Here is a 72089-nt window from a genome sequence, read left to right as displayed (position 1 = left end):
AATTTAGAGAAGTACTTTAGTTACTTAAAATTAATTATACTCAATTAATATAAAATATATTATTTAATTATGTAAGTGAGAAAATATTTTTGTTAAATTTAAATAAACTCTAAGGGGCGTCTGTGCCAGCACCGGTTAGGCGTTGACACGGAGCTCATCACTGTAAAGTAAAGGTCCCTGGTTCGAATCCAGCGGCCCTTTCGTTTTGTTTTTTCAAATACACCGGCACCCCGAGGGTTCAAATAACCTCGTATTTGAAAGGGAAAAAACTTCTTAATGCTTGTGAATTTTAATTATTTTAGTTTTAATTTCGTTAAACCGCAATGATATTGTCTTTGTATGCTTTATCTTTGGGAAAAAAGTTAATTTGTGTTAGAAAGACGCATTTTATCGGTTGGGATAATAAGTTAAACCAAAATACGTGTTTTTGTTGTTTTTAGCATAAGAATTACTTTAATTATTATAATTTCAAAATTTATTGCTTTCAATATCTAGAACATTTGGTCACATTTCTGATTTATTTGCTTATTTTGTTTTGCCGCTAAATTAAGGTAATACAATTTAATTAATCGAAACGCTGCCATTGTAATCTACAGAAGACTTTCTTCTAATCGTCCCAAGTCAGATTAATTGCCTTTGAACTAAGTACGGTTAATAAGGTATGATGATTGCCTGAAACTTTGAAGGTTTGTGGAACTTCTGGGATTCCTACTTTGTGTTTTAGGTCAAGGAAAATCTTCGACGAAAATAAAACTTAGGTGCTTTAATTAATATTGTTTCACCTTTGTTGATCACCGTTGTTGAGTAACCCATAGAACCGTGTTTAAAGTGTTTCTATTGTAATTTATTTTAAAAAATCCAAATGAATTACTTTTAATTATTATTCTTTTAGTAAATTCATTAGTTTTCGTGGTTCACTTGACCAATTAATATCTTTAAATTAATTAAGGTTTTTAGTTGAGATAAAAAAATCAGTGTCGCGAGCGGGATTTGAACCCATGATCTTCGGCTTGATACGCCGCTGCTCCACCACTTGAGCTATCGTGACCTCGATCCACTCGGACAACTTCCCATCTTAACCGTACCTTTTGAATTTTCCCTCCTTTTTGCCTTTTTTCAAATGTCGTGTAATCGGATTGGATTCTCGACGACAAATGAAATGGCCACGGAGATCTTTAGTAAAGTATACTTCATTTCAAATCATTAAATTCACTAATTTCGTTGTCCGCTTGACCAATAAATATATTACAATTAATTAAGGTTTTTAGTTGAGATAAAAAAAGTCAGTGGAACCCACGATCTTCGGCTTGATATGCCGCTGCTCGTCCCGAAGATCGTGGGTTCGAATCCCGCTCGTGCCATTCACTTTTTCATCTCAACTAAAACCCTTAATAAATTGGAATATATTAACTGGTCAAGCGGACAACGAAATTAGTGAATTTAATGATTTGAAATGAAGTATACTTCACTAAAGCTCTCCGTGGCCATTGCCTTTGTAGTCGAGAATCCAATCCGATTACACGACATTTGAAAAATAGCAAAAAGGAGGAAAAACTTAAAAGGTGGGGTTGAGATGGGAAGTTGGTGTCCGAGTAGATCGAGGTCACGATAGCTCAAGTGGTAGAGCAGCGGCGTATCAAGCCGAAGATCGTGGGTTCGAATCCCGCTCGTACCATTGACTTTTTTATCTCAACTAAAAACCTTAATTAGTTGAAAACAATGGTGCAATCGGATTTTAAATTGGTCAAAAAATGGTTATGGCAAAATGTCAGTCATTTGGTTTGCTTTTAATTATTCACAAATCAACTGCTGTTGTTGCACAGTAACATCATCTATTAGTGTTGGTAAAATCTCCCTCAAAAAAGTTGAGGGACTGAGCACCATTTAAATTATTTTGGTAGAAATAAGGCCCAATTGATTTAGACCATACTATTAGCTAATACTGTGGACCTCCTGATGATGATGACAAAAGTACGAAATTCTCGGATTTTTATCTGCCCACGTTCAAAAATTCCAACGGTTTAGTATGCCACTAAAAGTGAATTTGGATTCATCAGTCCATAGGACGTATGGAAGAACGCTTTCTTCACCCTCGTAAATCTACATTTGTTCAAGGAACGTTAGACGTCCGTCTTAATCAGTCAGGACTAGATGAGAGCGATACGGCTTAAAATTTTAATCTGGAGTACATCTCTAATTTTATTTTTGTAAAAGCCTAAAACTCTTCAAACATTTCGGAAAGAGGAATTCGGATTTTCGCGAACATACAGTAACATATTCAGCTTCTCAAAGATATTACGCTGCCGGTTTCTTTTTGCCATACCTTTGTCATTTTTTGACCAATTCAAAATCCGATTGCACCATTGTTTTCAGCGTAAAAAAATACTTTAAAATTACGTGTCAAGATGTATAGGATCGTATTTGAAATTTTAAATTTGAACTGGGCCCCTGTACATTATATGGCCTGTAAAAATTGTCTCCAAAAAAGGTAAAAATTTGCAACTGGACTAAAGTGTATTACATTGGTTCAAGAAAAATTTAGCCCCCATCTAAAAAGGACACCCTGTATATTTATAACAACAGAGTTCACAACAGTGTGTATCGGTCTTGCAAAACTAAACCTAAACATTATTTTCAAGACGATCTGTACCTCTTGATCGTTTATGCTGTGCAGTTTATAAAAATAACAATATGTTTGTTTTAGTTCTTTCGGCTGTTGTTTTTTCAGCGACAGCCTAGCCTTACAAAGAAGAAGAACAACTATATGAACACATGTGCCATCCTTAAAAACTCTCGTTTATAAATATATATATATCTTATAAATACTTTATTACTCGTTTCTAGCCGGTCGTGCCGTATAAATTCCACGGTAGCGTTCACAATGTGAAAACAGGAGATCAGAAAACCCACACGAATCGAGGGATGGTGATGTGAAAGGATACTATTCTTTGTTGGAGCCTGATGGGATTTTGCGAGAAGCCCATTATACAGCTGGTAAGCGCAATGGGTTCACTGTTGTCGTCAAAAATAAACCCACTGTTGGCCCGAACCATATAAGTCGAATTAGGAAAAAATAACGAAACACCACGTATATGACTAGGCTTAATGGAGGACACATGGGTAGTATGCGTCTCTAACAGCCTCTAATACTCAACTCTGACTTTACACCTTCACGAAATTTATGCGACGGAAAGAGGGGTACGTCGGAGTTGAACCTGTCACCTCCTAAACCCTCTACGCCAGACCTCTTCATGCCCCGATCCCAATCCTAATCTTACGATTCAGCCTTAATCTGAAGTTAAGTTCACTAATTTCGTGGTCCGCTTGACCAATTAATATATTCCAATTAATTAAGTTTTTTAGTTGAAATAAAAAAGTCGATGGCACGAGCGGGATTCGAACCCACGATCTTCGGCATGATTCGCCGTTGCTCTACCACTTGAGGTCACGATAGCTCAAGTGGTAGAGCAGGCGTATCAAGACGAAGATCGTGGGTTCGAATCCCGCTCGTGCCATCGACTTTTTTATCTCAACTAAAAACCTTAATAAATTGAATTTTAAGAATAATAAATAACAAATTAATAAATAATAATACAATCAAATACCAATATAACCAAAACAGACTGAGAAGAATGCATAGATGCTAGACAAGAATGCAAAGACTCAAGATCATAAAGGGATACCAAACCATCTCCTTCCAAGTCTCATGTACTTGGTTTAATGGTACACCTCCTCTAGATATACGCTTGGAGAAAATATCAGATTTATATAATATCTTAAGAATAGAATGAAAAAGATATACCCAGAATTAGACATGCCACCTGTAGAAAAATGGGATCACACGTCCAAAACTATAAGCGCTAGTCTGCAACCAACTGACAGCAGCTACTATGGCATACCTACAGACGGAAATAAATTCAACAGCAGTGTAGGATGTGCAGCAGTTGTACTGGCACAAGGATCGGAAGAACCAATCTTCATTCAAAAAATAAAATTATCGGAAGACAGCTCAAAATCTGCGGCCATTCTTAAAGCTTTGAAATGGCCGATAATAAAGGAAGAAGAGAAAAGGAATGAAACCGTCCTAATTCGGATTGATAGCGAAGTTTCATTGGCTGCAATAAAAAATTACAAAAACCATTTCCCATTGCCAGTACAGACCAGGAAGAACATTTACGAATTAATAAAACATAAAAGATGGACAATATCCTGGGTAAAAGCACACGCAGAAAATGGCCAATCAAAATGCTAAAGATTACGGACGATACGTTAACACCTGAGAAGGAAAGAAAGGCTATTTGCGCAATACAGAACCAAATAAGAAAAAGGCCCATCGAAAAATGTAATCAAGAATGGGAAAACAGCAATAAGGGAGGAATGGACAAAAAGTTTCTTTCCGCTGTCAAAGGTAGAATAACAACTGACATCCAAAATAAATTTTAAAACAACACGGACACTTTCAAACCACAGCAAACATAAAGCGTACCTTAAAGATTATTAAACCAGTCGAGTTTTTTAATTTTGAGGTTATTTTGTTGGAAAGGTAAAGGTTTTATCAAATTGTGAACGGCTCTGGCACTCAGGCTCTTGAGCGGTCTACCAGACACTCTTGGAGGTAGGAATACAATTTTATATATAAATGTCAGTTGAATTTAATTGTACATTTTTTCTATTTCATTTGTTTCTTACTTTGTTTTTCTTTATCATTGATTGGTGTATGAGTAACGTTATTTAATTTCGTTTTTTAAATTTATTCTTTATTTATTATCATTTATTTTAATAATATTTTTACATCAATTAATTATTCTTTTTATGTAAGGTCTTGGTTGAGATGAAAAAGTTAGTGTCACGAGCGGGATTGGAACCCACGATCTTCGGATATCGTGTCACTAACTTTTCATTTCATCCAAGATCTTACGTAAAAAGAATAATTAATTGAAGTAAGTAATTTGGTCAATTGGAACACTAAACATAAACGGATTATTAATCCCTACGATGCACTTTTGACAAAAACATCCGACAGACGGATCTTTATCCACATCGTATTGTTTTGGTTTAATTATCACTATATTATATTAATGTGTATAAATAAATGTATTTCTAACTATTATTCTGTGTATTTAAAAAATGTGTATTTACTCTCTATAACATTATTATTACATTGGTAAAATAATGGCATTGTAGGGTATTTTTACTAATTAAATAAATACACGGGTAAAGTGAAACACAAAATACAGCTGCTGGTTGGCCAAAAAAAAAAATTGTAAACAAATGATATATGTAGCAATTATTATTTTGAAAAAGTATTGTTTTAATTGAAGACTATTTGAACAGAAGATTGAAGATTCATTTTAGTGATAATTAGTAAAGCGACTTGATTATCACCGTAATCGATCCAGCCGTGAGGTGGAATGTCGAGTCACTTAATGGCAAATGAACAAGTGGAGGGTTTGTCCTTAATTGTTGTTAAGGAATTCAACCACGACACCCTCCTCTTCAAATTGAGCGAGAATTACCACGGTGACATTCGCCAACTACACTGAGAGATAAAAAGGTGGCAACTCTTAATATTTTTAACTATTTCTTAGAAAATTCTGCATTATCTTACAACAATTTTCGTCCGTTTTAAAGGATTAGATTTCAGTAAAATCTCACAAGTAAGTCTACACTTGGATGTAAATAAATCATTGAATAGTTAATCTCTTCATTGTTGGTTTTTTTGTGTAAAGGTTCTTCCTAACGTTCCGGTGGTTGGATTTTTCTTAAGTTGTACGATTTTTAAGATTAAAATTTGCTTAGCGATGGTTTTAAGTGATACAGATTCGGTTGGAATTGTAGCATTGTTGGAAGAAGGAAGAAGTCAACTGCTTATTCCCAGAACAACTGTCTGAAGAGTGTGTAGAGANATATATATATATATATATATATTATGCAGGGTGGGCAACCAAGACCCGAGGGGTTAAATGCCTGGGTAGACTCGTACCCCATCCCTACAAGGTCCGGGACTTGGTCAGCTCACGTGTCCTGCATAAATCTCTTGGACCTGTTCACAAATCCCAAGAATTTGGACTATTTAATCTCGGGGAGTGATTTGGTGATGTTCTCTCCTTCAAAGATTTCAAATTTAGACCTAGCATACCTATCACACTCTGCGAGGCAGTGCCTTGCCGTTTCTTTTTTTATTTCGCAAAAACGGCAAAAGGGATCTGGTAGAATACCCATTACGAAGAGGTGTCTTCTCAGTGGGCAGTGGCCCGTCAGGATGCCAGCTTCCTCATTCCCTTCCTTGAGTTAGAGAACAGCCATTTCGATTCTGCTGGTTTGATCACCTTAACAAACTCTTTCGATTGCCTGTGTCCGGGGGATAATTTCCGCTCCCTAAGGATTGGTTTCATGTCCCACTTGGTGATACTCTCTTTCGCTATGCTCATAGAGTGTGATAATACTGGTTGTGGCCCGACAAACGCAGTATTAGAACCTTCTTTGGCCAGGCCATCCGCCTTTTCATTGCTATAGTGTCCTTTATGTGCTGGTTAACCCCCAAATAAGGGTTACCTTGTTCTCAAACCTGGAAGAGATTGATAGTTGAGTTTCCTCCACCAGTCGTGAGACTGACAAATCTTTTTGTAGTGACCTAAGACTAGCCTGACTGTCAGAAAAAATTCTAATTTCTTTTCCCTTGATTTTATTTTCCTTAAGTGTTCAATACACATTAATGGCCAAGATTTCCGCCTGAAAAACTGATGTGTTATTACCAAGAGGGGTGGAGATGCTGCTTCCTAATTTTGGTATTTAGATTTTTGAACCATTGGTAGGAACTTGATTAATAAAAATTATGTTTATGTTTTTAATATTATTTATTCGGAATTTTTTTCCTTTGGTTTTATTTACAGTTATATATAGATCTCCTTCCCTTTTAAATAAAATATGTCTATTGTTAAAGTATTTTGTGCCTGTCAATTTTATTCAAAATACCACACTGTTGTTGTTTTTTTCGATACTTTGGGAAAAATCCATAATACACCCAAGCCCATTTCTGTCTCTTGCTCAAAAAAAGGTAAAGGTTGAATATGTATGTAACTAAAATCAATCGTCTCCTAAATTTATTAGAATTAGTGTAGCCAAATTTTACAATGAAACACTACCATATCTTCTCCGGCAGGCAATTAAAAACGTAGTTTTAAAGTCAATTTATCCTCTAAGCGATTTCTGGTTTTCGAAATAATCTGTCCAGCTTCGGAAAATAATAGTTCAGGGGGAACAGATGTGCCACTAAGGCAACAAATTGAACAACTCCTGACAGGTTCTAATAGGTCACTTTCATATCAGAAGAATATGGGTCATTCCCTATTCATAAAAGTGGAAATTAGGTAAAACTGAAAAAGTTTATAAAACCAACGACAGCCCACCATCGATGGTCGAAAAATATCGACACAGTAACATCGACGTTGAAAACATCCGTCCCCTTCCATCTATGTTCTAAACATAGACCATTGACGCTCATCCCTACTACCAAGATACTAGATGTTACTCAAGAAGGCACCGATCAGGTCGCCGTCGTTTCGAATATACTCCGTAATCGACATTCTACCACTGTCGCGATGAATAAACAGCTTCAACAAAAAATGTTAATGTCAGTTTACTCGGTGTAAGGCGAAGACTTTCAGATGCTGGATTACCTGCAAGAAGGCTTTGCACTGGTCCAGTACTTCTGACAAGGTACAGAAAAGCTCGGTTAAGTTTTCCAAGAAATCACATTAATTGGGCTGAGAAAGATCGCTAAAATCTTATTTTCGGATGAGTCAAGTAGAGAGAGAGTTTGGAAAAGAACAGGAAAACGATGGTCGTTAATTATACTTGTGTCTTTAGTTTTTGGTTTATTAAGCTACTTATACCTACTTCCCAAAGAAAATTTTCTAAATTTTATTTACAGGCCATCTAAATATAATTTCTGATAACAATACTGCATACATTTTGTCACCAATTATAGATTTTGCATATTTTGAATTTTCTATGATTTAGACTAATATATAACGTCAACAGCAGCATACACATATTTTTGAAAATATACTGAGAGGGGAAAAAAAGGCCACTTTGTTTTTATAATTTTTTTTTGTTTTCTTGATATTTTTAAAGAAAATATAAGATATAGCTAAAAAAACTTAAATAAAAAATTAAACTGAGTAAAACAATTTTACCAAAAATGTTGCTATGGAAACAATGAAGAAAATATTCAATTCAGTATGGAGTATTTCCTCCTCTTACGTGGCATCAATTTTATGAGGTTTTGAGTGCTTTGGAATATTTTCATACTACTCCAACAGCGCTATTCGTAATTCCTGCAAACCTCTGGCATCAGTGGGAAAACAACAACCCTTTTTGAGGACTCGCCCCAAAGGTTCGAAGGGTTTAAGTCGGGACAACATGGTGGCCACTCCAAACAAGTAATCACCAACGAGCTTAGCTGTCATGCATAAAAATAAAACCGTCGCCAATTGGTGGCATATAAGGAATAACTTCTTCTAATAACACATCAAGTTTGTGCGACCTTCCACAGAAATTCTTGCCCACATAACACCATCACCTCCAAATCTGATCCTGATCTTCTTCGAACCCTCTCTTGGCCATCAGAGGGGCTTAAACAAGATTTTAAACCACTCTTGCTCAGACCCATTGATATGATTTCTTGCGAAACTTAACCGAGACTTGTCAGATGTTCTGGACCAGTGGCAGGCCTCCTCGCAAGTAACCCACCTTCTGAAACTCTTCTCCTTACAGTGCGTAAACTGTCATTAGCATTTCTAAATTGTTAAAGTAATTGGAGTAAATTCGAAACAATAAAACGATCCTCTCTCCATGCCTTCTCCTCTTGGTAGCGATGGAAGTCCTTTCGGACGGTTGCTCTGGGAATGTTAAGCACCCTGGCACATACGCTTGACTTCTTCTATCTTCTAACCAAGCTATGATTCTAACCGAATCTGTATCACTTAAAGCCATCACCCAAATTTAAACCTTAACAATGATATAACTTTAAAAAAATCAAATCACCGGACCGTTAAAAAAAGCTTTACTTCTAATCCTTAAAAGCGGACCAAATATTGTTGTAAGATAATCAATGGAGAATTTTCTCATAGATAATTAAAAATATTAAGGGTGGCCACTTTTTGGTCTCTGTATTTTAGTTCGAAACATTGCCGAGTTTTTTTTGTTTGTTTTTTTCATTTTTTCGGCATAATCTATAGCTTTTAATGGCGATAATAACCAAAGTTTTTTTAACTATTCCAAGGGAAAATGGTTTAACATCAAAAAGACTCATTTCTAGCCAATGAATGAAGAATAAGAACAAACACCTTGTGAGTCTGAAGGCCGAAGTACAGCCGATAATATGACGTATAAAGTATCCCACCAGCGTTGTTTAAGGCACATTGGCGAATTTTCCAAGAATTCAAGTGTTATGGTTTGGGCAGACATTTGTACGGAAGGTCGCACAAACTTGATCTTCATCGAGGGTTTCCTAGCAGTTGCGCGATAGATTGATACGTGTTATGAGAAGTTGTTCCTTACATACCACTAAGGAGCTTTTATTTTTGTGCACGACCATGCAAGGCCCCGTTAGGTTGGTGAATATTTGAAACGGGTACGAGTTGAATTTTTGTAGCGGCCAGCTTATAGTCCCGATTTAAACACATCGAACTACTTTGAGACCAGTTATCAAAGAGGGTAAAAAATCGCTCAATGATGCCAGAGAATTTGCAAAAGAGAATTAAGAATGGCGCAGTTGGAGGAGTTTGATAATATTCTACAGCACTGCATTCAAAATCTTATAAATCGATGCCATGTCAATGCAATAGGAGGAAATACTCCATAGTGAATTGAATATTTTCTTCAATGTTTCCTTAGCAAAATTATTTGTAAAATTGTTTTACTCAGTTTCATTTTTTCTATAGCGACACCTTATACTTTTCTTTAACAATATCCCGTAAACAATAAAAAATAAAAATCATAACGATTACAAGCATTTATTAGAAAAACAAGGGTGGCTAATTTTTGTACCTTTCAGTATATATAGTTTTTCTGAAAACTAACCAGTTTAGTTAACGACATCCCGCCACTGGTCGCTGTGGAAATTTATGAAGGCGTAAATAACTTTCAAGATGACGACCCGGCCGTCTGAGAACGGCGGAATGTTGGCGAAAAGCCGAGGACGAACCACGGCCGGGGGTTCCTTTGTTATGAAATTCACCGCACTCCTCTTCCTATTAACCACGTTTAGAAACTTAAATGCTTCAAACATTAACGAGCACAAGAGGGTTTTCTAACAAAGTTTTTGTTAAGTATATTGTGAATTTTTCTAAGACACAAAGCTCGGGTCTATAAAATGAATTCGGGGATTTTCAGGTGAGACAACTTTGAGAGTCTGAAAAATGTCATATAATATCGTCTCAGTCGATATGCTCTATTCCACTTTGCTTCGATGTTCTTTTAATCATTCATTATTCTATAATTAAACAATTATTTACATTTTCACTCGGTACTACGTTCTGATAATGCGATGCTCTTCCGTTGTTATTTATATGCTGGAATAGCCAAATAATTTAATACCCTTGGCCGAGAATCGATTAATTTTAATCTCCTCTTAATTAGTCGACTGAGAGACAATTGATTTTCTATGGTTGGTTAAACAAGCACTAAGCTTAACTCATGCCCAATAGTTTATGACCACTGACGTCTCTACAATTTTCAATTCCATGCGCTAGTTCAATATAAAAATACATACAAGTTTTTATTATTTTTGAAATAGTAGAATATTTAAGGTAAAAATCATCAGTGATTTATTGATTTATTTAGCGATTTCCTATGTATACTTTTTATAATAGTGCATCCACTTCCCCGCTGTACCTGACGAAGGCCCTATACCGGTAGCAGGCCGTGACTAAATTATTTAAATTTAAAAAGTCTGAAGAGAGTGCTCTAAAGTCCTTTATGGGCCCTCTGTTTGAAAAGAGTTCATAAAAGATGGATTATTTCAGTTTTGCTCTCTACTCTTTCTATATAAGATGCCTTGCCTGGGAAAAGAGCAAACGCACGGTACAATTATCTGATTTTTCTTTATCAAAACATAAATTATGCTCACAATGACACATGTAAACAGTGGCAAGAGAAGATTATTCTTAAAGACATACAACAATTTTAAAATATTTACAATTAAAAAAAGACCTAAAATGAAAAAAATTGCTATTTGTATTGAAACTTCATAATTATTCACTAGTTTTCGTGGTCCGTTTGACTGAATTGAAATCTTAAAATTAAAATCTTTCAATTAATTAAGGTTTTTAGTTGAGATAAAAAAAGTCAGTGTCACGAGCGGGATTCGAACTCGGAAGTTAGTGTTCTAGTGAATCGAGGTCACAATAGATCAAGTGGTAGAGCAGCGGCGTATCTAGCCGAAGATCGTGGATTCGAATCCCGCTCGTGACACTGACTTTTTTTATCTAAACTAAAAACCTTAATTAATCTTTATAATTATTATTAATCCATTATATTTCGTGGTCCGATTGACCAACTATCAATTAATTAATCTTTGTGTAAGGTATTGGTTGAAATGAAAAAGCTAGTGTCACGAGCGGGATTCGAGCCGAAGGTGGGTCCGAATCCTGCTCGTTACACTATCTTTTTTCATTGAAACCAATATCTTACATTAAGGTTAATTATTATTAATAACACAACACCTTAAAATGATTTAATAGTCATTAGATATTTTCATGTTTTCGAAAGAATTGAACATGTTTGTTGTTGTAGCATTGAAATTGGTTCTATTCATAAGCGGGTTATGCAATAATCCGGATTTCAAGTTGTAATCACTGATCACGAGAATATGCAAGTTATCAACAAGTGGCTTTTCCACTCAGATTGACAGCGACTGGTAAATTTATCGCCCAGGATTTAGTCGATAGGACCCACGATGGTTTAAACCAACTCCACAATGATAATTATCATTATTATTTTTATCTCAACCAATACCTTTCATAAATATTAATTAATTGAAAAAAGCTAATTGGTCAATCGGACCACGAACTGTAATGGAAATGATAATTATTATTATAAATATATACTATAAGTATCACTTTATAACGAAATAACAATCTCCCAAAAGACGGATAAAATTCCATTTTATATATATATATCACACTTTGAGATATCCTTTTCCACTTATACTTGTATGTACATTCTAATAAACTAGAAAAGCCTCGCTTTTGTAACTGCTAAACCAGCCACGCAGGACGGCGTTGCGGGAACGCCTTGAAATCGCTTTAACGCAGTACTTCCCCGTTGCTATAATTCTACGTCGAATTGCACGTTTGACACCAACTTATCTTCTCAGCCTTCTTTGCATAATAATTAGAAAAAATTATAAAACTGATAACTAATAAAATTAATTGTTTATTAAAACCTGTACCGACCTTCAAAATCCAATGTATATAAACATAAAACAGCAATATCTCACTGGCACTCTCAACACGACACGCAAGAATGGCACAATTACACAGAAGACAAACACTTTGAATGAGTAGAAATACTTTGACTGAATATAAAAATGATATTTTGCATTGTAGAAATTCACTTTTTTCCACCTCTTACATGTATTTGCTAAATTTAAACAATGTTTTAAATCCCAGGCCTTGAAGATGATCTCAAAAAAGATCGAAACGTTTGCACGATAAAGAAAATGTTTTTCTGAAACCTACATCACACCAGACAGCATCTCACGATTTCTGAATAATATCGACTAACGGTCACTAATCACCACACGATTATTAAAACCAAACTCCACTAACGAAAACCTGTTTATTGAAGTTACCAAGAAAAAGTTGATTAGCGTTCACTCATACTGCGATGCTATGTTTGTCTGGGTCAAAGCCTAAACGTGTGTAGCTGATAATGAAGACGCAGAACATGTGACAAAAAAGACATCAAGAATTTTTTTTTACTTTGCTTTGATGCTTGCAGGCCTCCCGGACATCGATTATTGTTTGAATAGTCTCGATCAATATCTCCGCTATCTTCCAAGAACCCAAAAATGAGTCTATATGTAACATCATTGCCTGATGCTAACAAGGTTTCATAACTCAAATTCTTAATCACTTCCCTCTGCTGGAAGATCCGTTTTAATAGGATCTCTTTTTCTGTCTCGTATTCAGGACAGAAAAAGACAATATGCTTCATGTTTTCTGGCTCATCACATGTGGAGCAATTTGGCGATGGCCTACGACCAATTCGATGCAAGTAAGATCTACAAATGACGTGATTTGTTCTTAAACGTGTTGAGGCAGAAAAATATTTTTTGCTTTTGTACTCAGTCGAAAACCATGGAGCGATCTTTATTTCCGGGAACAATACTACAGGCTTTTACCCATTTATTGCTCAGGGAACGTTTGGTCAGACTTTGGCAAATTGATGTCAATAAAATCCCCGCCCTTTGTTGCTCGTTTGGCTAACAAGTCCACGATTTCGTTGCTCTTTATACCACAATGTCCCCTACTTCAGCAAAAGACTACAGTTTTATTTTGCGATTTGAAGTTAAACGCCTTGTCTATTACATCCATTATTAAATAATCGCGTTTGGAGTTAGGGTGGAAGTTTTCTATTTGAGCGATGACACTTTTGCTCTCTGTTATAATGCATTCAGAAATTTAGGTATACCGAAATAAGTTCTTAGCCACAAGTTCCTAACAATGGCAGTGAAGAGTTGGTCAAGACGGCGGATCATAGCATCTTGGGAGCGGAGTTAGAGGGCTTCCATGACTCTGAGGAAGGGATTTCTTCCTTCTGTTATTCTATTCTGTGCATACTACACTTCTCTACGGACTCCAGAAATTCTCTCTTTATGTAAAGGAAAAAAAATATGTTCATCTACAACTGAATATTTATTATATACAACCAGCAGATTTGATTTCAATTTGTGAGTGTAACATAACTGGCATTATAGAGAAAACAATCCATCCAGCCACTCTAGATCAATCGATGGTTTGAACGATATTCTTATATTCTTCAGCCATCTGAGGGGAACTTTGGGAATGAAATAACTCTATTTATGTGTTAGTGTCTTGTAATATTTTGTGAAAACGTCTTTAATAAGTTTTGATGGATGAAAAAATGAATGTTATTAGCCGTCAAATCTTTGAATATTGGAATATTTGGCCGATCCGCAAACTTGGCCCGCGTACATCGAAATAGGTTTTAGTAGGTATCTGTATGTGGAATTTTTTATTTTAATGTTAATTCTGATGGTCGGTTCCATAGGTAATAAAGCATTTGAAATCTTGTTAAGTGTCTATTTTTTAACCCTGTGAGCAGATTCCAAGTTAATCTTCTATCAAATGTAAGTGTTAATTTTGTCGGATTGAAAAACATTCGTTATATAATTATATTACTAGGACAAGTCTCGCAGCGGAGTACAAAGATAAAGTTTGTGATTGAGGGGTGAAACTTTATTTTCCCAAAATTTCTCCATTTTTCAACTAATGACATGTGGTTTTGTATAATAAGGAAAGCTTGAGAAGAAAAGAGGAAACTTGCTAATATGGCGGTGTCAATCGCGGTAAGTGCATTCCCGTAAGTGGGCATGACAGAATTAAAAATAGTGTACAACCACGGAGCGAGTATTGACCCCTGTGGCACACCTACAAGCGCTTCTTACACCTCGGAAGAATCTAATCCCTGGTTTTACTGCGAAAAATCTCTGTTTTTGTTTTGATTTTATAATCAGATAATAGGTCTGGGGTAAAAATAATTTTAATTTGTATTATAAGCCCTCATGACATGCTTTGTCGAAGGTCTTTGTCGAACCCAAAAACACTCCAGTCTCGTACAGTTTCCGCTCTAGACATGTAATAATGTGAAGTTGATGATTATTGGAATGATGGGTTCGAAAGCCAAATTTATACTCTTGTAAGATGTTCTTTGAAGTAACAATCGCGATAATTCTATCGTGAATTAATTTTTTGAATAATTTAGAAGAAAGGGTTACAAAATAATCGGTTGGTAAGATGATGGCGGCGGGGGGTAAATTTTTATAAATCGTTGGGATCATTTTAATTTAAGTATATTTAGATTGTATAGAAAAATGTGTAGTTCTCAACACTGCGTTAAATAAAGAAGTCAGAAATACGACAGCTTTTTTGGGAAGCTCTCGAAGAATTTCAGCCTGCTATCAAATCATGACCAGGTGATTTTGTTTTAGGAAGCTGTCGTATTTCTTCTGATGCTTGTTTTAGAGTTATTGGTTTTGGTGGCAGATCTAGAGGATATTAGTATTTTTTCCGCAAATATAAGGATAAAGTCGGCATCGACCTTTAATCTCGGTGACAACGCAAAATGCCATCTATCATTTCTCATGTTAACTATGTTAATAATTATTTGGCAAACGATTATTACAAAAGCATTGCGTAGTACGATTTTATTGAATATTTAAATAAGAATTAACTCTATTTCCAGCACAGCATAAATTGATAGCGCGTTTAATAGTGAATTTTTAAGTAAAACTTAAACTAGTTTCCAACGGGTTTTCAAGTAAAACGAGCTGGAGAAAGGCCTTCTTGGCTACATCGCCCACAATATAACCCCGATATGTTAAATTACCAACTTATTCAGCGCCATATAAAAATATTTAAATAAATTATGCACTAGGCTTTTAGGTGAAAAATAACATAGAATAAAAACAAATCTTAGATTTTTCTGTTACAAGGTGAAAAGATAGTTGTCATGGAGTCATAAATCGCATAATATATTTTAAAATAAAATCTTAAAATCTTATTTATTTGAAATTTTATTTATATTATTGTTAGAATAGACAAAAAATGGCTCAATATATAGTTACAACTTATTAGCTACATAAACGATTAACAAAAACCTTCCTTCGCGTCCGCATTTACCGTCTAGAGTTTTAAGCAATCTTCAGAAGTTAAATTTGAAAAAATTAAAAGTTACTAGAATCCTAACAAAAACCTGACCGTGAAAAAGGGCAAAGTTGCAGACACCTTACAAAAAAAATTAGCCTATCAATGTAATGATGTCTACACTGTGTCCAAGTCCGTTCTGTTTACATAACCTGAAAGAACTCTAAAGAAAAGATAAAAGTTCCAGACTCCCTCTCAAAAATGTAAAAAAGTCAGCCTATCAAAGTAGTGATATTTACACTTTGGCCAACCTTACTTCCTAATTTTATGAGCAACACTGTTCTTTTATTGGACAGTTTCTGAATGATTAATGAGGAGTCTGGAACTTTTTTCTATTCTTGTGAGTTTTCTACCTTCCCTCACTGAAGTGAGTTCCTCACTGAAGATGGCGCAATGCCGAAACACGTTTGAATAACTATAAAGGAAACAATCGCGAGTAGAGACAGACCCAGTATGTGACCTTGTGCCGGTTCAACATCAGTTCACCGACTCGCCGACCAACACCCATCGTCAACTTTATTGATTTATGTGGTGATCAGTGACCGTTAGTCGATGATTATTCAGAAATCGAGAGATGCGGTCTGGTGTGATGTAGGTTTCAGAAAAACATTTTCTTTATCGTGCCAACGTTTCGATCTTTATTGAGATCATCTTCAGGGCCTGGGATTTACAATAGTTTACATTTAGCAAAATCATAAATAATCATTTATTGATTTAAAAAAAGATGACCACCTTATTTTATGAAACAATCCAATACAACAGACAAAGTCGAATTTATTTTTATAGATGTTCCGTTTATTCCTTTTTTATTTAATTTATAAGGTCGGGGAAATATACGATGCGTATGCGTGAGTTCGTTGTGCGTGCGGGTGTATGTGTGCGTGAATGGATGAGGCGACAAAAAAAAGGTTCTTCTGCAACAGGCGTCATAAATGTTCCGTTTGGATAATCTCGATCTTTTCGAAAACCGGCTTCCACCGCCTTTCGACACGCTTCCTCCTCGTAGAGCCGGTAACCGACCTTCAGCCCGTCCATTTCTGTATCTTTTTCTCACTTTGACATAATAGTGGTCAGGATGAAGAGAAAGGAAACTCGAAATTGCACAAGGCGTCGTCAAGAAGAAACTGTGGCCTCGTGACATTTTCCTTAGACCGGAAATCTTGTTATAAGGCCGTCGGATTCTTGACCTTTGACAGGTGGTCTGGTTATCCAGAACCTTTCCGATATTTTGTAACTTCGGCCTACAGACCTGTCCTGTAGTCGTTCCGGATCTAAATCAACTCGGACGCCGAGAAACGTCTTGCAAATTATTTTAACCCAATTTTCAAAGACATCATCAATGTCGGTTTATTAGCCTCATTTTACTCCAATTAATTTATTTTTCACTAATTAATCCAAATACAAGCCGTGTTTATTTCTGTCAGCCAAGAAAAATAGTAAAGCATATAAAATAAACAAGGAAATCAGATTTGTAATCATTCGAGATAAGAACAATACTCACCTGTTGCACAGGTCTTGAAGTCGTTATCTCACACAGAACCATTAATACATTAGGATTAAAAGTAAAATTATAAATATTGTGACTTTAAAGAGTTCTCTAAGAAAATATAAAAAATCTTGTGAAAAACATTCATTATTATATATAACTCTTTAAAGTCACAATATTGGTCAAAGATAATCAATTATCTCTGTATAGAATCTTTTGAAAATGGATACATTATAAAATTATAATATTTTATAAAGTAGAATTATATGTAATAATGAATGTTTTTCACAGGATTATTATATTTTCTTAGCGAACTCTTTAAAGTCACAATATTGGTCAAAGACAATCAATTATCTCTGTACAGAATCTTTTGAAGATGGATATATTATCAAATTATTTTTTAAAGTAGAATTATATATAATANTTATATTTTCTTAGAGAACTCTTTAAAGTCACAATATTGGTCAAAGACAATCAATTATCTCTGTATAGAATCTTTTGAAAATGGATACATTATAAAATTATAATATTTTATAAAGTAGAATTATAGGTAATAATGAATGTTTTTCACAGAATTTATTATATTTTCTTAGAGAACTATTTGCAGTCACAATATTGGTTAAAGACAATCAATTATCTCGGTAAAGAATGTTTTGAAAATGGATATATTATAAAATTATTTTTTAAAGTAGAATTATATATAATAATTAATGTTATTCACAAGATTTATAATAATAATAAGCGTTTTATTGTAGCCACATAGTAAAATACAATGTTTACAACGTCAAAGTTATGTTATGTTTGTTTTATTAAGTTCATGTTTTATGTCTACATTTTTTAATTTTATTTACACTTTTTTTTAAATTGTATGTGTACATTAAAAAAATTTTATACATTTAATTTTTTTTTTATTTACATATTTTTTTAAATTTATTTATTCATTTTTCAACACACCCTCGTATTCTTGTATCCGGTAGAGAAGGTTCACTAAGAAAATATAATAAATCTTGTGAAAAACATTCATTATTATATATAATTCTGCTTTATAAAATATTACAATTTTATAATGTATCCATTTTCAAAACATTATTGTGACTTTAAAGAGTTCCCTAAGAAAATATAATATATCTTAATGTATACATACAATTTAAAAAAAGTGTAAATAAAATTAAAAAAGTATACATAAAACATGAACTTAATAGAACAAACATAATATAACTTTGACGTTGTAAACATTGTATTTTACTATGTGGCTACGATAAAACGCTTATTATTATAATAATAATAAATCTTGTGGAAAAACATTCATTATTATATATAATTCTGCTTTATAAAATATTATAATTTTATAAGGTATCCATTTTCAAAACATTCTCACCACTATTGTGATTGACCAATATTGTGATTGCAATTAAATCTCTAGGAAAATATAATAAATCTTGTGAAAAACATTCTCTACCGAGATAATTGATAGAAATGATAAATGATGGAGTGAGTGTGGTGTTCAATACTTTTCAAAAAGGATAGTTCCTACTCACAGTAAGTTGTTTTGCAACGATCCGGATTTCGAGCCTTTTAGCACATCATCAGGTTGAAGGACTTCTACAACCTGATGATGAGCTAAAAGGCTCGAAATCCGGATCGTTGCAAAACAACTTACTGTGAGTAGGAACTATCCTTTTAAAAAGTATTGAGATAATTGATTGTCTTTGACCAATATTGTGACTGCAAATAGTTCTCTAAGAAAATATAATAAATCTTGTGAAAAACATTCATTATTATATATAATTCTGCTCTTTCAAAATACTATAATTTTATAAGGTATCCATTTTCAAAACATTCTTTACCGAGATAATTGATTGTCTTTGGCCAATATTGAGATTTTAAAGAATTCCCTAAGAAATATAATAAATCTTGTGATAAACATTCATTATTATATATAAATAAATTCATTTAAACCGTAAATAAATACAGTATGTAATACAAAGTTGTGAAATCTTATTTGTTATTTTCATTATAATTGCGAATGTTTATATTTTTAATTGCATATAGATTTTTGCATCTTCATGTAGGTGATATGTGTTACTTATTGGAACAAACGTATTATTTCACGTTAATGGAGGGAATTATCCCCAAGTAGCCCGAGGGATTTTGAATGTTTTGGGGTGGTGTGAACGAAGTCAAGAGTATGAATGTAATTTATTATCGAGAATTTAGGGCTTATCTCCGTCACCCCGAGAAATATCGAGTAGTCTGGAGTACAGTAAATGCTAACAAGACTAATGCGTTTTATTTATTATGTGTTTGTGTATGTTTGTTTGTGTTATTTTATTCAGAACTGACGAGGCCCGGAGGTTTAGAGAGGCTAGCGATAAGCTAAACAAAAGAGAGGGTCGTTATATCATATAAAATCTTAACTTCTAAAAAATGAAAATAAAAATAAAATTTTTTGAGGCAGTATAATTTTGGGTCCAATAATATTTCCTACAATCAAATACAATTTACGAGTTAAATAAAATTTCATTTGTTTTTTTAATGTGTAGAGATTAGTGACCGTTAATCGATAGTTATTCAGATATCGTGAGATGCGGTCGGGTGTGATGTAGGTTTTAGAAAAACATTTTCTTTATCGTGGCAACGTTTCGATCTTTTATTGAGATCATCTTCAGGGCTCAAAGTGTTTGTCTTCCGTGTGATTGTGCCATCCTTGCGTGTCGTGTTGTGAGTGCCTCAAGTGAGTTTTTAATTACAAAAATGAACAATTTTCCCAATTGTTACATCATTACGTCGACCAACGTTAAGCATAGAAGAACAAAATATTAAAACATGTCACTTGTAAAATAGATTTATTCATATCTGCTTTTCGTACGAGTTTTTCTTGATGCCTAACCCCCAAATAGTTATATAAAATACAATGTTTCTGCGATTGGAAATGGTCGATTGGCAAAAACTTTGCATGCCATGTCTTGAATGGCACTCCTTTAATTTTTTCGTCTATCTTAAAACCCAGAAAAACGTAGCCCTAATATAGCAATATTTAATTTAAAAATATTTATTGTGTGTAAAAGTCAGATATTAAGGTTTAATATCTGAAACAGTGACAAAATACCTTTTTAAAATGAACTCCAAAAGATATACACATAAAAATTATTCGGCTCCTCTACGATCGATTTATAATTAAAGGCTGCGATTGCTTGCTGTATTGGAAAACTAATTGATTAACAACTTGACTGGAAATGCACGATTGATTAATGAATAACAATCATTGTTAACATAACCTGTTAAAAAGGTTGGTGGATTTTTTATCTGTTTCAGGCAGCATTGAAGCGTATGATTCGTAAGGCAACATGAACATTTGAGTCCAGTAATCTGCTTGTCCTGCTATTTATTTCCCCTCGTATTTGCAACATCGTGGTTGTGTATTTATTTACTCAGTATTTATTTAAAACTGAATGGTTATTTGCTCCCATTTTATAATTTAATGTATACATTTATTCATAAATACATATTTATGTATTTTTTTTAAAGATTTTTATGTTTATTTATTCGCATTTACGCCTAAGAACGATAAGATTGACAGACATTGCTGATTAACCTGTAAATTGGTAACCACTTATATGACTATGGATTATTGTATATCTACTGTCAAATGGTGCTACAGACCTCAAAAATAACCTCTTTTGCTAAATACCTCCGATAAGGCCAATAAAAAAATCTTTTTTTCTTGAAAATTAGCTTTAGCCCTGATTTTTTAAAAGAAAGTTTAAATTTAACCGAAAGATTAATTAATCTTTTTTTTACCAAAAACTGACAAAAGACCACCCACTCTCAGGTCGTTAAAGTGGAGGAACCCACTGCACCATTACTGAATCAATTAACGGAATTGATTTTCTCCAGCTTTAATGTTCCGGTTTTCATAAACGGAATGTCTCGCTCATTGTGTTCACGCGGACAATTTCGCCGACAGATTTTTCAAACACAATACGATGGAAAATAAAATATGCACTGCTATCTAGCACAGGTGGTCAAGTAAATTAGACAATAATGCAACGGTTTTTTGCGCCCGAAATTCACGATAGCAAATGACCAATCAGCAATCCCAACAAAATTATAAGTGGGTATTTATTATTAACATCTTCGACCAAACGATATCTATTATAGATTGACCTTGCCGTCTTTATTTTCATACGATGAAAAACACATTTATTTTTATAAATTTGAGCCTTTATCATAGTATGACTTTACTAGTTTCTTTAATTATTGCTAATGTCTTCCTAAAATACGTGTACCGTATCACATTTAACGTTGATAGATCCTGGAGATGGGCTGAAATAAACATCTTAATGTCGTAGTTTCAGTTATCATGTGTTCGATTATTTTTGAACTAGCAATTATATACCAACTTTGATTAGTTATTAAATTTTTAATTAAAAAATTTATTTAAATTAACTGACTTTTTTATATCAACTTAAAACCTTAATTAATGCAGTGGCAGGCAGTCAGTGGTTGGTGCGGAATAGTTAGTAGTTAAGTGGAGTTTAGTGACGTTGATAAGTTACACATTTGATTTAGTCATTGGTCAGTACCCCGTGATGAAGTTGGGTTTTGAATACGACGATTGTTGATTGCAAAAATGGATTTAGTTTGGTTTTTATGGAATGAGAGAGCTTTGGAAGTGCTTCGGGATATACACCTCATTTGTGGATTTTAAGCAGCTCATAACCGTAAATGGGAAATAAAACTCCAGGGAATGTGATTAGTGGAAGCATTATGGTTAATAGGTTTTTATTCGTTTTATATTCCACGGGTTATGGACTAATAACGAGTTTAAAAAACAGAAAAAAGGAAAAGATAATCAGTTTGATAATCGTTAAATTTTATTACAATTAATTTAGGGTTTTAGTTCAGATAAAAAAGTCAATGGCACGAGCGGGATTTGAACCCACGATCTTACCACCCGAGTCATCGTGACCTCGATCCACTCGGACACCAACTTCCCATCTCAACCCCACCTTTTGAGTTTTCCCTCCTTTTTGACTTTTTTATATCAACTTAAAACCTTAATTAATTGAATGTTATTAATTGGTCAAGCGGACCAAAAAAATAGTGAATTTGATTAGTTATATTTATTTACTATTTTTGTCAATTAATTAGTTTTGAGTGAGTACATTTGTTTGGGATAAAAAATTCAGTGTTACAAGCGGGGTTCGAACCCACGAACAGCGACAAAATGAGATGGCTACGGAGAGCTTTAGTGAAGAATACTTAATTTACCTAATTAAATTGACTAATTTTCGGGGTCCGCTTGACCAATTAATATCATTCAATTAATTAAGGTTTTTAGTTGAGGTAAAAAAGTCAATGTTACAAGCGGGATTCGAACCCACGAACGGCGACAAAATGAGATGGCTACGTAGAGCTTTAGTGAAGAATACTTAATTTACCTAATTAAATTGACTAATTTTCGTGGTCCGCTTGACCAATTAATATCATTCAATCAATTAAGGTTTTTAGTTGAGGTAAAAAGTCAGTGTCACGAGCGGGATTGAACCCACGACCATCGGCTTGGTACGCCGCTACTCTACCACTTGAGCTATCGTGACTTCGATCCACTCGGGCACTAACTTCCCATCTCAACCCACCTTTTGAATTTTCCCTCGTTTTTGCCATTTTTCAATTTTGCCATTTTTCATTTCAACCAAAACCTTAATTAATTGAAAAGAATTTATTTGGTCAAGCAGCCTAATAAATATAATAAGCAAAATGAAGTATACTTCACTAAAGCTCTCCGTGGCCATTTCATTTGTCGCTGAGAATCAAGTAGATTACACGACATTTGAAAAACTTAGCAACTACTTAGTAAGATCTTAGTGCCATGTTAAGGTGTGAGTAAATGAGCCTTGTGCTCAGATGAAGGTGCTCAATCACAGTTACTTTAGGATATGTTAAATGCAGACAAAGTGGACGGTAGTCTGCAAACAGTACCTAACAGTGCACTATCATGGGAAGTTCGTGATGAACCCCCCTTGCGTAAGAAAACATTTTTTATGCCTGTGGTCTTCAAGCATACTGCCAATGTCCTTTAATGCCTAGTACCTCCCACAGAGACCACTCCACTCGCCCCCTTTCATATTTTACCGGGGATACATGAAAGTTTTGGGTGTATTAAGAGGATGTAGAAGAAAACCTGATTGTCAATTTACATAGTAAATAAATTTATTATCCCATATCAAAGTTTAGTTTTTTATAAGTTTCACTAATATACACCAATGACAGCTGCAGTGCTCAGGGGAACTCCTCCAGTTCCTGGTATCCATTGTTTAAAAAAATATATATACCAATTTAATCCATTGTAGCTAGTTTTTAAATGTCGTAAATGGCGTTTTTTTATTAATAAACTTGTAATTTGGTCGCGTCTGGTCATCCTTGTCCACTCATTCTTGCTAGTTTAATAATACACGTCAAGTTTAATGGCTGAATTATATCTGACATATGTGTGTAGATGCAATGTTTCACACATTTGTACAGGTTAAGTAAGAAGTTAAAATCAAACGGTCATGTTGACCGTACAGCCTCGTTATGGTTCCGTTGGTCTAGTGTCATGTTCAGCGACACAGCGCTGTCCGTGCAAAATCATGTGTTTTGATTTTTATTAGATCCCACCATCAGTTATTTACTTTCCTGCATCATAGTCGGAATCTCGGCCTGATTTTTGTACCTAGAATTACTCCCTACTAAGCAGAACTTACCGGTGCGATGATGTTTACTTCCACTTATATTAAAGCATCTCATCCTACAGAGGAACAATTTTTCAGTACTACCTTACATGGCAGAGAATGATAAACCACGCAAAGTTAAGTAAGTAGGGCCTTACTACCACTTAACGTGAAAGAGAGAGGGAGTGAGGGGATGAGAGGGAGATCTTATCCCATGTGGCCTGGGATTTACAAACATTGTTTAAATTCAACAAAAAATGTAGGATGTGGAAAAAAGTGAATTTATACAATGCAAAAAAATATTTTTTATATTCAATCATTGTAATCAATGTAAATCCCAGGCCCTGAAGATGATCTCAATAAAGATCGAAACGTTGGTACGATAAAGAAAATGTTTTTCTGAAACCTACGTCACACCAGATCGCATCTCACGATTACCGAATGATCAATACGGTAATATTGTTGTTAAAATATAGTTTAAGAATGATTTAGAGAAAATAATCAGCAGGTTGACATTTTTGTATTTCCTGAGTTAGGTAAACCCAATTTTCAATTTTGAAACATTTGTCAAGAAATTATCTAGTTTACATTTTTTATGTCGTGCCTGTTTTTAAATTTTCCCTAAGTCCGACAACAATTGTTTATTTTCGTGTTGCAGGGTTCCGCTACGTTTTTAGATTAATTGCTCGATTAAACGTATTTTCGTTTCGCTATTCCCAGGAACAACTGAATTAATTACAATGCAATTTAAACTTTCTTAATGGATTGCATTTAGAAGTCATTTGAAATTGTGCGCTTCGTCCAACTTTGCACAGTAAAAAGGCACGGAGTGAGACAAAATTGTACTATTTATTAACTATTTATTTAATTAAGCATTTATCCGGCCGCGTCTTTTTCTGTGGATCTAACTACCTTCGGCTTGATAGCCGCTACTCTACCACTTGAGATATGGTGACTTCGATCCCTTCGGACGCTAACTTCCCATCTCAACCGCACCTTTTGAATTTTCCCTCCTTTTTGCCATTTTTCACGATAGCTCAAGTAGGTAGAGTAGCGGCGTATCAACCGAAGGTCGTGGGTTCGAATCCCGCTCATGACACTGACTTTTTTATCTCAACTTAAAACCTTAATTAATTGAATGGTATTAATTGGTCAAGCGGACCATGAAAAATAGTGAATTTAATCATATTATATATTATATTATATTATTTATTTTATATATTTTTTTAAATAGGCTTGAGATTACGTGTTTAATAGCCAAAGGCTGGAGTTGGTTTTCGTTAAACCAAATTGCATTAACCCTTTAATAAATTATACAATTGTGTAGGAGAGTTAATAAACCCGCTCTAGTTGCTAGCGAGCCAGAATGTACAATGAGGTGTCCCGACCCTTTGGGAAAGGACACGTGCCTTTCAAACAGTCCTCCCGTTATTTCCATCTTCTTGGATTGATAATCAGACTTCTGCCTTCATCCCGAGTTTATCCATTTTTGTTTTCTCAAGGGATTTGAGACGACTCTCTACGTGTACGAGAAGGAATGAAATAGGGGCAAAGATCACGGGAACAAGGAGCCAGGAAGGAATCATCGTAGGATGCTATATAAGTGCTGAGTCCGACCATGGGCAATGAAATTTGTCTCATCTTCATGAATCATGACGCAACTGAAATTTATGTATTGCAATGTTATTCACATATATGCAATACATATCGGGACTATTTTTTAAGAAGGAAAAACTTGGATAATTCTAATGCAATTAATGGCACCGACGACGATCCACTGTCCGAATAGCCTTGTCGAGGGAAGCCTATTAAGAAGATAAACTTTTCAGGAAGAACAGCTTGTTTTAAAAAAATTGTCAATCAGAAAAATAAGATTTAATTGTATTACTTTTTATTGCAATCGTAACTTTGTTTTACATTTCACAATTCAATAATTAATTGTTTGGTTATTTAAAAACGTTGTGAAAAAACTATTTGCTGTATATCTAATGTGTATCTAATTAATAATTAATTTTGTAAAGATTATTGTTACATATTTGGAGATCGTGAGATGCGGTCTAGTGTGACGTAGGTTTTAGAAAAACATTTTCTTTATCGTGCCAACGTTTCGACCTTTATTGAGATCATCTTCAGGGCCTCGGATTTACAAACATTGTTTAAACTTACCAAATACATGTAGGATGTGGAAAAAAATGAATTTATACAATGCAAAAAAATATATTTGTTTGTTTTCTGCGTAATTGTGTCATTTTTTGAGTCGAGTTGAGAGTGGCAGTGAGATTGTATTAACTGTATTGAACAATTAGAATCAGGATATGTCAAATCGAAGCAACCATTTTGTTTCTTCTTTGGACGCTCGAGAACCCCCTTCAATGAAAAGTTCTAGAAATCCTTAATGTTAAAGCTGGAGGGGTAGTAACAACCACGACGTAGAAAGCGCCACGTTTTTATAGCTCTTTGGGGAATTTTGTAAATAGCTCCAAAAAAAAGTGTAGTTAGAGGGCAGTCAGTGGTTGGTGCGGAATAGTTAGTAGTTAAGTGGAGTTTAGTGACATTGATAAGTTACACATTTGATTTAGTCATTGGTCAGTACCCAGTGATGAAGTTGGGTTTTGAATACGACGGTTGTTGATTGCAAAAATGGATTTAGTTAGGTTTTTATGGAATGAGAGAGCTTTGGAAGTGCTTCGGCATATAGACCTCATTTGTGGATTTTAAGCAGCTCATAACCGTAAATGGGAAATAAAACTCCAGGGAATGTGATTAGTGGAAGCATTATGGTTAATAGGTTTTTATTCGTTTTATATTCCACGGGTTATGGACTAATAACGAGTTTAAAAAACAGAAAAAAGGAAAAGATAATCAGTTTGATAATCGTTAAATTTTATTACAATTAATTTAGGGTTTTAGTTCAGATAAAAAAGTCAATGGCACGAGCGGGATTTGAACCCACGATCTTCGGCTAGATACGCCACTGCTCTACCACCCGAGTCATCGTGACCTCGATCCACTCGGACACCAACTTCCCATCTCAACCCCACCTTTTGAGTTTTCCCTCCTTTTTGACTTTTTTATCTCAACTAAAAACCTTAATTAATTGTAATATATTAATTGGTCAAGCGGACCACGAAATTAGTGAAGTTAGATTTTATGTTCAAAGTTTGTGGCAAAGTGGTTTTCATGGCGCCAACAAGGTGGCACAGCAGATCAAAGCTTGTCATCATATCATGAACATCCCACTATCTGACACTACAGAGATGACAGGTGTTCAAAATATTGATGTGCGAAAATCACTCTGGAAAGAGAGACGAGTCTTTTTCCTGACGCGACAGGTGCTCGTGAATGATCTCCAAAGTTCGGCTTGTCCAGCCGAGTTGATAAAATGCGTCGTCGTGGACGAAGCGCATAGAGCCGTCAAAGATTATGCATACTGTCAGGTGATTAAATTGCTACAAATGGCAAAAGGGAGCGAATATAGAGTTTTAGCTCTTTCTGCAACACCTGGAAATGGAATAAATGCAGTTCAACAGGTAATCGAAAATTTGCAAATTGCCGCATTGGAAATCAGAGGGGAAGACTCTTTGGACGTCGCTCCTTACACTCATCCCGTGCAATCGACACCATCGTCGTTTCACCATCTTTCATATAACTAATATTTCCCCACATTTGAATGTTACATTTTTTTGTATTTTGTAGTATTTTATGTCAGTGACTGATTTATCCTTCTGTGAAGGTTTATTTTTATTATCTGCTGGTTCTAAACGTTAGTAAGATCAGCGTACATTTTAGAGCCTAAATTGGAGTTTCATATACATCAGAAACCGCTTGGCTATGTTCCAGTCCATGTTTAAAAAAATTGAATAATTGCTACCTTGGAGATGTAAACATACCCACCAGTAAGAATGGTTTTGGTTCCTGCTTCTGCTTAACACAGTTAATGTACAGAATTTGTTTCTTCTACAGTGAATTGTTATGATTAACAGTATTTATTTAGGTTTTTAATGATTAATCTTTGCAAGATTTTTTGAAACGTTTTTGTCGCTAAATTAAACTAATGTAGTAAAAATGTCTCGTACATTACAAAAACAAAGTGGAGATGATTGTGTTGGTGGAAAAAGTGGACCAAAATTTGCATCAGGCTGAATCACGCTTTATATGAGCGTCCTGTTAATCAATGTTATTTGCGGAAGTTTTTCTTTCCTTACCATTAGCATGTCATTTACTAACAATTAAAATGATAAATAAATTATAGTGATCGGTCCAATCCATTTGTACCATTGAATCCAGCGGAAAAAACATTCAAAAAATGTGCATCGATAAATATCTTGGCAATTGAAATAGTTACGTTCTTCTCCTATCGTATTATTCTTGAGAGTTAGACCAAAACTTGGCTCATGAGAAACTAGGCAATATAAAATTAAAATCATCTTGTATAATGATAACAAATAACCATAGAAAGTTCGATTAACATTCTGTTAAAATCATAAATAAATTTTATTAAGTTGTTGTTTTTTTAAAGCTGAAAATTTAAGTTGACCGTTTATAAACCCCTTGAGGCATTGAATCAGAAGATATGTAATCACCGAGTTCGTCCATGCAGTGGGTCTGATGATTTGGCCTTTTTAAATAAAATCATCGAAGCGTCGTGTGAAACGATGTATTAATTATTTAATTTATTGATTTTACGTACTTTTATCAAACCATTTACATAAAAAACATATTACATATGTGCTTCAAATATTTTGATGAGTTTATGAAGTGAAATTTATAAGATATTAATTTATAAGATATTGTTACGACAGAAAAATATATTTACTGTATTACATGCTCTTTGTAAAGTCGCTTTTTTTGGAATTGGTTTTCTACATAGGTGTATAAAATATTTGTTTCAACTTAGCATCAAAATGTATATATTATAATAGGATTGTGCAATTTGTTTCATTATTTACTAAGTTGTGCACTGTTCTAAATTTAATATACTAGTCACCTTAAATAGTTAACATTAAGTTTAGTTTATCACAAATCTTATAGCCACTTTAGCCAAGGGAGGATGGCAAGCAAAAAGCACTATTTTGTTTTGTTTTCACTTTTTATACATGACGGTTCTACTGCAGAATTTGTTTTTGCAACTATCCGGATTTCGAGCAGAAAAGACTCATCATCAGGGTGAAGGATCTTCAAACACGTCTCTTGTCATGAATTGTAAGAATGAACGCGCCAATCTACCACGACGTTCCAATGAGAAACTGGTTTTAATGCTTTGGGAAGAGGATGTTACCATCCCCAGGAGGGTAGGTGACATAGACGACGTTTTGCCCTCGCCGCAAATGGGAAGGCTTTGGAGGCTGCTCCTCCATGGGGACATTGAGCATAAGTCCCTTTAGTGCCCCTGCTCTCGACCACCGTCATGACTTCTCGAACGCTCTTTTTATTCATAACTTTTAACTTTTTAGTAACTCGTTTTTTCGAGAGGAGAGGACAATTTGTGGATCGTGTCGAATGGCAGCCGCCGCAGTTCACACATGTGGGTGGGTCGGCGCATCCCGATTCTTTCGGTTTGTCTCCTTGCCGCACTCACACACTTCATGAACACGTTGGTTATCTATACATGTCCATCACTTCTAGCAGACCGTCTGGTAGTCTAGATTTGTATAATTTACAATGAATTACCGGCAGGTCACCCCAGGTCATATCTTTGACGGGATGTGTATCAACAGTTAGGCTATTACATTGTCCTAGGCAATCGGTTCCGAAATCAAAATCCATTCACACTCTCACTCATTGTGAGATATATTTTTTCGCATTTGCATACCCTTCACTCCATTAGGGTGGTGAAGTACTCGATATTCCTCCATCACCCTTTGCAACTGTTATATAACTAACTTAATTGAGGGTTGATGTGGGTATTCAATATTTCGCCATCAGCCCACTTACACTACACATTTACGCCAATAAATACATTCATTCTCAACACGCGTTAGATACACAACACTATCACTACTATAAATATATACAGTTGACTGGCGATAAGTGTCGAAAATTTCAGGTGTTTCTATTCACCATATGCAACAAAAAACTTCCTATAAACTCCTGCCCGAATCTCAACGGTAAAAAAAGTAATTTCAGGTTTTGGGTGTTTTTTGTTGACTTAGGCCCACTAAATTACTTATAAACTTCAGAATTGCTGACTGTAAAAAAATCTGATTTTTGACAATTAATTAAGGTTTTTAGTTGAGATGAAAAAAAGTTAATGGCACTAGAGGGATTCGAACCGACGACCTTCGGCTAGATACGCCGCTGCTCTATCACCTGAGCTATGTATTAATTGGTCAAGCAGACCACGAAAGTAGTGAATTAATGATTTAAAAATGAAGTACACTTCACTAAAACTCTCCGTCGCCATTTCAATTGTCGTCGAGAATCCAAACCGATTACACGACATTTGAAAAATGGCAAAAGGAGGGAAAACTCATAAGGTGGGGTGAAATGGGGAGTTGATGTCCGAGTGGATCGAGGTCACGATAGCTCAGGTGGTAGAGCAGCGGCTTATCTAGCCGAAGGTCGTGGGTTCGAATCCCTCTAGTGCCATTAACTTTTTTTCATCTCAACTAAAAACCTTAATTAATTGTCATGTATTAATTGGTCAAGCGGACCACGAAAGTAGTGAATCTTATTTATGTCACCTGAAAGAAGGTTAACTTTGCTGTAAGGAAACCTGTTTCGGGTGTGTTCCCGGCTTTACATTTTGAGCGTTTAATGCTCCAAATTCGAATCGTCCTAATCAAAAAAGATAATAGAGCATTACTGGCAATTTTAAGAGATCCCGATTTGATCAATTTATTGTTTAACAATAATGCCTTTTAATAGGGGGGGGGTTGCAACAGCAATGGTAGGCAAACCGTGGTTTTGATGTTTGACCGCTAAAAAATCCCATTTAGACGTCGTACTGTCTATTCAATTAAGAGACTAAATTTGTGAAAAATTAAAATTAATTATCAATAAGGGCAAAAGTTGTACTCTAGTCGTAGATAGAAACGGCAAATAATTTTTCTTTTTCTTTCTTATTTTTACTCAATTTTATCAGCTTCCATTAAATATATAAATACTTAATTAATTATACACTATTTTTTTCGAAATGAAAAATTTGTGTCACAGGCGGGATTCGAACCCACGACTTTCGGCTCAATACGCCGCTGCTCTACCTCTTGAGCTACCGTGACTTCGATCCACTCGGACACTAACTTCTCATTTCGACTACCGATTTTATTGTAATTATAAGCAAATCGCGGCTTCATATAGAAACACTTTTTATTAACTATTATACCAGATTAGCGGGACTGTGTACGATTCACAGGTGTGATTATAGATTAATACTAAATTTTATCAGCTTCTATTAAATATATAAATCCTCAATTAATTATACACAATTTTTCATTTCGAAAAAAATTGTGTATAATTAATTGAGTATTTTTATATTTAATAGAAGCTGATAACATTTGGTAGCTCAAGTGATAGAGCAGCGGCGTATTGAGCCGAAAGTCGTGGTTTCGAATCCCGCCTGTGACACAAATTTTTCATTTCGAAAAAAATTGTGTATAATTAATTGAGTATTTCTTATTTTTGTTCATAAATATTTCGATTATTTGGCCAATTTCTTGTTACCTGTGAGTGACACAGAAAGCCCAAGCAAGATGAACACTATTTTGTTTAAACATTATCGATATTAATTTAAGGTTTAAATTAAATTTAACGTTTGGTTTATAATTTATTTGATTTTATTTTTAATTAAGCCAAATCGAAAGAATGAGAAAACAGGCTGAAAGTGTTTTCTAAAAAGGACCTAGAACAGTGGTCTTCACTTGCTGTCTTTATGTGCTTGTGATGAGCATAAGTCAACTTTTTTTTTTTTTTTTTTAAGAAAAACAAAGTTTATCTAACGTGTAAATTGTAATTCGTAATGGTTATATTAAACTAATCATAAGTCCAATTCTGTTCAGACCGTCCGGATTCAATTATGTCTAAATAAACATGTAATACTCCCATGTGATTGCCAAGACTAGGTTAATCAACGTCTAATTTGACCAGTATTTCCATTGCAACAATAGCCGAGGATAGTCGATTTTTAAAAAAACCTTAATTTATCCAGGAAATTTAGTTTGGTTATGACGTTATTTGTGCAAGTAAAATCAGGTTCTCGACATCTAAAGCCCTATAGATGATCTCGCGATGGAGGCTGACCGTCACCTAAAAACCTCGCATTCGGTCCCTTCAAAATCCCTATTATGCTCTAACAAAGGAACAACGCCCAACCTGCGACATGTGGATATACGTCCCTTGTTCAGTGACACTAAACCCGTTCTGACGGTCGCAAAACAAGGAAATTAATTTCCAAGTTTTCCTTACTTCGTTTTTTCATAGAAATTGACAATCCTGTGCCAAAAAAGTTAAAATAGAAAAAAAAATGAAGTACTACAATATTAACAAAAACGTTAATGTAGGAATATCGGTGTGTTTTATTCCATTTACATTAATGATCCATACATATTTATTGAAGAAGTTTAGTAACAGACGTGATAAATTAATATAGATACTATAAATAAATTATTGTTTATTGTTTACGGCAAAACTTGTTTTCATATGAGACATACAAGCTGTTTAAAGTTCGACTGATTAAGCTGGCGTTCGCCACTTTTAAGTCCCTGGCTAACCATTAAGCCCCATTAAGCGCAATAATCTGAACTAATTTAAATAAGCAAACATTTACCTTTCATAAAAGCGTTCAAAGAGCATGGTTATGATGAAAACAAATTTGCTTTTCAACAATAATTTCTCGTTCAAATCACATAGTTAATTAAAGGTCTTCCTAAATGAAAAAATGGAATCATAAAATATTACCTTTCATAGCGTCGTAAGTTAAAAATTTTGGAATCTTTCGACGAGACAAACACGGTATTAGAAAACAAATGTGACAACAAATAAAACATTATTTATCTACGATTTTATCATTATTTTAGGCCTTCCTCCTAAAGCAAAATAAAATAATTATTATTAATATCAGAGAACGTCAACAATCTTTTTATTAATCATGAACACTATAAATTTATGTTGATCGGAGGTTGTAATGTAAGAATTGGAACTGGTCGAACTTCACCAGATATTAATTTGTATCGCCCTTCCATGGGAAATAACGAAAGAATGTTTCCGTTCGTAGAAGATCACGATTTTGATTCGGACGACGTAATAGATTGTAATTATGTATGGATGTATGGTTTATGGGTAGTAATAATCAAATATATATATCAAGCCCGTGCAGGTGCCCCTTATGCAGAGAAAGGTAGCTCGATGTGTCCCACATAATAGAGGCGTGTCATGCCTTGGCTCCATACAGAGAGCGTGTAGGCATGCCGCCGGATTTAAGAAGAGTCCTCGAGCACGGTAGCNAGTCGGAGCTGTCTCAACTGTCGCAGCACCATCCACCGTACTCCACCGACCAAACGGAATGAGTGAACTGTATGGATGTATTTAAGTGTATAAATGTATTTTACTGTAAGATAGATTTAGTGGGGGGCTGAAATGACCTAGATGTCGGAAGCCCCAGCAAAAAAAAAAAATCAAATATAAGCACACCACAGTTAATTGATAATCAAAACAAATGTGAAAAAAGTAATAATAGTAGAAACGATATAAATGAATAGAACATAGTAAAATGAATAAACAGCTGAATTAAAAGAAAAAATAAATAAAAAAAGGACCAGATCCAGACCGCATCTCACGATTTCTGAATAAAAAAAAGACATTCATACATATAAATTAATAAATTCACTAATTTCGTGGTCCGCTTGACCAATTAATATATTACAAATAATTAACGTTTTTTAGTTGAGATAAAAAAGTCAATGGTACGAGCGGGATTCGAACCCATGATCTTCGGCTTGATACGCCNGTCTCGGTTATGCCTCTGGTCTCGGCTACGGTGCAGGCGCTGTTGGCGTCGGTACCGCTGGATTCGGCCTCGGTTCAGCTGGACTCGGCTACGGTGGAGTTGGACTCGGCTACGGTGGAGTTGGACTCGGCTACGGAGGAGTTGGAGTCGGAGCTGTCTCAACTGTCGCAGCACCATCCACCGTCCACCACAGACAGGAAACAGTTGCTGTACCAGTACCCCAACCCGTGCCAGTCACCGTCACGAGAACTCAACCCGTGCCAGTACCCCAACCCGTGCCCGTCGACGTCCCTAGGCCCGTCCAGGTCCCCGTCGCTCACCCCGTACCCGTAAGCGTACCCAGGCCTTACCCAGTCACCGTCACCCGCACATACCCCGTCCCGGTCACCCACCAAGTCCCTGTGCCTGTACCTCAACCCTACCCTGTATCCGTTCCCCAACCCTACCCCGTTACTGTCACCAGAAGAGTGCCTTATTCCGTACCCGTTCCTCACGTTGTTCCCGTACCTACCAAAGTGGTCCACCCCACACCTGTTGTTCACGCAGCTCCCGTTGTTCATGCAGCTCCTGTTGTTCACGCCGCCCCAGTACTCGCCGGTGGCGTCGGATTAGCCTCTTACGGTACTGGATTTAACGGAGGAAGCTTGGGCTTCGGATCGGTTGGTCATTCCTTCGGTCATTCCCTTGGCTCTTACGGCCTTGGAAGTTCCTACGGATTGGGTCACGCTTGGTAGATCTATAAATCATCTGACATCATTTTATCATTGTAAATACGCATTGTCATTCACTTTTTTATCTTAATAGATTTTAATATATACATCACTTGTTTTGTTTTGCCCATTCCCTCTTCTCATTTACTTAGCTATAAGTATGGAACATATCCTTATACATTAGTCAAAACATGAAAAGAACAAGACTAACAATTCAACAAGCATGGTCAATGGTGCACGATGATTCAATCAATCATTATTTTCAAGAATAAACAATCTAAAGATACAGACTATATCGACGATATAAAGTATGTACAAAGGTTGCACAACTCTTGTTCTGCAATAATAGACATTATAAAAGGGGTTTCTTCTCACAACGCTCCTTCGCACTGACGACTATCTTATAATTTATAAGCTCTCTTGATTCAAATGATAGAATAAGAATATAGTTCGATTTAACTTCCACGCTTGAAAACTGAACCAGACATCCTTGATGCAATCGATTCAAAAGGGTGGAAATAGAAATCTCTTCATTTTCCCATCATCTATAATTTATATTTGAACATTATCAAAATCCCTGCTGGAAATGATATTTAATCTGAACTACATCTAACTTCAGACCACGTTATATATAAATATATTACAATTGGAAATGTTCTGATTGTTACGTGTGACTGGCATTTTTGGTTCGTAGACTTAACCAGTTCTCAAATGCCAGCAGGATAAACAAATCGTTGGCTGTCTGAGCAGTAGTTCAATAGAGTGGCCGATGTTCGGTTCGAATTTTTCCTGTTCCCTTGAAATATTTCCAATGGACATTTGAATATGAGAAGTATTGCAAAATAGTCAATCCCACCTTCACCATACCCAAAAGTTTATAAAAAAATCTTGAGTAAAGAGGTTTTTTTTACCAAAACAGATCTAACTGCTAAGTAGCTGTTTTCTCATATTTCTGAACAGTTTATTTATCACAAAGTATAATTTTATTATTGTGATGATAATTATATATTGGCCTTGTGGAAACACAAGGGAACACCATTTTTTATGTCCGAAAAACAACTTTTGTATCTCCAAAATCTTTATCTTTATAGATTTCAATAAACTGCGTTTTTCTTTGTTGCCTGAGTGTGCCACCTCCTTCAAGTGAGGACGAGGTTAATTATCTCTGCGTATTTCATGTCTTAAGGTCTATTGCAGACTATACCTAAGAACAAGATTGATGTTGCCCCGAGGGAAGATCTCAATTACAAGTTGTTGGGGTAATTTACTCGCTACCGGAGGTCTATCCAAATGAACAACGTTGTAATATCTATAACGATAGGATGAAAATGTATTTCTTAGCAAACAATATTGAAACAAATAAGCAAGTCGCGATCTTTGTGATCCTGAGAGCGCAACGGATAAAAGTTACAAGAGTTGTGGAACTTGTTACATAACTAGTTAGATCACTCAAGAGTATCAGCAGGAAAAAGGGTAGAATTTTATGCACATCATCAATTTGAAGGTGAATCCGTAAATGACTGGTTCTTACGAGCAATGTATGAATTTAACTGTTACGAACATATACAGGGTGTCCCAGTTCCTTCTGACGAAACTCAGGGAATCGATTCTACTATTCGTTTGGAGCAAAAAATGCTCAGAAGATAATTATCGGAAAGTTCTCTATTTTGAAGATATTCGTCAATTTAAGTTCTTTCAACTTTTCATTACCTTACCACATAAAAACGCTAACAACTTCCACAATGTTGAGACTACAATAAATCCAATTACACCATTTGAAAAAACGCTAAATTTGCTGTAACATACTTCTTTGCAATAATCTGAATGACATAAAATGTTAGCCAATGGGGGGGGGTAGAAATAAATCAATTAGAACTCGCTTTGTAAAATAAAAATGTCACATCTGTAATCTCACAAAAAACATACCAGTCAGCTTCATACAATAAAATGCAATGGTTCTTCTTGTAGCAAGCGCCTAACACCAAAGGAGGAACTTTGCAGAGGAAATGCTCAAAGTGTTTTCCCTCTTCTCGAATGCACAACTGATTTTCTGAATTTCTACCCCCCCCCCTTCAAATTTACCTTAGCTCACGTTTTCGAACATTCAATTGTTATTTTTCAACTCTACTAGAACGTTATTTAAAAACCTGGATATATCAACGTAAAGCATATTAGATGAAGAAGTTTTTGTAAAATTTGACAAGTTGTAGGTATTTTTTTGTAACCTCAGTAGAACGTGCAATCATGACCAAAATTTTAAATTTTGTAATATTGACATGTACCAACTGATATTGGCTAACATTTTATGTCATTCAGATTATTGCAAAGAAGTATGTTACAGCAAATTTAGCGTTTTTTCAAATGGTGTAATTGGATTTGTTGTAGTCTCAACAATTTGGAAGTTGTAAGCGTTTTTATGTCGTAAAGTAGTGAAAAGTTCAAAAAAACCTAAATTGACGAATATCTTCAAAATAGAGAACTTTCCGAAAATTTTCTCCTGAGCATTTTTTGCTTGAAACGAAGAGAAGAATCGATTCCCTGAGTTTCGTCAAAAGGAACTGGAGCACCCAGTGTACTTACGCGTTTATATCTTTATGAAGTTGCATTTGTATTTACATATTTATATTGTCTCATTTATTTATTCATTATTTATTAATTTATTTAAGTAGCAGAGTAAATTTGAATGTAAGATGTAGGGTTTTTTAAATTAAATTTTTACCTGACATTGTTATAAAACCATCTTTGCCAATCGTGCAGGAGTGAAAAAAGGAACTTCTCCTGGGGCCACTATGTTAAAATCTTGGACATTTCAATCTGTAATCTATCTGTTAATAAAAAATTGATTATTTAATGGAAATAATTATAGTTGTTCATGCTAATTTGTAATGTAACAGAACGTGTTTTAGTTTCTTAATGCTGGTTCAATTGAAAATGATAAAATATTTGAAATCTGACAAAAACAAATCGATTTGTGGTTTGCTTTAAAAGCTCCAATATAATGTACGTTTCATAGAAGGTTAGTGACAATGGGTTGAAAAATGATAGAAAAAAGTAGAACCGTGGAGATCCACAGTATAGAGTTTGGCAGTGATTAGGAAGAAAGACAAATGGACGTCCATTAACTATTCGAAGAACGGACAATACCGAAAGAAAATGATTCAGTGGGGAGCGACGATTTTAACTTGCAACCCGAGAGCAAAAAAGCCATATGTGAAATACCTATTAAAGCTCGGCCGACTAAATGCAGTTGTCATGAAAAAAATGGCCTGTAGCGGTAAATAAAAGCTGACTTTTCCTTCAACACAGCCTCAATTTTGTTGGTGATGCGGAAAACACTGTTTCATTCCTGTTTCCCTCTGTCATTAAATATTAACTAGACTGAACTGAAAAGGTTTGACAGCAACTGGTGAAAAACCAAATTTTTTACCAGGGGACCATAAATATTAGAAAGGCGGCGAAATATAACTTCATTTGTTATTTTAGAAGTTTGTATTTCAGTTAGCGTTGTTGTAAGTCCCCTCGTTAAATTTCATCGTTTGTTTTAAGTATATATAAAGTAGTTCAAATAAAAATTATATCACTACATAAGGAGAAAGGATTTGCATTTTTAGTTATCGTTCAGATCACCTATCATTTTCCAGCTGGTATTTGGATAATGTTTAAATACAAATTAAAGGCGATAGGCAAATGAATGGATTTATGTCTTATTACTGGGGTGTTATTAAATTGCAACTTGTTGAATCAACCCCGTCAAGTATGTGTGGTTCAGTTTTCAAGCCACCGATGTCGATTGATAGACGACCGTGTAAAGGACCAATGAGATAGAAAACCGCTTTGTAATGTCTTGTTTGTTATGGTAGAACAAGAGGTGTGCCACAGTTGAACAGTACGGAAGTTTTATCAGCTATGTAAATATTGGTTGTATCTTCAAAGATTTGGAAATAGTGATAAATTGAATTGAGGCATTGGTCATGTTGTACACAACGATAATAACTATTAGGCACATTGAGTTGTTATTCTTGTTCCTTTGACGTTTTGACTAGTGTATATGGATATGTTCCATACTTATAGCTAAGTAAATGAGAAGAGGGAATGGGCAAAACAAAACAAGTGATGTATATATTAAAATCTATTAAGATAAAAAAGTGAATGACAATGCGTATTTACAATGATAAAATGATGTCAGATGATTTATAGATCTACCAAGCGTGACCCAATCCGTAGGAACTTCCAAGGCCGTAAGAGCCAAGGGAATGACCGAAGGAATGACCAACCGATCCGAAGCCCAAGCTTCCTCCGTTAAATCCAGTACCGTAAGAGGCTAATCCGACGCCACCGGCGAGTACTGGGGCGGCGTGAACAACAGGAGCTGCATGAACAACGGGAGCTGCGTGAACAACAGGTGTGGGGTGGACCACTTTGGTAGGTACGGGAACAACGTGAGGAACGGGTACGGAATAAGGCACTCTTCTGGTGACAGTAACGGGGTAGGGTTGGGGAACGGATACAGGGTAGGGTTGAGGTACAGGCACAGGGACTTGGTGGGTGACCGGGACGGGGTATGTGCGGGTGACGGTGACTGGGTAAGGCCTGGGTACGCTTACGGGTACGGGGTGAGCGACGGGGACTTGGACGGGTCTGGGGACGTCGACGGGCACGGGTTGGGGTACTGGCACGGGTTGAGTTCTCGTGACGGTGACTGGCACGGGTTGGGGTACTGGTACAGCAACTGTTTCCTGTCTGTGGTGGACGGTGGATGGTGCTGCGACAGTTGAGACAGCTCCGACTCCAACTCCTCCGTAGCCGAGTCCAACTCCACCGTAGCCGAGTCCAGCTGAACCGAGGCCGAATCCAGCGGTACCGACGCCAACAGCGCCTGCACCGTAGCCGAGACCAGAGGCATAACCGAGACCAGATCCACCAAGACCGACTCCACTAAAGCCGACTCCTCCCAGACCATATCCACCAAGACCGACTCCTCCCAAAGATCCTGCTCCGAGTTCGTAACCTCCTAATCCAGTTCCATACCCACCGTAAGTTCCGAGAGATCCGGCGAGGCCTCTCTTGGATTGTTTCTTTTCCTCAGCAGCGCTGACGCAAAGGACAAAAAGCCCAACTAACAATGCACTCTACAACAATAAAAGTAGACATTTAATTTATGTTATTTTTAAACTGTTAACATTAATTACTAAATATTTGTAATTAAAGATATCTGAAATTAGTTGGTCCCAGGTATTACAACAATTAACAATCACAATTAATAAATTATTCGGATTCACAGTAAATGTTCCTAACGTTAAGGAAAATATGACTGATATTCTAAATTTCACATAATTTTTTGCGGTTTGGATAACATTGCAATGTATACCTTGATCATTTCGAAGCGAAGATTGCTACTAATCATGTTTGAAGATGCTCTCGCTATTTATACTCCCCGAAACCCCTTGGCTACTTTCTAACCCCACCAGTTAGATCGAATTTTGAATAAATAATTATATAATCTGGCCGGTATTTTTTTTTCCTTTTTGATTTTTCCAGTCAATCTGATCATTGCTGATATATTTGACCTATAACGGTACTTGACGTAAAATATTTATGATATAAAAATTACGGTAAATTAAATTAGTTAATTAATTCGTGTCCCTTTTAAATCTCTGTTCTGGTCTTTTTTTAACTACGACAAAGCAAGGTGGTTAACCAGTTAAAAGATCTGTTACGGAACTGACCGGTATTATTTCAAGGCTCGAAAAGTGCAGAACTCTTCCCAACTCTTAAGCTGTTTTAGCATCTTCCGCGGGTCCACTTCACTTATTTCTTTATGCGACATATTCACCATTCCGAAGAGGGGTACATATTTCCGGGCCGAAGTATTGCACAGATAAAAGATATGATCCGGTGTCTCTGCTTCTTCACGACAGATTCGGTAGGTTTCTATCTCAGTTTTTCGATGGCGCAATGAAAAGGGTAGTGGGTAACATAAAGACATTTTATCTTCTTATTTCCTGCTAACTGAGAAAAAGAGGTAGATTTCTGTTTTTCTGAATGAAATATTGGTGAACTTCTTTGATTGTTTCGCATCTAGTGAATTTATCCAGTATGTGGACATTTCTTTCTTCCTCCATTTGTTCAGTTCCGTTCTTAGCATGCTTTGGGGCGAGCCAATTTACGGTTCCGGTCCAATGGATGTGAGGACTGCTCTACCTTCGCTAATTTGTCGACCTGCTCGTTAGCTTCAATCCCCTCGTAACCTGGTACCCACTTCTGAGTTACTTCATTACGTTTTCCAGGAGTTGGTGATACGTTAGGCTTTCCCACATCCGCTTAGAATTGAAGTTGAAGGAGTTTAAAACCTTCAGTGCTGCTTGCCTGTCTGAGAATGGAAAATGGATCTCAGCTTGGAAACTTAATGGCGAGAGAGTAAAGGTTTTGCTGATCGAAATTTGAGCCTTTGACTCCTGCTCCCACTCCAAGTTCCAAATTAGATCAATCTGTATATCAGGATATTACTCTCATATCAGTTTCAGGGTATTTATTCTTCCCAACATCTCTTATTATTTTTATTTGGAAGGATCTGTCAAAGTTTTCATGTAATTTGATTTTGTCAGATAGTTTTGTAGTCATGTCATTGATTTTTATCTGTTGAAGATTTCATCATGTCTTACTCTTGATTTAAGTAATGTTTCATTTTGTCCTAAGAGCCTGTTTGCACTTTCCTACGCCACCCACTAAATGTCCGTATGCAACGTGGGAATCCCAGTGTTACTTCCATTGCTGAAGTAGGGTTGATTGATTGATTGATCCTTTATCATATTTTCTAAGATTTTGGCTATCATGCAAGCCTGAGCATATGTGACCAGAGGGCCATATAGCCAGTAGGCAATTTTCGTATTTATAACCCATATTTTACTACAGAATCTTTGGCCCATACTTGTTATAGCTAAGTACGCCGCTGATCTACCACCTGAGCTATCGTGACATCAACTCCCCATCTCAACCCCACCTTATGAGTTTTCCCTCCTTTTGCCATTTTTCAAATGTCGTGTAATCGGTTTGGATTCTCTACGACAATTGAAATGGCGACGGAGAGCTTTAGTGAAGTGTACTTCATTTTTAAATCATTAATTCACTATTTTCGTGGTCCGCTTGACCAATTAATACATGACAATTAATTAAGGTTTTTAGTTGAGATGAAAAAACGTTAATGGCACGAGAGGGATTCGAACCCACGACCTTCGGCTAGATACGCCGCTGCTCTACCACCTGAGCTATCGTGACCTCGATCCACTCGGACATCAACTCCCCATCTCAATCCCACCTAATGAGTTTTCCCTCCTTTTGCCATTTTTCCAAAATCCAAACCGATTACACGACATTAGCTCAAGTGGTAGAGCAGCGGCGTATCTAGCCGAAGGTCGTGGGTTCGAATCCCTCTCGTGCCATTAACTTTTTTTCATCTCAATTAAAAACCTTAATTAATTGTCATGTATTAATTGGTCAAGCGGACCACGAAAATAGTGAATTAATACTTGTTATAGCCTTCGTTTATTGTATTGTTTTCTTTACACGTTTCTTCCAGATGAGCTTTTGATCTACCATCATTTCTACATACTTCGTTTCCCTGGAGAAAGTATACTTTTATTTTTTGGAAAAAAGATGGTTCGATTTTTTGGGCGGCGCAACTATCGCAAATCGCTTTCCGAACAGGACACGCAATTTTAAATTTGAATGAGCCCGAGGATGTTTTTAGTCGTTAAATGCATTTCGTACAAATTAATGATTTTCGCTAGGTGGATCGTAAACAAAAATTCCATCGTGTATTGTTTTTTATCGTGAAAGTCATCCCGAAACCATCACATTCACATTTGCTGACGATACGGCAATTCTCTCTAGCAACTCCGACCTTGTCATTTCCACTCGAAACCTCCAACAACACCTCATACTACTAGAGTCTTGGTGTAAAAAGAAAAGAATAAAATTTAACACAGACAAATCCACCCACATTACCTTCACTCTTCGTAAAAAGATCTCCCCCCTCTATTTTCTTAAATTATATTCCCCTCCCAACTGCGGACAAGGTGCGGTACCTCGGACTTCATATCGACAAACGCCTGACGTGGAATCATCACACACGACTGAAACGTCAGGAGATTATGACAAGATATAGAGTTCTTGCACGACTTCTTGATAAACGTTCTAATTTACCTCTCATAAAAGACTGCTTTACAACACCATAGTTAAGCCGATTTGGACTTACGAACTGGAAGTGTGGGGTTCAGCCAAACATTCCAACATCCACCGCGTTCAAACTGCCCAATCTTTAATATTACGAAAAATACTAGATGCTCCATTTTATGTTTCGAACCAAACCACACAAACAGATTTAAATAAATTTTCCGTAAATTTCATAAAAACCTCCCAACTAACTTAAATCCGCACATCAGAAATCTCGCATCCCGACGAATCCCCTCAAACCCTCTCCGCCGACTGAAGAGACAATGGCCGCGAGATCTCCTAGGAAGTGATGGTGATGACAGTGAAAGTGATAATGACACACGTATCAATTAAATAAACGATATTATTGTAACATTGGAGTAATGCCAATGAGTGTTTTCTCCACTCTTGATTTTCATTTTGTATATATTACCTTGTTCACTGTTACTTGTTACATACTTTAAGGTAGTTGTAAAGTACTACAAATTTTAAAAAAATCGTGAAAGTTGCAAACGATTAAATTTAAGCTTTAAGAGATCTGTGAAAGTTAATCAAATTATTTCATATAATTCCAAAGGTGTATTGCACAATTGTATAGGTTTGCGACAATCTATAATGGAATACAAATTCATTAAAAATCCACATCAATATAATATCGACACAATTAGCACTTAACTGAAAGCTTCAAAATCCTACTAGCTTTTACTTCAACTGTTTTTTTGTTTTTTTCTGAAACTTAGGGGTGCAATTTATCCACGACCGAAAATTAATATAGTACAGGTAAATTTTACAATACAGTGTGGTTTAAAAAATCGAAAAATTTGCGTACACCGTACTCTATAACCTAGAACCCTTTTCAACGATAAATTGATAGAACTTTGGAAAACCCATTCAGGAAAATTAATTATCAAATTATGCCTGGGAAAAAATAAAATATAAGTCAGACCAAGGCAATTTTATAATATACCAAATTAACTTCTAGATCATGTTGATAAAAGATCTTTTGACGATATATACAGTTGATTTTGAACGCCAACATAAAAACATTGTCTTATTATGTGTTTTTCCAAATAACTATGTTCCTGGTTTACTTTAATAAAGGTAGAGGACATAATCCGATTTACATAATATTTGGCTCCGAACTTGATCAATTCTATCAGCTTGCTTTCGCAGAATAACCTATGGATATGGAACTAAACCATTTTGGTTTTGCAAATTTTGTTTATTGGGACGTTTTTGTTCAAAATCCCAAGACACGTAAACTTTTTATTTTTAATAGTCTCTCATGACCCAAAAGGTTTTAACTATCCAGGATTACGGGGTATGGTATGACATCAACTTCCGAATGTCACTTCACGTCATATGCGTAGCACTTATGTAGTATATTTTTATATAAATGGTTTTTAAAAAACGTGTATAATAATTAACAGACATATCGATGATTTTTGAACGTTCAAATCATCAGACCCCAGTTCGTGGACGAACTTCGGTTATTAAGCTGTGACACTTGATATATTCTGATTCAAAGCCACAAGGAATTTATAAAAGATCGACTTAAATCTACAACTTTAAAAAATCTTAATCATCATAAAGGGTGCGTTTAACTTGTCTCTTCCGCCTTTTTTTTATTGTGGCGTTTTTGTGAAAAATCCTAAAACAATTAGAGAGAAATTCTAATAGAAAAAATAAATTTTAAATAGCAAGGTGTACCCGGCAATGTATGTTTTAAAGGTTTTTTCACGTTGAATTCTGCGTTGCAAATTATTTTTAATTTGGAACCACCGATAAAAAGTTACTCGCAAAAACTTTTTTCCGAACACTGTTTTGAAAATAAACCAAACCATCTACAATTAATCACCATTGTTTATTTTAATGGATAATAACTTATTTTTCATGGTACCGAAAGAAAATTTTGGAACAATTTCATCAATAAAATCAATTAACAGGACACTCTGTATATAGATCATTAAAACGCGATGATCTCCACTTTTTCTTGCAACGTACGTGGCATTTTTATGATTTACTCAGTATTTCGAAGAACTTTCAATTAATTAAGGTTTTTAGTTGAGATAAAAAAGTCAATGGCACGAGCGGGATTCGAACCCACGATCTTCGGCTAGATACGCCGCTGCTCTACCACTTGAGCTATCGTGACTTCGATCCACTCGGAAACTAACTTCCCATGTCAACCCCACCTTTGAATTTCTCCTTTTTGCCATTTTTCACGTGCGTTTGAATCCCGCTCGTGACATTGATTTTTTTTATCTCAACTAAAAATCTTAATTAATTAAAAGATATTAATTGGTAAAGCGGACCACGGAAACTAGTGAATTTCGAATAACGTTAAACTAAACTGCAGTTTGATCAAGCTGATCAATAGTTTTAAACGGTGTGTTAATCCTTCTACCTCTGTTTAGAGGTGCAATTGGTCCCTTTTTATGATTTCAGTTATTTTTGTGGGTTGATGTGTCTCCACTTCGACCTAATAATCCCGCCTTTGAGTAGATGGTCGCTAATTCCATAGCCCAGCCAATTCTGCTGAAAGTCCCATGTTTGTGTAACTTGCTGACCACAGTTGCACATATATTGTTAGTTATTAAATAGTTAAATAGAGACTTTCCTCTATATTTTTTCAATTTTTGGAAAAGGTCGTACTAATGACACACTGAATCTTTTCTTTTCTATCTTTTACAACAACAAAAAAAGTGAATTGATCGCCCCCCCCCATTATTTCTAACACTCCTCTTTTGTTGATACCTGTACTGCCCCAGCTTGTATGATATACATTTGCGTCACAACCAATTATGAACTGGATACTGTTTCATGTCAGTCTTTCCTGATCCTGAGTTGGCTAGTTAGTTACATGGCCAAAAGACCTCTTGATGTGAATTTCGGAATCAAAAGAAATTTTACTATTGTATTTATGAGGACTGCGAAGTAAATCAGTTTACCTATGTTTGGTGTATGCCTTTTACCTCTCCTTGACTTACCAAAGATCAGAAGTAGTGCCATGTCTAAGTTCCCCCTGAGGAAGCGGCATAAACCGCACAAACCGCTGTCAGTGTTGGGTTCATTTGGGCGCATCCGAAATTGGCGGGAATCATCGTATTCCTTTTTTATCGTTGAGGGGACCTTCCTGTCATCAACCAATTGTTTTCTTGCCATCAGTTCTTTGGCTATTCATATTTAAAAGCGGAGGTCGCTTGATTTCCGGAGTTCGTTTATTAAGAATAGATTTCCCTCTGGTCTTGCAGCCGTTAGCTAAGCTATTGAATATGAGGAGGTGTTAAATCGTTAACAACATTTTTTTTTACAATGATTTGTACAATGCCTTGTTCCTTTCCCGTTTTGACTACATTTATGTATTCTACACTTACAGCTAACTAAATGAGAGTAGGACATAAACAAAACAAAGCAAGTGATTTATATTAAGCTCTATTAAGGTAAAAAACGTGATGACAGTGCGTATTTACAATGAGAAATGATGTCAGATGATTTATAGATTTACCAAGCGTGACCCAATCCGTAGGAACTTCCAAGCCCGTAAGAGCCAAGGGAATGACCGAAGGAATGTCCAACTGATCCGAAGCCCAAGCTTCCTCCGCTAAGTTCAGTACCGTAAGAGGCTAATCCGACGCCACCGGCGAGTACTGGGGCGGCGTGAACAACAGGAGCTGCGTGAACAACAGGTGTGGGGTGGACGACTTTGGTAGGTACGGGAACAACGTGAGGAACGGGTACGGAATAAGGTACTTTCCTGGTGACAGTAACGGGGTAGGGTTGGGGAACGGATACAGGGTAGGGTTGAGGTACAGGGACAGGGACTTGGTGAGTGACTGGAACGGGGTATGTGCGGGTGACGGTGACTGGGTAAGGCCTGGGTACGCTTACGGGTACGGGGTGAGCGACGGGGACGTGGACGGGCCTAGGGACGTCGACGGGCACGGGTTGGGGTACCGGCACTTGTTGAGTTCTCGTGACGGTGACTGGCACGGGTTGGGGTACTGGTACAGCAACTGTTTCCTGTCTGTGGTGGACGGTGGATGGTGCTGCGACAGTTGAGACAGTTCCGACTCCAACTCCACCGTAGCCGACTCCAACTCCACCGTAGCCGAGTCCAACTCCACCGTAGCCGAGTCCAGCTGAACCGAGGCCGAATCCAGCGGTACCGACGCCAACAGCGCCTGCACCGTAGCCGAGACCAGAGGCATAACCGAGACCAGATCCACCAAGACCGACTCCACTAAAGCCGACTCCTCCCAGACCATATCCACCAAGACCGACTCCTCCCAAAGATCCTGCTCCGAGTTCGTAACCTCCTAATCCAGTTCCATACCCACCAAAAGTTCCGAGGGATCCGGCGAGACCTCTCTTGGATTGTTTCTTCTCGTCAACGGCGCTGACGCAAAGGACGAAAAGCCCAACTAACAATGCACTCTAAAACAATAAAAGTAGACATTTAATTTATGTTATTTTTAAACTGTTAACATTAAAGATATCTGAAATTAGTTGGTCCCAGGTATTACACAAATAACAATGCATTCTACAACAATTAACATTCACAATTAATAAATTATTCGGATTCACAGTAAATGTTCCTAACGTTAAGGAAAATATGACTGATATTCTAAATTTCACATAATTTTTTGCGGTTTGGATAACATTGCAATGTATACCTTGATCATTTCGAAGCGAAGATTGCTACTAATCATGTTTGAAGATGCTCTCGCTATTTATACTCCCCGAAACCCCTTGGCTACTTTCTAACCCCACCAGTTAGATCGAATTTTGAATAAATAGTTATATAATCCGGCCGGTATTTTTTCCTTTTTGATTTTGTTTATTGACACCAGTCAATCCGAGTATTGACTTAATACATTTGTTTCGGTTAATTAATCGTTTTCAATTTAAAGCTCTGTTCTAATCAATTTTAACTTCCAGAAAGCACGTGGTGTACCATTGCCCTGTGGGCAGTTTGTAAGCGTCCTGTTTAAACCACTTAGAAATAAATGACTGTTAAAGAATCTAATTAAAAAATACGCAACTTACTTATTTTTTGAAAACTTAATGAAAGTCTAACGCTCATTAATTACTACAAGATTAGTTAATAATTAACAGTTTTCCTCAACGTCATTTTTTAATCTTTCATTTTATAGTATGCTTTAAATTGGATAAATATGTATTAATGAGGATTTATAGCATACATATGTAATTAAGAATTGCATTTAATAACCGTTTCTCCATTATATTAGTCCAACGAAAGTGTATGTTAAGTATGTAAATGAATTAACGTGAAACTCGTAAATCTATTTATGACTATAAAACAATACAAAACTGGAATATGCAAAGTAAATATACTTAGTTAATATAATACGTATATATACACCGATTGTTAAATAAATCATTTAATGTTGTCATTATGCACATTGTTCATCGTGCTAAACGTTTTTTCTCAATTATCGGAAAACCTTCACTAGATTCAACACCACCCACCGTAGGAAAATCCCGTCACAAAATATTCGCCATATAGACATTCCAAAGCGCATACCTGCCGTTAAAACATTTTATCAAATTTCTCGTGTCCCCAACAGAATATGAGCAGGATTCTAGTGAAAAAGGGACTCGTGTATTTGTCGTCTTTGAACTTCTCGCTCCCGGTCAAACACAAATCACAGTACCCAGAATTATTGCATTTTACGAGAATATATGGCATTAAATAAATCACAAAGACCAAGAAGTAAGGAATAAACTGTTATTTTTGTTTTATTTATTGTTCTACTAAATAAACATGTATTCAGCAAATAGTATAGTATTGTACGAATTTGCCAGATCTGTCAGACCAGGAGGCAATGTGGAGAGATACCACCCAGAGAACTCTTTTAATAGTTGGGAGGGTTGAGACTGATGAGTGTTTTGTAAGCGAATAGTTTATTATGCAGGCTTAGTGATGATATTGATCCCAGTCATCAGACCATCGTCGTTTTAAGATTGTAATGGTGATACGTTGAGGAAAGAGATAGTGGGTTAGGGTGGAGGGATAGTTAGGGTGGAAATTGAGGAAGCGTTTTCGGATCAGATCCTTCTCGAATGGTGTTTTATGATCTTTATGGATCATTTGATTGATGATGTAGAAGGGAGCATTGAGGATACGGAGGAGAACTTTAGATTGAAAGGATTGAATTCTTTGGATGTTAGAGGATTTGGCCGAGCCTCACAATCCGACTCAGAATGTCCAAATCTGGATCTTCATCCCAGTATGAGTCTAAATAGTCCATATATTATTTAAGTTCTTGTCGTTTTTAATCTTATAAGTGGATTCCACGTATGTCTGCTACCTAAGTAAAGTCCAAAATAGCAGACTTGATGGGATCGTGGAATTACCTTGTGATTTATGTGCACTGGTGAGAAGGTTTGACGTTTGATACGTTAATGTTCCAAATCGGTTAATGAGATTCAGATGTTGTTGGATTGCTTCTGTGTCTACAGTTAAAAATTGAAGGAACTGCCTCCAGCTGACATTGCATTAGCACTTTATATAAACCCGTGTTTTTCGTCCACCCCGCTCTCTTCAGTCTCAGGCCTCGGACGTTCGTTATACATCCAGCGAGTTTCAACACCTTCAGACTTTGTAATTTCAGCTTGTACATTTCCAAGGAAATAAAATTCCTTTTTTTATGGTTATTAGTGTTCTGACCTTATAACTTAGGATAGGAGTGTGTAGATAAGATCTCGGTTTCATCCGCGTAGGTTACGAGTTGTGATATGAGAGTTTGGACGTGTCAGCAGTGTAAATGGTGTAGAGTATTGTACCAAGGTTACGTCCTTATCGAATTGGAGCAATGATTGGTGTGATGGGTGAAAAATCCGAACTGATTCTCACTTTAAACCATCGATCCGAGAGGGACGACTTGAGGATGGGATAGTTGGTGTAAGGGAAGACATGTTTTAACTTGTAAAGTAGACCGGGATGCCACGCTCCGTCGAATGATTCCGTAACGTCCAGAAATACGGCTGAGCAATATTGTTTGGTTTTTAGAACCGAGGATATCGGGTCGACTACTCTGAAGCACTGCTGAACAGTAGAATGGCGAGGTCGGAATCCAGGGTTAGGATGTTGGTTGGAGGGAATCGTGCCTGTTATCCCTGACTCTGTAAACCTATTAGGCGTCTTTATTGAATTTTATTTGACATGGAAAATCCACTGTGATATGCTAACCAAAGTTTTAAATATTTATTAAGGAGTAGAAACAATAATATGACACAAAAAAACAATAAGTTTCCTATTCTGCAATTTGTGATAGTAAATAAGATACGCTATCTTGCATATTGAGTAGCTCATCACACATGAACAAGAAGCTACAAAGAAAGGGAGTAAGTATAATCAGTAGGCTCAATTTAGAGGATTTTGTATTTAGACAGTTCACTCGATTTATATAGTACAATAGAATGTTATATAAATTATTAAGAAGAGAATTAAATTTGAATTAATTGAGAGAATTAAAAAAAATAATTAAGTTTGACTTAATTGATAAGTGATAATTTTACTAAAACGAAAGAATTATCAGTTATGACAAAAAACTAGGGTAACCTAAGTGTTCCTTATAATAAAATAGAAAAAAGTAGTTTTGGTATAAATTACCGTTGTATATTATTTTATAAGTACCTGAAAGTTATTAAAAATTGAATTTTACTGCATTTATAAATAAAGTCTGAAAATTATTGATATCGCAAGTGTTCTATAGTAAAGGGAAATTTTTTAAAACTTTAAGTTTTAACTAAGGGATGAATCACATTCCTGAACCCGACAAAGTTATATTTACGACTTACATTTGATAGGACTTACTTGAAATCCACACACACTATTAAAGAACAGACAATTAACAAACGATTTAAAATTACCTATTAAACCACCAATCAAAATTACCATTAAAATCAAAACTTTCGACATAACGATTTAAAATGCTTTATTGCCTATTGAACCACCAATCAAAATTACCATTAAAATCAAAACTTTCGACATAACGATTTAAAATGCTTTATTGCCTATTGAACCACCAATCAAAACTACCATCAAAATCAAAACTTTCGACATATTCAAACGGTCTGAATGCTATGTTTACGGGTCGACCAAATATTCCCATATTCAAAGATTACAAAGTTTTCAATCAAAGATTTTACGTCTAATTGTCATTTCACAGAGATATTCACATGTGTGTTTTCGTGCATGAAAACCTATTACAAACGTGTTCACAGTAAATTACAAGATCGTACTAATACACAAATACCTCCATGTCGTCGACGCCTGAAAAAAATATGCGTAAGAGACCTCGTATCTTATTAATTCATAGCGGCTGCCAATGGGTAGCTTCCTCTTAACGCCAATTAATGTCACATGTCAAAATTAAATCCAATCTGCTGGTTGTGTGTAATTCATATATTGTTGTAGATATAAATAAATTAAGTTAAAAAAAAGTTTTAACTGACATGACAAAAACCAACAATTTTTACGTAATGTAAAATTTATATTGAAAAAGTATTTTTGTTCAAAATGAGATGATGTATCTACCTACTTGGTGAACAACTTGGACAAAAGGTTCTTCGGTGAGTTCACGACAGAAACAATTCTTTAAGTTTTTCCGAGCTTTCGACGATTATATCGTCATCATCAGGGCCTTAACTCGATGAGTGATGAAATATATATTGAGAGCAAGAAACTGCTTTTATAATAAAATTAATTAAAATTAGGTGAAGCTCAGTATCTTGGTTAAACATAACTTAAGTACAGGTCTCTTATTCTTAAACTAAAATATAATTTTTTTTTCCTCAGGTACATTAGAATATCACAGTTGAGATTAGTTAAGCTTTTTTCTGAATTGTACTATATATAGATAACTCAAAATAAAAGTGCCAACTTATACCACAAGGGAGAGACATGAGGCTCAGGTGGCTTTTCCGTTACAAGTTCACTTGTGCCTTGTAGTATAAGTTGGCACTTTTATTTTGAGTTATCTATAAAATTCAAAAAAAGGCTTAACTAATCTCAACTGTGATATTCTATTGTACCTGAGGAAATAAAAGTAATTTTATTATTTATTTTAAGAAAAACAGATTTATTATTATTCCGTAAATTAGAATATTTATTTCAATGGGCAATTTGAAGTAAATACATACGTACAAAGTTCAATGTAAAAAGAATAGTTGTAACATATTGTCCAGGTAAATAAGGTTATATGAAGTAATTAATGTTTAATACATTAGAAGTAGAGTCAAATTAGTAATCATTATATTTCATATTAGATGTAAGAATGGTCATTGAGACCAAATCATGTGTGATTGATAAATAAAGCGTTCATCATCATCTTNTTGGCACGATAAAGAAAATGTTTTTCTGAAACCTACATCACAGCAGACCGCATCTCACGATTTCTAAATAAATATCGATTAACGGCCACTAATCACCATACATATCTATATTTAGATATATATATATATATATATATATATATATACCTATCTACCGCTCTCTACAGTGTTCTGTGGTGAGAAGGACTTTCATGGGCCTTCTAAGGTTTGTACCTCACCGTCTTCTTCTTACACTTGACTATTGGCATTGAGATTTATTCCCTCCGAATACCAGCGATCGATTTTTTAATGCCAGAAACTGTTGAATTGCAATCCTGATGGCGTACATTTTACTTAAACGGTCGTCTATGGTACTGATGATTCTGGGACCCTTTGAATTTAGCCTTCTCGAGTAACCCCCAGTCTCCCTGTACCTTTAACGGCCCTTGAAACTGACAATAATTAATGTCAAAGCGATGACTTCCCTTATTCGTTGAAAATGATGACTCTGACTGATTCATCGCGGCCTAAACGACTAATTAACACAAACAAAATTAACAGAGTAAAGGAAGCTGAGAGAAATTGCTACTCCGGGCTAAAAAAAGTTAAATATTTACTGAAAGAAACACCCCACTCTGTCTCATGGTATAAATAATAATACTTTAAATTGTCTATTTTATTTTAGTTTAAACAAAACGTGGGATAAGGTCAAAAACTAAAATATATCGAGATTATAGGTGAAGCAATATTTTTGTCGGGGAATGTATTTAACATATGGTATTGTGGTCTTTTCGGATAAATTTCTTCCTATGCTTGCTTCCAAATGGGAAAGACTCAAGAAGCTAAATTACCATTTATTTATCGTTAGCTCATTTCTGGCCCTACAATGCGGCCAAAAGGTAAAAAATGTTTTCCTGCATGCTTCCTAAGCCTCCTTTTTTAATTGATTTTTATAATTTCGAATTAAAATAAATATTTAACGTCAAAAAAATTGAACATCAAACCTAGCCATCGAAATTTAAATAAATGATTTATTCAGTAGACTTTTATGATATTACACATTGTAAAAAATTAAAAAATTGAAAGATAATAATTTTTTTTTAAATATTCAGATAATATAAGAAAATTAGTAATTTCATAGTATTAACTTAGTTGGGGACCGCGGTGATCGATTGGTAGGGCGTCCGTCGAGAATTTGCCATGTTAGCGATTCTGTGTTACGATCCCGTCTTGGCCCATAGATTTTTATCTGAATAGAATGAAAATATATAAAACAGTAAATGTTTTGGTCCAGATTCAGACCTCCATCTTGTCTGTCCGGAGCTATCGACAAGGCCATTTCCTCCCAGCGCAATCAGTTTTTAACATTAACACACTCTTACTTTAACATATTCTTAAATGCATTCTTATTTTACATACCATTCACTCAAATACGGCAACGGAATTTTTTCATCACCCTTTACATATATTTGTAATGACTATACATACATAAATTATTTTAATTGAGGGCCGATGGGTACTTGATATTCCAAGCAAATTGACGCTTAAATACTTTCTCACCACAGTTGCCATAATTTATAACTATCACCAAACTTTTTATAGAAAAAATGATATAATTGACTACATATTAAAAAACATATGTTTCGTCCAAAATTTGATGCTGTACTCGAGCACAATTCTCAAACCGAGTGTCAGTCCTATTCGCTCTGAGCGTTAGTGGGTTACATTGAGCAACGTTTTCTTTATGCACAAAATTAAGTGTCTGTGTGCTTGACCGATTCTAAGTTGTTAGTTTTTTCTTTTTTTTCCCAAGGATTCAGGGACCGAGAAAGGCGGGAGAAAAAGCGCCGTTGTCCCGTCAGGACATAACATAAAGAAAGCTTTACATATGTATTAGAAAGCTTTGTATATTTCTATATGTAAATATGTATGTACAATAAAAAATTCTTAATTCCCCTAAAAAGCTGAACAGGGGCTCCTGAAACTCGCTACCGTGTCCGAGAAATTCTTAAATCCAGCGGCATACCTACACGCTCTCTGTATGGAGCCAAGGCATGACAAGCCTCTATTATGTGGGACACATCGAGCAACCGTTTTCTGCATAAGGGGCACCTGGGCGGGCTTTGGCCCAAAAGCAGGTGCCCGTGTGTCAACCGCGTATGGCTAATCCTCAATCGGGTGAGAACGATTCCTCGAGTCCTGCTCAGGTACTCCGAGCGCCACAGATCGTGTTCTTGACTCGCAAGAAGCTACATATTTTGTTGTAATTATTTATTGTAAATTTTAGCTAAGCTTAAAAACTGACTTTCTTCCAGTTCTGCCAGTTACTCTGCTTCATTACATTAAAAGCGTGTTAAACAGCTTTAAAAATTTCAGTCTGTTTATAACATTATTAATCTTCACACATGAAAAGTAGAAATTTATTAAAGTTGAATTTAACCAAGGTACAAAATATACAAGATCTCTCATTTTTTATTAACAGTTATGTTTAAACACAATATTTTTCATAAGGCTGGTTACTTAAGTCGTCCGAACAACAAAATACGTTATTTACAACAAATTAAATTAAGAGTAAACATACTCATGCAATCGACCAGTAGGTGCAATGAGGAGTAACTGTACAGTTAATTTAATATAAACTGATCAATTTTATTGTGGGGTATTTTTTCTTTATTCCAGTTGAAGAAAACAATTTCAATTTGATCAGTTCTGACCACTTTATATTAGTAATTAAATGTATTTATTTAATGCATTATGTCACTGTAACGTAGTAGGTATATGTTGTATAATAACGTTAATATTCTCCAAAAACGAAAGGCATCAAAGGTCAAACAGGCGGTCGCTAAACGGTAACAGTCCAGTCCACCCGGGATGTCAAACATAAATTGATACTCAGTTCAAATTATGTAATTGTTTTATGCGAAAAATTGCTCGAATCAGTGGGGGTAGAAAGTGGATTTCGACTTGTATAAAAAGCAGGAGCATCCTCAAATTTTATCATTATCAATCTTGCTTCACAATGTTCAAGGTACCGTTTTAAACTGTTTCAAACATTTTAACAAAATACAATGTAGAGTTGTATTACAATTTTTCTACTACTCATTCCTAATATATAGTTATATATTTGAGTAATAAAATGTTATCTGATTTTAATTAATTTTAATGAAATAAAATTTAATAAGTAATAAAATTAATGTTAGCAGTTTGACAATAACTTATATTAAATGTCTACGTTTATTGTTGCAGAGTGCATTATTAGTTGGGCTTTTCGTCCTTTCCGTCGGTGCTATTGACGAGAAGAAACAATCCAAGAGAGGTCTCGCCGGATCCCTCGGAACTTACGGTGGGTATGGAACTGGATTAGGAGGTTACGAACTCGGAGCAGGATCTTTGGGAGGAGTCGGTCTTGGTGGATATGGTCTGGGAGGAGTCGGCTTTAGTGGAGTCGGTCTTGGTGGATCTGGTCTCGGTTATGCCTCTGGTCTCGGCTACGGTGCAGGCGCTGTTGGCGTCGGTACCGCTGGATTCGGCCTCGGTTCAGCTGGACTCGGCTACAGTGGAGTTGGCCTCGGCTATGGTGGAGTTGGACTCGGCTACGGTGGAGTTGGAGTCGGCTACGGTGGAGTTGGAGTCGGAGCTGTCTCAACTGTCGCAGCACCAGCCACCGTCCACCACAGACAGGAAACAGTTGCTGTACCAGTGCCCCAACCCGTGCCAGTCACCGTCACGAGAACTCAACCCGTGCCAGTACCCCAACCCGTGCCCGTCGACGTCCCTAGACCCGTCCAAGTCCCCGTCGCTCACCCCGTACCCGTAAGCGTACCCAGGCCTTACCCAGTCACCGTCACCCGCCCGTACCCTGTTCCAGTCACTCATCAAGTCCCTGTCCCTGTACCTCAACCCTACCCTGTATCCGTTCCCCAACCCTACCCCGTTACTGTCACCAGGAAAGTACCTTATTCCGTACCCGTTCCTCACGTTGTTCCCGTTCCTACCAAAGTCGTCCATCCCACACCTGTTGTTCACGCAGCTCCTGTTGTTCACGCCGCCCCAGTACTCGCCGGTGGCGTCGGGTTATCCTCTTATGGAACTGGACTTAGCGGAGGAAGCTTGGGCTTTGGATCGGTTGGTCATTCGTTCGGTCATTCCCTTGGCTCTTACGGTCTTGGAAGTTCCTACGGATTAGGTCACCCGTGGTAGATCTAAGAACCAATTGATGTATCATCATTGTACATATGTCATCACGATTTTTTTACCTTAATAAATTTTAATATGTATATTTCTACATCTTTTATTTTCCCGATATTTAGTGAAAGTTTTATAACTAGGAGACAAAGAGACAGAGTAGCCTGTTGAAGCAAGTTATCTGTATAGAAATCTCCTTTGAATTTAGAGATTAATTGAGTAAGTACAATTTTGGTTTGTTTTTTCATTTTTACGTCGTACATTGATACATTTTTTTATTCAGATCAGATCTAGGGCCCATTTATTCTCATTTATGACATTTTTCTCCCGACGCCCAGGGTACAGGGAATTTCAATAACAATTACCTATATCGGTGTATCTTTACAGTTATACGTTCCGTGTATCGTTACAGTTTTGATATTAATTATTGTAGATAATTCTACCATTCTTGTTTCCCTTTCATTTAAAAAAATAAAATAAAATAAATACAGCAAAAAAATTCTGTTCAAATTGCATGGATTCAATTAACTGATTGTTGCGAGTTGATATAACATGGGTCTTTAGATTTACTTATTTACGGTAATCTATCATGGTTTCATTTTATCACAAATTTTGACACACATGACATTTAATACATAAATCAAATGCTTATTATACAACTCAAGTTTTTCTATTAATTCAATTCAATAAAGTAATTCTAAACCATTATGTTTGAAGAGCCCGGTTTAACACGTCTTTAACTCAGTCAATTTTAGACGAAGGGCAAGAAAAAAGTTCCGTTTTAACTCAAGAGTTAATTGATTGAGTCATTTGACTGTCTCGTTTAAATTGGGTTAAACTTCGGGCGGATCTCTTCGCCTTTCGAAAACAGCATTTAATTGAGCGAGACAACTTGTTAGTAACTTCACGTTAATTTGCCTATTATCGTTCAGCATCGCATCCCCCTGGTACAAACGCCGGCAATGCTAAGTGGTTTATAACTCGTTTAAGTCAAATTTGAAATGAGGCTTCGCATTATTGGACGGAATTATGATGCTATCCGTTGTTCAAAAAGTTCTTTTGGCTGATCACTTCAATTTTTTTTTTTTTTTGGCTTGAATGAACTGGAGGATAGAAATTGAAAAAGGAGAAATGAGTCTACGCGTTCATTTTCATTTCAAATTTTAGTGGGGAAAAAAAATATTGTTTTAATTATTCTATGAGCGTTCACTAGGAATAGCTAAAAATATGTTTTTAAGGTAATTAAATTTTTACTTCCTATTGATCTCTTGAAACTAGCTTATATATATTCTGCCACTAGGTCAAGCATTAACAAATGTACCTGCAATTAAAGGTCAAACGATGATCACGTATGATTTTTCTTTGAACACAATCTAACGCATATCGAAAATATATATCTTTTAAAAATATTTAAAGCTCAAAATTCCTAGTTAATTATTAACGATTATTCAGAAATCGTGAGATGCGGTCTGGTGTGATGTAGGTTTCAGTAAAACATTTTCTTTGTGGTGCCAACGTTTCGATCTTTATTGAGATCATCTTCAGCCGAACCATTACCAATGTTTTTCCCATCGTCGGCTCTAAAATGGTTTATAACGGTTTAGGCCTTGATACGGCGCTCATCACTGTAAGGTAAAGTCCCGGGTTCGAATCCAGCAGCCCTGCGTTCGAACCCGACATACTTACAAATGGGCTTTTTTTTCAAAAACACCGGCACCGTGAGGATCCATGATATGGATTTTTTTTTAATTTATCCTCAAGTTACATAAAATAGTATATTTATTGAAGTAATCCTCTACAATGAACTTGGTTGGGAGGCAAGAAACGCTGTTATAACTGGCATTAGGTATTGGCTAAAGATCATTAGGGCCGATTCGACCCCTCGAATAGCCATAGCCTAGACGACCTTCAATGTCCTTCGAAAAAATGATAAAAAGAAGGGCTGAGAGAACTACCTTGTTTCACTCCCACATTCATACTGAACACTGTGCATCCTTAGAGGAAACATAACCCACTGTAGACTAAGTAAGATCTTTATAGACCGGACAATCTTTGAAGAGACAACCAAGTTGCGGAGTTTAAACAAAAGAAAATGCCCATCTACATAGCCAAATAAAGCAGCAGAAAAGTAGACCTTTTCAACCTAAGGTTCTACAAATTAAGCTTAATATTCGCAATTTGTTGTTACTATCGGTTATATAGTTGGTCTGATAGTATCGGGGGCCTCTAGGAAGAAAACAATTCTTTGTCGAGCTTTCCGCAATATTGACAGCCTTCGTCAATTCATATTAAACATTCTATAAAAATTAATCTGCGGCTTCATGCGCCGGAACGCCGGAATTGAAAATTAATTAATAGAAATGTAACATTTATTGCTGGTCAATAAACACTAGGCTGAAATTTGAAGTTCTCCAAATGTTGTAGAATGGACCATGAAGTTGGTAGAATAAACGTTAAAACTTGAATAAAGTTTATGTTGAAAATCTGTATATAATTTTAGAATACATTTGTAAAATTCAAATCTTTATTGACAAAGTTTAAATTGGGTTTTCTAACTTGGTTTCTACTTCTAATTTGGCTTCTGAAGTAGAAAAGTTGTTACATCTACAAAACTGCCCTTCTCTTACATATAGACTGGTTTAAAAGAGGGCAAGTATGTATATATAAATAAATATGACTTATGATGGGACTGTGAAATGTTTATGGAATCAATAATAAAACGCGTAGGAAAATCCATAATACATGGTGACAAGGACTCATAACTAATGTTGTAATATTGGGTTGGTGCAAAATTAATGCAGGTTTTGAAAATTTGTTTTATTTTCGCAGTTTCTTGTCATGTAAACAAAGCAAAATCCTCAAATCTAATTTATGGATTATAAAAATTTAATCTTTTATACAAAACGTTTTAGTTTATTCACTAGTTTTCGTGGTCCGCTTAACGAATTGAGATCTTTCAATTAATTAAAGTTTTTAGTTGAGATAAAAAAGTCAGTGTCACGAGCGGGGTTCGAACCTACGACTTTCGGCTAGATACGCCTCTACAACGCGACAAACGAAGTCACGATAGCTCAAGTGGGAGAGTAGCGGCGTATCTAGCCGAAGGTCGTGTGTTCGAATCCGGCTCGTAACACTAACTTTTTTATATCAATTAAAAACCTTAATTAATTGAATGATATTAATTAGTCAATCGGACCACGAACTGTAATGGATTTAATAATTAAAATGAAGTATATCTTCACTAAAACTCTTCGTGGCCATTTCATTTGCCGCCGAGAATCAAATAGATTACACGACATTTGAAAAATGGCGAAAAGGAGGGAAAATTCAAAAGGTGGGGTTGAGATGGGAAGTTAGTGTCCGTGGATCGAAGTCACGATAGCTCAAGTGGTAGAGTAGCAGCGTATCTAGCCGAAGGTCGTGGGTTCGAATCCCGCTCGTGACACTGACTTTTTTATATCAACTAAAAACCTTAATTAGTTTTAGTTTATATTGAATTTTATAAGAGCGAGCACCTGCGAAATTAAGTATGTCCAAACTAGATTTTCGTCAAATTTATCTGTACGAATATAAACTTGGGCGAAGTATGGCCCAAACCACACATAACTTCAATACAGTATGTGGGAGGGAAGCATTAGCGAATTCACAGTGTAGCAATTGTTTCAGAGATTTTGATCTCGAAGTCAGGGGAAATCACAGTAGGCACAGCAGGCCATGTTCCCATCATCGTGGGCGATGACCAACTCAAAAAGTTGATTGAAGAAAATTCAAGTAAGACAACATGGAAAATTGCGGAAATGCTTAGAGTTGATCACTCAACCATTGTTCGGCATCTGGAGCAACTTGGTAAAGTAAAGAAGTCCAAGTAAGGCACGAACTATCCGAAGCCCAAAGAAACCGTCGTTTTGAAATTTGCACATCTTGAAACTTGGTTTCGCCACCAAATCTATTTTCCGATCGAATCATCACGAGTGATGAAAAACGGATTCTGTACGATAACAGGAGACATACAGGTCAGTGGCTGGACAAGGATGAAGCGCCAAAACACTTCCCGAAACCAAAAAAGATTACGGGGACCGTTTGATGGTGTACTGCTGGGGGTTGTTCGTGAACCTTACCGCACCCTCCATAATCACCCGACCTCTCGCCTACATACTTCCACTTTTTTAGGCATTTTGGTCACTTCATGAGGGATACAATTTTTATAGAACGCGGTGAAGCTGAAACCTCCGTCCAAGACTTTACTGTGATTCAAAATAAAGATTTTTATGTCAACGGAATAAAAGCCCTTAATACACGTTAGCAGATATACAGATTGTTATGGGAAATATTTCAAATAAATTTTCTTTATATTATAACAATTAAAAATATTTTTGACTGCCTTTTCAAAACCGGCATTACTTATGCAACAGCCCAATAGTAATTTTGATAATACATTAAACACCGAATCACCACTTGGCTGTTGAGAAGGTTTTATGATCGACAGACCTTCCTTTCGCACCTAAGAAGAGATCAAAAGAGGGCGAGTATTAAAAAGAAATGGCTGATCAGATAAACTGGATCCACCCTCCACAGCGTGTTTGAACGTCCAATACCACTATGAGAAAAAGCCATTTGCAATATAATAGCAAGGAACATTGCATTTAAAAACAGTGAAACAGGTTTCCGAACAATTCAATTTGCACGAATTGCGCTGTTTTCACGGCCTCCTTTCTGGCAAAGCTTGCCCAATGGGAAAGAACATTACATTCTTTAATTAAACGCTCTCTTTTATTCTACTTTCAATGTTATAAAAACGGTAATACAAAAAAACCTATCTGCCCACCGTTCCATTGCAAAATCTCGAAAGGTCAACCAGCCGGTCAGTTACAGTTGAAAAAATGAGTCCGGCGGTTAATTCGTTCAATGCAAAATCCATTCGGAATGCACATGACCCGAGTGAAATCTATGATGGTCGTAAAGTGCGATCTTTTCTGCAAATATGGTGGCGATAAAAGGAAAAAAATGAGACCTAGTTATTATGTAACAAGTTTTGTAGATCAGTTTCGTATTTGTGCATGGGATGGTAGGGGTAGAAAGTTGTAAGGTGGATGGATCTTCATTGGGTATAAAAAGAATCTGTGTCTGAAAATGCAGTCATACAATCCACCAATTCACAATGTTTAAGGTACAGTTGTCCATGGTTTTTCATTCACAACTATCACCTAGCATAATGGGAATATTTACCTAATAGTTTTAACAAAACTTTTTCTAACTATTGCGTTTTAAACAACAATATACAATAATACATTGTATGATTCACAATTCCAGTGACAAGGAATAAAAAGAAAATTATTTTGACCCTTTTGATCATTTCTGGTGCATGAAACTTGTGAATTTAAGTTTTTATAAATTTTTAGACAAAACCTATTTATTATTATAATTTAATAAATTTTATACTGACACTAATAATATTAATCTTGATTATAGTTTTTAATGTTAGATGTATATTAAGTAGGAATAGGTTATTTTATATTGATTTGTATTTATAACAAAATTAATCTCGCATATTAGATTTATATTTAATCGCATTTCGAAAATTGTATTACTTTTTGTGGTTCACAAGTTTTCGTTTTTTGATTTTCAATATTAACAAATTTTAAAAGATTACATATTACCATATACCTAAATTAATGTTTAATAATTGTTTATTTGAAAATGTACAATAGTTGAAGTAATGTTATTTTTATCTAGATCGCTGTATTCGTGGGACTGTTTGTTTTGTGCGTGAGTGGAGCTGAGGAGAAGAAGAAACGTGGTCTTGTCAGTTCTCTAGGCGACTTCGGAGGCTATGGCTCAGGATTAGCGACACACGGTGCGGGATTTGGAGGTTACGGTTTAGGATTTGGAGGCTATGGTTCCGGATTGGGAGGTTACCATGGCTTAGGATTAACAAGCTATGGTTCAGCGTTGGGAGGTTATGGATCTGGATTTGGTGGTTACGGCCTTGGTGCCGGAAGTCTCGGATATGGAGGAGGCGTTCTTGTTGGATCGGGTCTCGGCTACGCACGAACCGTTGGATATGGAGTCGGATCGGTTGTTGGCCCGGCAGCTACCACTGTTAACCATAGGCAAGAAACTTTCCCAGTTGTTGTACCTCACCCAGTCCCTGTCCCTGTAACTAGGACCCAACCCGTACCAGTCCCTCACCCGGTTCCTGTAGATGTACCTAGACCTGTGAAAGTTTCTGTCCCTCAGCCTGTTCCCGTCGATGTCCCTAAGCCTTATCCCGTCACCGTTACTCGTCCCGTCCCTGTTCCTGTAACTCATAAGGTCCCTGTTCCGGTCGAAAAACCCTACCCGGTGCCGGTCCCTCAGCCCTATCCCGTGACCGTCACTAGGAAAGTACCCGTCTCTGTTCCGGTACCTCATGTCGTCCCTGTGCCTCAACCTGTCGTACACCACACTCCAGTCGTCCATCATGCGCCAGTGCATGCCGTCGTTGCTCACCCAGTGTCTGCTGTCGGATTTGGGTCATTCGGAGACACCGTAGGGTTCGGATCTGTTGGAAACACACTCTCTCACTTCGGTGGTGTTGGACTGGGAGGACACGGATTCACTGGTTCCCTTGGACATTTTGGATTATCCGAACCGGCTTGGTAGAGAAGGATTTTAAATTCATCTATCTATACTTCATTGTATATACACATCTCCATATTTGTTTTTATCTTATTAATAAAGTTGTTTTCATTATAATCTCTGTCTGTTTACTTTTCACAATAATCTAAACAAAATGAATGTTGTTAGTTGGTCATTTGACACGATTATCAAGGATATGTAGACCAAAGTGATGGGAAACGACACGTTCGTCATGCCGCGGACCCCCAGACGAAATCCCACTACCTATGTACGTTGTTCAAGCTGATGCACTTACTGTTTGACAGAAATCGATCATCTTGTTGGAGTATTTGTACGTTGAACTACAATTGCCTTTATTATCCTTACATAAATGTTTACCAAAGGTAAGCAGTCATAAAAATTTTTTGTATGTTTTCTATCAACAATTTTGTTTCAGTCGGAAAGAATTTGGATCGTCTGGTAACAAATGAAGAAAAAATTAAATATGTTTTTAAAATATGAAAATTTATCATTTTTGAGCATATATTGAAGTCTATATTAACCTTTAATTTGCATATCAGCGTATAATGTCATTTATCAAATAATACAAATATTTCTAAAAGAAGACAATGTTTATAATTTATGAAAGATTCTAACCAATTGAAATTCTGAATGATATATATTATTTATTTATCGTGTGTTGCGAACCACGACCGTGTCGTTGTATTTCGCACAAGTCTTTTATTTCATAGATGTAGACATCTAATCCCATACAATCCCAGGTGCCACTACCCTAAGAAAATATTCAATAATACAATATTATACAAGTGGACCACTTTTCAAACTTAAAACTCCAAACCTGAACTCACTTGCGCGTTGCCATTTTCGAAACTGGGACATTCTTTCGCATCATCTTTCGCCCACTTCATGGAGGATTATGCTTGTGCAACATAACGCCAGTAACCCACATTCTTAACAGATCCAAGATTTTATTTTGGTTTTTTTAAACCTCTTCCAATAAAGAGTCTGTAGCCAAGGGCGAGAGGAAAACCAAACGGCTAACGAGCTGTTTCGTAGACGTAATAATGAAAGAGATCTTTCTAAAAATGTATGAGTCACTAAGAAATAAAGTGATCTTTTAAAAACTGTATGACTATGTGACTAAGAAATAAAGTGATCTTTTAAAAATTGTATCAATATATTTTTTAATCAAAGCCAATACGAGTTTCTTTAGGAGGCATGTACCAAAGCTGAATGATAAGAACAAAAAAGGAAGCTTCGGTGGTTGGCCGCAAAGGTTAAGGCGTGGTTGTTTAAGACCCTAAACTGTAAGGTAAAGGTCTCAGGTTCGAATCCAGCGGCCCTGCATTCAAACCGATAAACTTACAAATAAGCTTTTAAAAAAAGCCTATTTGGTTTTAATATTTTCCCACGCAAAAGCCCTATCTACACCGGCACCCCGAGGGTTGATATGACTTCTGCTGTTGGTAACCATTTTTTTTTTCTTTTTACGAGGGTTCCAACAGCAGAGGTTTTATCAACCCTCGGGGTGCCGGTGTAGATAGAACTTTTGCGTGGGAAAATATTAAAAACCATTGTTAAAAATCAAAAAGTTCATATTTGCTACATTAATGATTAATTTTGAGTTTTTGTCTTAGATGTGTATACACAGTCGTCGTTTTGTTGGGATCTCCTTTCTGCTTTCAGCCTCACTTAAGAAAAGTTAATAAACTATAACTGGAACCAATCTAACTGTGTACAATTTAGAAAGATAATAGTTCAGAAATAAAAGACTTAATCTATACTCTAATGGTCTTAATAATAACATAAAGGAATTAGAAAACATTATTAGAGCAGCTGCTGTGGCATCTATACCAAAATGCGCCCCTCCTAACTGTATACCAGAACTCCCAAAATTCTTAATGTTCTTGCTTAAAAATAAATAAGGTGAGCTTACCAAGAAAAAATGTCAATACAAAAAAAGCTCGAAACAAACTAACTTCACATTTAAATGACCCGGTGTCAACACCTTTTTGTGTGCCGGATTGCTGGGGGATGGTTTGCGCCAAAAGGAATGGTCGAAGAATCTGACTCGTAGAAGAAGGGTTATACTCACTCGATTAGAATAGGCCATGTGAGGTTGATACAATGACACTTACTTGTGTCCAAAGATGGCATGTAGAGAAAGGTTGCCCGATGTGACCCATTTAATTGAAACCTAGAGCACAACCTCGAGGGCTGGACTGATAAGATGGAGGACTGTCCCCAGACTACCAATACCCCCAATATATTGCATGTACATGTATATATGTACATGTGTACACAGATTTGAGATTATATTAGTCCCTAATAAAAATAGTTAAGAGTAAGATAATCAATGTAACCAACAATAAATTATAATCCTTTCTAAAAACATAGTTCCTACTCACAGTAAGTAGTACTTACTGCACTCACTCCATCATTCATCATTTCCATAAATTATAATTGTATCAATTCTTCTAATGTTATATTGGCCGACTTTCCAGAGGGCAATGGCCATGGAAATAAAATATACTATAGTATTTATTTTTTTAATATTGTAAATGTAAATATGTATTGCGTATTTAGCATTAGTTACACTCATTTAGCAGTTGCTCGATAAAGTGTTAACTTGTTTTCCTCCAACTTGTGTATCATCTTTTTCCATAGTGATGGTAAGAAAAGAACCACATAGTTCTTCAGCAGTGTAGGTGAAAATTTCTTGCTTTTGATTTAGAACGATTTAGTCATCACATTCATCTACATGTGGTAATAACATCTAACCTTAAATAAGTTTTTAAAAAACATGATTTTCTTATAATTTGGTATTATGTAAAAGGAAACAAAACAATATGGAAAACTTTATTACAAAGATTACATACTTTAGGAAATACACAATTATTATTATTATTCATTACAATACAGACTGTTTTAGTATAGTTTCAACGGTGTTTTCCATCACTTTGTACCTAGCTTTAGCAACATTCTCCGTTGCTCCATCATTAGTGTGCCTCCTGGTTTCTGTACAACTTTTAGATCATCTTTTTCCATAATGATGGTAAGAAAAGAACTACATAGTTCTTCTGCAGCAGTATAGACGAAAAGCTTGCTTTTGATTTGGAGCGATTTAGTCGTCACATTCATATACACATAGTGAAAACATCTAACCTAAAAAAGACTTAAAATTCATGATTTTCTTGTATTTGGGTATTATTTAAAAGGAAATAAAACACTATATAAAACTTTATTACAAAGATTACAACTTTAGGAAACACACAATTATTTTTATTTATTGCAATACAGACTATTTTAGTATAGTTTCAACTGTGTTTTTCATCACTTTGTACCTAGCTTTAGCAACATTCAGACATTCATTTAGCTGTTGCTCTGTCATTAGTGTGCCTTCTCGTTTCTGTACAACTTTTATATTATATTTTTCCATAATGATGGTAAGATAAGAACTTCATAGTTCTTCTGCAGCAGTATAGGTGAAAAGTTCTTGCTTTCGATTTGGAGCGGTTTATAGTCATCACATTCTTCTACACATAGTGATAACATCTAACCCTAAATAAGACTTAAACGTATGATTTCCTTGTATTTGGGTATTACTTAAAAGGAAAAAAAAAACAATATGAAAAACTTTATAAAACTTTATTACAAAGATTACAACTTCAGGAAATACACAATTATTATTATTTATTACAATTCACTGTTTTAGTATATTTTCAACAGTGTTTCCATGACTTTGTACCTAGCTTTAGCAACATTCAGACATTCATTTAGCTGTTGCTCCATCATTAATGTGCCTCCTCGTTTCAGTACAACTTTTTATCATATTTTTCCATAATGATGGTATGAAAAAGAACTACTTAGTTCTAAAGCAGTATAAGCGAAAAGTTCTTGCTTTTGATTTGGAGCGATTTAATCACCACATTCATCTACACATAGTGAAAACACCTAACCTAAAAAAGACTTAAAAACCATGATTTTCTTGTATTTGGGTATTATTTAAAAGGAAATACAACAATATGAAAAACTTTATTACAAAGATTACAACTTTAGAAAATACATTATTATTATTATTTATTACAATACAGACTGTTTTAGTATAGTTTCAACTGTGCTTTCCATCACTTTGTACCTAGCTTTAGCAACATTCAGACATTCATTTAGCTGTTGCTCCATCATTAGTGTGCCTCCTCGCTTCTGCACAACTTTTATATCATCTTTTTCCGTAATGATTGTAACAAAAGAGCCACAGAGTTCTTCCTCTTCACGATTCGGGTCTGCAAAAACAAATTTCTGGAAGAGTCCGAAAGTCGTGGCTAACGGAAATTTTCCCACCGGTATGGGCGACAGGTTCTTGCTTTTGATTTGGAACGATTTAGACTCGACGTCGTATGATATCTCCGGCAGCTTGAGAGACTTAAGTGCCAGGTACATGGCCAGCACTGCACCATCCCAAAACGCACCATCATAATCGAGGCAGATGAGATGCACCCTAAGTAACCAAACGTACTCACCTTCAGCTATGCACAACGAATTTAAATCTATAATGTTCAAAGAAAGGAAAAGTTTCTGTAAAAGATTTGTACACTGGCGAAGCTGGACAACTTTGTTCTTGTAGTTGTGTTGGATGTTGCAGTGTTCAGAGAGTTTGCAGTTGATGTCCACCAAACCCTGTCTGGGGTATTTTCTAGAAGGTGAAGTCACCTCGTGGCTGATGCCGCAAAGGACGGTCGTATTTCCGATTTTCACTATTGACGACCCGCAACAAGATTTGACCACGTTTATATTTCCTATGACCGACCTGTAAGAGAAGTGTTTCCTGTTGCCAACAGGGCGGATACCCTTCTGAAGATGTTCTTTCAAGTATTTCGATGGATGGATTTTCTTACAAACGTCTTCTGCGTTATAAAATGCATCACTTTCAGTCGAAGCCATTGTAAAATCCGTTGTAATTCATAAAGGACGACTTTTAGGTTTTATTAAACAAGACCATGCTTGTAACAGTTAGCATCTTCCGTTGTATGCCATAGAAAACAACGCTGTCACGCCCGACAGACCTAAGGCGGCGTTTCTTTCCATTTTAAACAAGCAATAAGAGTAATAAAAAAGCTATTTGGTGAATAGATTAATTATCTAAACATGCAAAACGCACAAGTTCATATCATTAGAATAAATATAAATAATGTTTGTCATCACCAGTTTACTATGTATACCTAGTCTTCTTCATGCTGGTAACTTATGTATTTAAATTGATTGACCCTTCTACATAGGTCTCTTCAGTGATCTTGGTGTTTGACACATCAATTTCATTTGTAAATCATATTGCTGTCATTAAGAAAAAAAATCAAAATATTAGGTTTTATCAATAGAAATACCACTTTAGTTTTAATAATATATGAGTAATAAATGTGTGATATTTAGTGACTAGTTAATAGTTAATTAATGATTATTTGATGATTGTGAGTCGCGGTCTGGTGTGGTGTAGATTTAGAAAAACATTTTCTTTATCGTGCCAACATTTCGATCTTTATTGAGATCATCTTCAGGGCCTGGGATTTATAAACATTGTTTAAATTATACAAATACAGGTAGGATGTGAAAAAATGAATTTCAATGATGAAATTTTAGACTCAACAAAGCCATACCAATACTTTGAATGAGTACAAATACTTTGATTGGGCCTAAAATTTCTATCATTGTATAAATTCATTTTTTCACATCCCACCTGTATTTGTATAATTTAAACAATGTTTATAAATCCAGGCCCTGAAGATGATCCCGATAAAGATCGCAACGTTGGCATGATAAAGAAAATGTTTTTCTAAACCTATGTCACATCAGACCGCATCTCACAATCTTCAAATAATCATAAGCATTCATTCAATTAAAAAGTTAATTATAAAATCATGAAAACTAACCATCGCCTGTGGGGGAGCTGCATTTTAGGAATAAGCATATCCTAGCCATACTTAGAGGCAAAAAAGTGACCACCCTTAATATTTTAAATTATTTATTAGTCAATCCTCCATTGATTATCTTACAACAATATTTGGTCCATTTTAAAGGATTAGAGATAAATAAAACGAAGATAAAATCTCCCACTTATGTTTACAATTGGATTTTGTAAATAAACCTTTAAATAGTCAATGTCTTCTTTGTTGGTTTTTCTTCTAAAGCTTCTTGTTAATGTTCTGGTGTTTTGATTTGTTTAAGTTGTATACATTTTTAAGATTTAAATTTATTTGAAAGATATGTGGCCAGGGTGCTTAGCATTCCCAGAATGACTGTCTGAAGGGTCGACCATCGCCACCATGCATTGGTCTATCAGAATTGTATGGTCAAGACTATGGAATTTGCTTCCCCAGGAAATAGGTCTGTCATCTGCTTCCTTGCTGGCTTGATCCAGGGCCGTATGATCTGAGTTTTTTAAAAACCAACATGAATCATATCTTTTCTTCCCTCTTGCTATTTTTTCTCATTTCCTATGTACCTGTAAGGGGGTCTTAAAACCCTAATTGTACCATTAAAATAAATAAAACCATTGAGTAACTTCAGTAGTGTTACATAGACGGCACCAACTCACCATTAATCCGAGCAACAACTAGGGCAGCCAGGGATTCTTGGCGTAACCATCAGGTTCAAATTTGGTCCCAACTCCTTGAGTTTCTTTGATGAAAGAACTCCGGCAAACCGAGAGCTCAATTCATCCATGTGTTATGAACCCCCAAAATGGAGCCAGGAAGGAGTAGAATGAGCTGTATAGAGGTGCAGTGCTCAGGCGGATAAACACCACAATAAAATATATATATATATATATATATATATATAATAAAAATTTTAAAAAATCATCAGGTTCTGCTCATTCGAAAGTGCCAACGAAAACATTTTGCATGTTCTGTAAGTTATCCGACATCCCCAGCAGAACTGGCAGAATTGAACCAGTTGTAATGTAGGTTTATTTAGACAAAACAATACTCAGAAGAATTTGGAATCTTCGTTGTGTGAGAGCAATTATAATCCCTTTTCTGCACTTATAGCACACTGATGAAACCCATCACGTCAAGGGATTGATTATTAGGCCGTTTTATGGGCTGCATTTATTCTATGGTTATGATAATTGTACCAAATCATTCACTCCTGTGGATAATTGTAGCATCACAGTGTGTTAATAAGAATTAAGGTTAATGTTGATGATGATAATCTTTCTCATGTGTCCATTCAGTCAGCAGTATACTTACGGTTATTTGAATTTGCAATTTTTTTAATTCTTAAACAATTGTTTTTATGAGCTGTAGTAATAAAAATAAATCTAGACCTAGCAATGTTTGTTTATAATATATTGTAAACAAAAATTATATCAGTAGCTTGTAAGTTGAGACCACAGGAATTATGCCATATTTCTACATCATCATTAACAATTTTATTTTTTCAAAACTTCCTAACTGTACAACAAACAAAATAAAAGGCTTTAATGTTTTATTTTTTATTTTTACTTCTGTCATTCTACAACTAAGATGAACATTGGGACCCGTTATAAAAAGAAAGCCATGGTACAACAAAATAGTTGTTTAAATTATCATATGAGTTTCTAATAGTTTGAGACAGTCATTGAATTACTTGCAAAAGAGAGGAAACAAAATTCATTCTTGCATTATTTGATTATCGAAACTCCTCCATCTCACCAAATTATACAGTACATCTTCGAAGGCTTGGGGCGCAGCTGTTAAGATAATTAAGGCAAGTGTGCTTGTTTTTTTATTACATTATGGAATCGTAGTTAATTAAGGAAAATCTTGACGTTCAAAATAATCAGAGACATTGCGTTTTATGTACCACTGAACTGTTTCACAGAGATAATCAAAATTGACTTGATTTTAGAACATAACACCAAATAAAAAAGATAATATTGTCTACAACAATTGGAACAGGTGTAGTATTTTCAATATATGTATAACACCTGTCACAAGAAAAGCAATTGATCACTTGGGAAAATTCATTTTTTGTTGCATTGAAAATATACAGATATGGCAAAAATAATACTAAATTAGAAATATCATTTATAATTGTGTAATCACAGTGGTGCTGTACATGAAAATTCTTGCTTACAAAGACCTTTCTCCACCACTCCGATGTATTAATTAATCCTGGATCAAAACAGAAAACAAAGCTCAGCTCTTTGCTGATTACTTATCTGATGTCTTCTCCCCCCCCCCACTCGTACAAATACCAACACACAATGCAGAGGTTGAAGGACAAATAATTTCTCCAGTTTATATTACTTCCCAAACCTTTTCTACTGACAGAAATGAAAAATTTACACCATTTGTTGTAAACGCATTGAAGTCACCCAACAACATAATTGGCTAGGGCAGACACGAAATAGGAGAGAGACCTTTCCTCCCATTTGGAGTCTCAAACTATGCCAATGGATTTCTTATAAAATGTTTGTTTCTTTTATGAAGTAAAGAATTCTTCCCAAGGGTGTAATATTGACATCTACATAGCACTACAATGGTTTTTCCAGGTAGTATAGAATTGTACTAGTATTGGTAGGGCAGTTGCATAAGATATATTATATTGTCTATGGCTCTTCTCACATAATTGACAGACATTTTTTTTTATGTGTGGTGATTAGTGACCGTTAGTCGATGATTAATCAGAAATCGTGAGATGCGGTCTGGTGTGGTGTAGGTTTCAGAAAAACATTTTCTTTATCATGCCAATGTTTCGATCTTTATTGAGATCATCTTCAGGGCTTCGGATTTACATTGTTTAAATTTAAGGATGTTTGTAAATCCCATGCTCTGAAGATGATCTCAATAAAGATCAAAACGTTGGCACGATAAATAAAATGTTTTTCTAAAACCTACATCACACCAGACTGCAACTCACAATTTCTGAATAATCTTTTTTTTT

General features: G+C 35.7%; 5 protein-coding genes across 6 annotated transcripts in view; 3 read left to right on the top strand and 2 right to left on the bottom strand.

Annotated features, from left to right (window-relative positions):
- Positions 1 to 34094: 34094 nt before the first annotated feature.
- On the top strand, positions 34095 to 34923 carry LOC106670152 (zinc finger protein 512B-like; the record flags this gene model as incomplete). Its single annotated transcript, XM_014400233.2, has 1 exon — positions 34095 to 34923. A coding segment is annotated over one exon (741 nt), but the record flags the coding sequence as incomplete, so codon positions are not given.
- A 3999-nt stretch (positions 34924 to 38922) lies between these two features.
- Positions 38923 to 47729, bottom strand: LOC106670217 (elastin-like). The gene is made up of 4 exons (XM_024227183.1): positions 47699 to 47729; positions 46529 to 47459; positions 40180 to 40232; positions 38923 to 39940 (listed from the first exon to the last, which is right to left on the bottom strand). Exons 1-4 carry the CDS (start codon positions 47705 to 47707, stop codon positions 39011 to 39013), a joined length of 1923 nt encoding a protein of 640 aa, XP_024082951.1. The 5' UTR covers positions 47708 to 47729; the 3' UTR covers positions 38923 to 39010.
- A 7629-nt stretch (positions 47730 to 55358) lies between these two features.
- LOC106670163 (elastin-like) lies at positions 55359 to 63284 on the top strand. The gene is made up of 4 exons (XM_014400246.2): positions 55359 to 55392; positions 55611 to 56560; positions 57883 to 57898; positions 62283 to 63284. Exons 1-4 carry the CDS (start codon positions 55384 to 55386, stop codon positions 63189 to 63191), a joined length of 1884 nt encoding a protein of 627 aa, XP_014255732.2. The 5' UTR covers positions 55359 to 55383; the 3' UTR covers positions 63192 to 63284.
- Positions 63285 to 67186: 3902 nt separating this feature from the next.
- Positions 67187 to 68212, bottom strand: LOC106670215 (exosome complex component RRP43-like). Its single transcript, XM_014400331.2, has one exon. It carries the CDS (start codon positions 68106 to 68108, stop codon positions 67251 to 67253), a length of 858 nt encoding a protein of 285 aa, XP_014255817.1. The 5' UTR covers positions 68109 to 68212; the 3' UTR covers positions 67187 to 67250.
- A 2415-nt stretch (positions 68213 to 70627) lies between these two features.
- The window catches only part of LOC106670168, a 276453-nt gene continuing 274991 nt past the window's right edge, over positions 70628 to 72089 (top strand). For both annotated transcript variants that reach the window (XM_014400255.2, XM_014400254.2), the window contains exon 1: positions 70628 to 70910. The gene's annotated coding sequence lies outside the window, so the exon portion shown is untranslated. The remainder of the gene's footprint in view (positions 70911 to 72089) is intronic.

The sequence above is a fragment of the Cimex lectularius genome, unplaced genomic scaffold (genome assembly GCF_000648675.2).
Source record: "Cimex lectularius strain Harlan isolate CLEC.00 unplaced genomic scaffold, Clec_2.1 scaffold134, whole genome shotgun sequence".
Classification (NCBI taxonomy): domain Eukaryota; kingdom Metazoa; phylum Arthropoda; class Insecta; order Hemiptera; family Cimicidae; genus Cimex; species Cimex lectularius.
The sequence above is the reverse complement of the archived record's forward strand: the minus strand, read 5'-3'. Positions and strand labels throughout refer to the sequence as shown.

What these genes read in the sequence shown, in the direction of transcription:
- LOC106670217 (XM_024227183.1), bottom strand. An exon ending in CGGATTGGGTCACGCTTGGT is followed by an intron (nt 40,233 to 46,528) that starts AAATCTATAAAT and finishes GAGTATAAATAG; the next exon opens with CGAGAGCATCTTCAAACATG. An exon ending in TTCGCTTCGAAATGATCAAG is followed by an intron (nt 39,941 to 40,179) that starts GTATACATTGCA and finishes TTATTGTTGTAG; the next exon opens with AGTGCATTGTTAGTTGGGCT.
- LOC106670215 (XM_014400331.2), bottom strand. Translation starts at nt 68,108, where the DNA reads ATGGCTTCGACTGAAAGTGATGCATTTTATAACGCAGAAGACGTTTGT.